Here is a 56,390-nt window from a genome sequence, read left to right as displayed (position 1 = left end):
CGGTGTTATCATCTATGCAGCACGAGATGGTAGAGTTAGAGATACTGTGGAAGCTGATTATTTAGGACCGGCCGGAGTGTCAGCCGAGTATATGTACAAAGCATTGAATGAGGTTTTTAAATTGCAGTCGAATGAACTCACTGCCTGAGGAGAAATCAACAATAGAACGTTGGTAGATCAGTTAGCTACTGTTTTGGGAGAGAATACTAACCGATCAATCGGAGGATTGCAAACGTCTCTTGAGCAACTGAACCAAACAATGGCGGCTATGGTGAATGGTCAGAACACTTTGCAAACCTTGCTGATACAAAATCAACAAGGCCAACTCAACCAAGCATTTCAACCTGCATGGCAGCAAGCTCATGCTTATGTTCCACAGCCACAGGTTCAGTTTCCTATTGGTGGACAGCCGTTTCAAGCTCAACCCCAATTTGGAATGGCGAATAATTATGTGCAACAGCCGATAAATAACAACAACGGTTTAGGAGGACAAAATCCACCTAGGAACGGGTTGACAGTCGAAGAAATAAGGAGAATCTGTGAAGAAACTGTAGGGCCGGCTCCTAGAAGAACGGCCAGGCCAAGATACACCAAACCATATCCGGAAAGGGTTGAAAACAGAGACTATCCGAGGGGATTCAAATTTCCAGACTTTCCTTTATTCAGTGGAGATGATTACCAATCAACTATAGCACATATTTCCCGGTTCACAGCACGATGTGCTGAGCATTCTAGAGATGACGACTTGAAGTTGAAGTGGTTTGAGAACTCACTGACCGGCCCTGCACATGCGTGGTACGTTAACTTGGCACCTAATTCTATTCAAAACTGGGCCGACATGGAAAGAGCTTTCCATGAGCAATTCTATCGAGCTGAACCAGAAGTCACAATTGCCGATTTGGCAAAGATGTATCAGGAAGCACATGAATCGGCCCAAGATTTCTTGGATAGATTTAAGGCCGCAAGAAACAAGTGCAGAGTTAATTTGGGGGAGCTAGAGTTTGTCCAGATAGTTCAACAAGGTCTAAATTACGAGTTGTGCAAGAAATATGAAGGAGTTGATATTAGGGACATCTTTGAATTAACCACTAGCGTGGCTAGATACGAGGCAATCATCAGAGAAGAAACTCAAGCTAGATCAGCCTCAAAGGGAACTTATTATAAGAATCCTACTGTTCATGCTATGGAGGCCAATTTCAAAGGTTTGAAGGTCGAGGAAGAAGATTCGGCCGATATCAATGCTGCCGAATTGTTTATAAACAAACCAGTGGTTTGTAAAGCCCTTGCAAAGCCAACAAACCCAATCAAGGATAAACCTCAGCCGATAACCTACCATACCAAAGATGGCACACCTTTAAGATTGACACTTACCCGCACTTACACTTTTGATATCACAAAGGCTGACATAATTTTTGATCAACTTCTTGCTGAGAAAGTAATTAAATTGCCAAACGGCCATGTTATACCAAAGGCCGATGAAACTAGAAATAAGTCTTATTGTAAATTTCACAATTCATGGAAGCATTCTACTAACAATTGTCTGGTTTACCGTGATGCTTTGCAGGATCTCATCGAAAAAGGAAATCTGAAGTTTCCAGAGACGAGCAAACCAGCTCAGCTTGTCGATACCGACCCTTTTCCAGTCAACATGGTATACGTCAACTTCCCAAGAGGTCACAGGAGGAATTGGCCAAATATTAACTTGTCTGATCCTAGGGCCCGAAGGAGGTGTATGTTTCGTGAACAGAGGAGGGAGCCAGTTTATGACAGTCAGGATGAGGATGCATACGATATGACAATGCCACCGGCTTTGAAGGCCTCATTGTCATCTACTTCAAAAGTACCGCCGGCCAGTGCTGTGATTCTGTGCAGCCGTTGCAACTGTGAGGTAACCCTCAATAATCTTCTGCAAATCAAGAACCAAGAGTTAGCTATTGATCAACAGGTAAAGCCTGGGCTAAAAGCCCCAACTAATTGTGAAGAAGGTAAGAAGAGAGACTCAGGAGGGAAACATGCTAGCAATGAATTGGGGACTCCCACGGCCAATTTGGCCGAGGATGAAGTACTTAAGCTCTTTGGCCCTCACAGTCCCAAGGGATGTTATCAGGGACAACAAACTTCCCAAAGTGTGTTTAAGAGGATAAAAGAATCTGAAAACGCCGAAAGCGGACGACTTTTGGTGAGGAGAAGGTTGACTTTTGAGGATGATGATCTTGAGGGAAATTTTGCTGACGGTTTCAATGGCCGACGACGATCAGGTTTTGACCAAGATGATCGATTTTATGACCAAGATTATTTTGCTAGAAATCGAGGCCATAGACCTTATAGGACATATCGGCCACCAGTTACTCATGATAATAGGTGGTATGGCCGAGCGGCCAGAGATCGGTCATTTTCCCCTTTAACAAAAACTCAAAAGAGACGTATGCAAAGGGAAGTGGAGGCCGCAAAGCAGCAAAGGTCAGAAGGGCAGTAAGTCAGACGCTCAACTGAAGCAGATAACAAAGAAGCCCCTATAATAAGAGAGGACTTTCATAAGGATTCAGGAGAACCTATGGAACTTGAGACCATCGGTGACCATTTTGAAAATGTCCTTAGCTTCCCAAAGCTACCACATCTACGGTTTACTGAAGGAGGGGTTAAGGTCTTCAAACATCTCAACCCTCCATTTAAGTTGGCTGAATGAGAAACATTCAGCCCTTGCAATTTATGGGCTTCCAAGGAGTCAAGACTATATTCTCAATACAATAGTAGCAAATTCTGATGCCGATCATGCTCTGATTCAGCAGGGTTTCCATAGCAGATTCATTACACTTGGTTTAAAAGCTTTGTATCAAGCACATCGCAAAGAAATCCAAAAGAAGGATATAGTCGCTCAAATTCCAATTTCAGAAGCCGACTTTCATTTCCTTAGATGTTTTCATAGAAGTCACTCGGCTGAGGAAACCTATGGCATAACGCCAGAAGAGGTCCAGCTCTCAAGGGAACTTGATGATTATTTAGAAAAGAAAGACTTCGCAACTGAAGAACAAGCGAAAGCCGATGCCAAAGTTAAGGATATTGAACAACAGAAGGAAGCACAGAAGGCGGCTATGGATAAGACACCAGATGGAAATGTCCCTACCATAAGAGTACTGAGAGGACAGGATCCGCCGTTCTCAAATCAAGATCTGGGGATGATGAAAAAATATCATAGGATGTATTCAGCATTGGCCACTTATGGCCTAACTGAGGAGGAAAGCGCGATGATGAAAATGTTGGAAAAAGATCTGTCTTCAGAGTCATACCTCATCACTGAAGATTCTAGCATCGGCTTAAAAATCAGTTATCAGGCAATGATGGAGAATTGTAAGCTGGAAGCCAATACTGATAACTTGCCTATTTCTGATGCTGACCTGACTTACCTCCACACCTACCATAAACAACATCCAACTGCTAAGATTTATGGATTCACGTCCGCCGAGAGAAAATTACTAGATAATTTGTCCAAATACCTGCGGACTTGTGCAATCGAGTGGCAAGCAGAGACAGAGAAGGCATCCACCAAGCTGACAATAGGGGCCATTGAAGAATTAAAGAAAGAGCAAGCCAGTCTCAATCAATAGTTGAAGGATGAGTAAATGGTAGAAGGTGCTGCCACGAACAATGGTAAGCAAGACGATTTTGGAGACGAGGGTGATGCGGAAGTCAATTATGGGGAAGAAAAGGAACAAGGTGACTATGATAATGAAGCTGGAATTGACTACGACATAGGAGATGACACAGCTTTTGACATGGAAACCTTATCCCCGTTTTACAAGGGCGAGGTCGCCTTTTGAAAAGGAGAAGGTAATACAATGGACATCAACATGGTTTATGTCCTACCTTCAGAACTCAAAGCTCAACCAGGTCAGTCAAATGAACTGATCGGCGACTTTGTTGCCTATCAACAACCTCGATTTGAGATTGATGAAGCCGTTGCATAGTTGAAGGATGACGACGGCCGTGTGGTACTCACAAAACCAACGGCCAAAATGGCTCAACATTTGAAGCCCTTATACATCACGGCTTACATAGAGGGATATCCAATAACGAAAGTTTTGGTGGACAATGGTGCGGCGGTTAATGTATTACCTACACCCGTTATGAAGAAATTACGTAGAACTGAATCCGATTTGCTACCTTCAGACATCACAGTGAGCAACTTCTCTAGCGGGAAGAGCAGGCCAAGAGGTATCCTCCCACTGGATGTCACAGTAGGGGAAAAGACAAACATGACAGCTTTCTTCGTGGTCGATTCATCTGCTCATTACAATGCGTTACTTGGCCGCGATTGGATTCACCAGAACTTATGTGTACCTTCTTCCCTGCATCAAGTTTTGATCTTCTGGCATGGAGATAGAATTGAGGTCATTCCAGTAGACAATAATCCATTTCAAGCATCCACCAATGTAGTAGAAGCAAGGTTTTATGAGGACGATATTGGTTATTTCACTTTCAGTGGACGAGATAGCAAGGGCCGACCTACCCAAGTTACGGCCCAGAAAATTGTCAACCTAGGGAGTGAGGATGTTTTGCAAGATGCAGAGCGTCCAACCCTGGTTGACCTCTTCAAGGACAATATCAATGTCTAGAGACCCAAGGTCTCTAGAAAGAAAGGCCGCAGTCCGATCTATTTTAGGACGTTTACTGGCCTATTGGGCCGAAAGGACTACCAAGTCTAACTCGGCCATCAACTTGATGGAATATATTACAGAACAACATGACGAAGAACTGCAGTTGGAAGATATCGGCCCAGCCCCGGCCGAATTAGAAGATACTGAAGCCGAAACTCAAGATCCTGTAGACCAAATCAACTTGGGAGATGAAGATAACCCTCGGCTGATCTCTATCAGTAGACTTCTCGATCCAGAACTGCGAGCAGCGATGGAGGCTTTATTACGAGAATATAAGGATTGTTTTGCATGGGAGTACCATGAGATGCCCGGACTCGATATAAGCTTAGTAGAACATGTATTACCTCTTAGAGATGATTGTAAACCTTACAAACAAGCTCCTTAGCTATGTTCCGCCGAGGTACAAATTGAAATGAAAGAGGAAATTGAACGATTACTACATGCTAAATTTATTAGACCTGCTAGATATGTGGAATGGGTTTCCAACGTTGTACCTGTAAGAAAGAAAAATGGCAAGATGAGAGTATGCGTTGACTTCAGAAACTTAAATTTAGCAACTCCAAAAGATGAGTATCCTATGCCAATGGCCGATCTCTTAATTGATGGAGCGGCCAAACATGAAATATTATCTTTCATGGATGGTCATGCCGGCTATAATCAAATATTTGTAGCCAAAGAGGATGTCCATAAAACCGCCTTCAGGTGCCCAGGCTTTGTTGGAACCTTTGAATGGGTAGTGATGCCTTTCGGCTTAAAGAATGCCTGAGCAACTTACCAAAGGGCCATGAATGCCATTTTTCACGATTTAATTGGCAAAACCGTAGAGGTATACATAGATGACGTGGTTGTTAAATCCAAAACCCGATAAGGACATTTAGCCGATCTTGAGCAAACATTCAAACGTATGCGAAAACACAAACTTAAAATGAACCCCAAGAAGTGTGTTTTCTGAGTATCAGCGGGAATTTTCTAGGTTTTCTCATTCACCAACGAGGAATTGAAGTCTACAAAAATAAGGCTAAAGCTATTATCGACGCACCCGCTCCTTCTAACAAAAAACAGCTACAATCATTCCTTGGTCAGGTTAATTTTCTTAGACGATTCATCTCTAACTTGGCCGGTAAACTTCGGCCTTTCTCTTCTCTACTTAAATTGAAAATTGGAGATGAATACAAGTGGGAGCCAGAACACCAAAAAGTTTTCGACGAACTCAAAAAGTATTTAACACAACCCCCAGTGTTAGTACCTCCACAGAAAGGAAAGCCCCTAAAGCTCTACATAGCGGCCACAGCTGAATCAATTGGGAGCATGTTGGCTCAAGACAATGATCAAGGAAAAGAGCAAGCCATCCATTATTTGCGCAGAATCCTCACACCTGTTGAGATAAGATATTCGCCGATTGAAAAACTATGCCTCGTGCTCTACTTTTCGGTGATTAAATTACGACATTATATGTTACCATCAGTTGTTCATATAATTTCACAAACGAATTTAATTAAATATATGTTGACTCAGCCGATCATCAAAAGCCGAATTGGAAAATGGACGATGGCGCTTTCTGAATTTACTTTCAAATACATGGCTCAGAAGTCAGTCAAAGGCCAGGCATTGGCTCAATTTCTTGCTGACCACCCTTCTGTTGAAATTGAAGATATGGAGAACGTTGAAATAGATACTGCACAAGTCGGCCAGATGTATCACGAGCCTTGGCTACTATATTTTGATGGCTCAAGCACCAGTGACTCCGCCGGGGCAGGAATAGTGATTGAATCTCCAACCGGCCAAAAGCATCAATATGCCTTCAAACTGGACTTTAACTGCACAAACAACAAGGCTGAATATGAAGCCTTAATCATTCGCTTGGAAGTATTGGAAGAGCTTGGAGCAACACGAGTTAAAGTGTTTGGGGACTCACTACTAGTCATCAATCAAATGCTCCAGGTTTTTAGATGTTCAAATCTCTCGTTGGCCACTTATTATGCCGCTGCACAACAACTACTTAGTTGTTTTCATGATGTGGAATTTCACCATCTTCCGCGAGAACTCAATCGTGAAGCGAATGAAATGGCTCAAATTGCTTCCGGCGTCAGCATTCCAGCAGGCCAGACTAACAAAATCATCACCATTGAGAGAAACTCGTTGCCATCTTTGGCCGAGAGGGGTATGCCGGCCGATGTCTTTGAGCTTGACGTGCTACTTGGTAATTGGAGATTTTACATAACCCAACACCTTTTGATGAAAACTGATGGCGGTGGGAGCCGAAAAATTAGAATGTTGTCTAGCAAGTTCACAATTAAAAATGGTGAACTGCTAAGGAAAATTCCTGATGATGACCTTCTTCTTCGTTGCCTCGGCTCCGAAGATGCCCAGCTAGTAATGGCTGAAGTCCATGAGGGTATTTGCGGAGCACACCAGGCTGGGATAAAAATGAGATGGTTAATTAGGAGACATGGCTACTACTGGCCAACTATTCTTAAAGACTGTATTGAGTATGCTCGAGGCTGTGCTCCATGCCAACTTCACGGGTCCATTCAGAGAGCTCCTGCTTTCCCCATGAATCCAATAGTGAAGCCATGGCCTTTTCGGGGCTGGGCAATGGATATAATTGGCCAAATCTCTCCCCCATCTTCCAAACAGCACATATGGATACTGGTGGCCACATACTACTTTACAAAATGGGTTGAAGCCGTTCCATTCACCTCCATAAGTAGTGTCGAGGTGATCAAATTCATTGAGCAAAACATCATTCACTGTTTCGGTATTCCAGAAACTATAACAACTGACCGAGGATCAGTATTCATAGCTGAATCCGTCACCAAACTGATGGCCGAGTATATGATTACAATGCAGCAATCGACACCATATTATGCTCAGGCTAATGGACAGGCTGAGGCCACAAACAAGGTCCTCATCCAAATTGTGGAAAAGATGATTCAGGAAAATCCGCGTGATTGGCACAATCTTCTATCAGAAACTTTATGGGCTTATCAGATCTCCAAACGCTCGGCTACAGGGACAACTCCCTTTGCTCTGACTTATGGACATGATGCAATTTTATCGATGGAAATGACAGTCAGATCATTAAGAGTCGCAATGCAAAACAATCTCACAGCCGACGAATATAGTCAGGCAATGTTGCAAGAACTAGAGGATCTTGACCAGGCGCGGTTGGATGCATATGATCAGCTTCAAGCTCAGAAGAAGGCTGTCGCTCGTGCTTGCAATAAAAAGACCAGATACAAGAGTTTTGGGGAAGGCGAGCTGGTATGGAAAGTAGTGTTACCCATCGGCACGAAGGATCCTAGATTTGGAAAATGGTCACCAAATTGGGAGGGTCCGTTTATTATTGACAAAGTTCTTGGCAAAGGAGCATATCATTTGCGAGATAAAGATGGCGAACGACACGCAATGCCCATTAATAGCCAATACCTAAAGAAATATTATCCCACAATGTGGGAAGCGCGAGCTACTGAATAATGGTGTAACCAAAAGATGGCCACTAGTTTATAATGTAAATATATTTAGGCCATCTTGATTCTGGCCGATGCAATTAAGCCGAAAAGATTATTATTTTTATTAGATTTTTCCAGTTGGTTTGCGTGGCCATTATGCTCCACTTGTACTTACTACTACAAGATATTATCTATACATGACACAACAATGTTTATGATAATCTACCGGCAAGCAAATAATTAATTAGTTTTTCATCGGCCCATAAGTCTCAATTGTTTACAAAAACCGGCCAATGGCCGACAAAAGAGCCACATACATAAATCATCATTACACGGCTAAAGGGAGTTTTAAGAGCTCCCAAGGTACAACTAGTGTCCTAAAGGTCACTCTCAAGTTGCATACACCTAGGCTCGGAATTTTTCAATTCGGCCTCTATTTTTTTTAGTTGACCTTGGCTTTGGAAACACTGCATACTGTTCTGCAGAAAATTTTGGACACTTGAACAAAAGCTCAAAACACTCTTCTGCCAAATGCGAAAGTAAACCAAGGGGAGCCAATTGTTGTCCAAGAGTGGTGTCTGCGGCCAATGCTAAACCCGGTTGTCTGAAAGCGGGAAAATAAGGTCGGTATCTCACTATGGAAACTTGGCCCAAGTTGACGTACCCCACCTTCATTCGGGACTCGTTGTGTTACTCTATTCATGAAGGCCGAAGCATTCTTTTCAGTGACTTGACTTAGAGCTTCCGCAAATGCAAATGAGCGTCTAGTAATACTTTTTTTTTGTTTGCCTTCATAATTGTCTTCTCCAGTCCCTTTCGTAGCCATTGCTTGGCCGACCCAATCCTACAAGATATAGAGCATCATTGGTTAACACATCATGTTTCTCGGTGTGCATCAAGTTTCTCGTTATTCGGTGCTATTCGCCGAAAACCAGGAAACTTGGGGGGGGGGGGGGCAAAGGCATATTACATGCATATGAGCCAAGATATTGTCGTTAAAAAAAAAAAAGGATCAAAGAGGAAAACTGGTAGTTGGCTGACCAACTTTCACTTTGAGTTGGCTGCCAACTTTCACTTTGAGTTGGCTGCCAACTTTCATTTTTGTGTTGGCTGCCAACTTTCATTTTTGTGTTGGCTCCCAACTTTCATTTTTGTGTTGGCTCCCAACTTTCACTTTGAGTTGGCTCCCACTTTCTTTTGAGTTGGCTGCCAACTTTCACTTTGAGTTGGCTGCCAACTTTCACTTTGTGTTGGCTGCCAACTTTCATTTTTGTGTTGGCTGCCAACTTTCACTTTGAGTTAGCTGCCAACTTTCATTTTTGTGTTGGCTGCCAACTTTTATTTTTGTGTTGGCTGCCAACTTTCACTTTGAGTTGGCTTCCACTTTCTTTTTGTGTTGGCTGCCAACTTTCATTTTTGTGTTGTCTGCCAACTTTCATTTTGAGTTGGCTCCCTTTCTTTTAAGTTGGCTGACTTGAAATTCCTCATGCATTTGGCCAACTTAAAAATGTGAACTCCCTTGTTGGCTTACTCCTCCTTACTTTGGCCAACTTGGAAATTTTTGGCCAACTTGAAACTTTTCATGAGTTGGTTTATCCTAAATAGCTTTGTTGGCTTCCTTGAGATTTTCATGTATTGGCTCCAACTAGCCACTCATTTAATGGCCAACTTAAGGTATTTCATGTGTTGGCCAACAAGAGCAACAAATTGGCTTTCTTGTGATATTTTTTTTCATTTGTTGGCTTACTCTCCCTCAGTTTGGCCAACTTGAAAATTGACTCCCTTGATGGCTTACTCTCTTTTGTTGGCCAACTTGGATTTTCTCACTTATTGGCTAACTTGAGCTTTTTCATTTGTTGTCTTACTCTCCCTCAAGTTGGCCAACTTGAAAATAGTCTCCCTTGATGGCTTACTCTCTTTTGTTGGCCAACTTGGATTTTCTCACTTATTGGCTAACTTGAGCTTTTTCATTTGTTGTCTTACTCTCCCTCAAGTTGGCCAACTTGAAAATAGTCTCCCTTGATGGCTTACTCTCTTTTGTTGGCCAACTTGGATTTTCTTACTTATTGGCCAACTTGAACTTTTTCATGTGTTGGCTTACCCGAAATAGCTTTATTAGCCAATTTGAAAATTTCCATGTGTTGGCCAACATGAGCTACAACTTGGCTTTCTTGTAATGTCTTCACTTGAGTTGGCCAATCCTTGGCATTTTTTCACGTGTTGGCTCTCTCATTTAATGGCCAACTCAAGTTTTATTATCGGCTAAATTCAAGTTATTTGTTGGCTTTCGTTAGCCAATTTGCCTATTCATTCTTCTGTTGGCCGATTTGAACATTAATATTCGTTGGCTTCCATGCGTTTATTGATTTGTTGGCCACTATGAGGTATATTCACGTGTTGTCTTACTCAGCCTTATTCATTGGCTTACTCATGAACAATTCACTTATTTCCTCGAATGTCATTTGATCAAGTTGCCCAATTACTTACTAGAGCGTGAATATGGAAGCCAACTTATCAACGTATAAGTTTGGAATTCGACTATTCCATTTGGTTCGCTAATTTAATGACTGAGAGCTTCTCACTGAAGTTGTTTTCCCGAAACCTTGTTCGACCAAGAAAATATATTCTAGCCATCAGGGAGGTAAATGAGGAACACATTTACATGAGTTTTCAGAAGTTAATTAGGCGGGCAAGTTGATTCAAATTTCTCAACCACTCGGCGACATTCGCCGATACTTAAGAAACTTGGGGGGGCAATGTTTGTACCCACATTTGCATGGCCACTTGGACATAGCTAATGTGCATATAGTTATTGAGTGATTTCTAATTACAATGAGCCGCTCCACAAGTAATTTGGGCCGGTAGCTAGAAATGGTGGCCGGTGAATGAGTGGACACGTAACTTGGTCCAAGATGAGTCAGACGAAGCTAGGCCTTTGGTTATCGGCCGGCCCATAGTCGTTGGTTTATTGTCTAAAAGCCCATTGGCCAATACTCTAATTGGTTTCCAATCCGAACTCAACTTAGAAAGATAATGGCCGATTGTCAGAGAGGCCGATAAGCGATAAAGATGAAATTTGATCAAGTAGTATTTCAATCGACTTGAAGTTCATGTCAGCCGATGAGGAGAGTTCAATCCAAGATAGCCTACTTCAAGATTAATTATAGCCGTTGATGACGACCATCAGAGCCGATCCAGATAGAGTCCAGCGTCAAGTCAGCTGACGATAAGTATTCCGAATCAAGATAGAGTTACTGAGCCAAGAGGAGGCCGAATTCCACTCAACTTCAAAGAGTCAAGAGATCAGTTCAAGTCACAAAGCAGCCGATATAAATAGAAGCATCGACAGAAGACAAAAAAACACACAACTCCATAAACTCAAGCCATCAAGCTTTTCTTATTTCGTCTTACCTTTGCTTAATTTCCGTCTGTTTCCTTAGTTTATTGGCTCTGCTAGTTACAATCTTAGTTACTTTACCTTTCTTGTAGCCTAGTATCGATTTTGAATTGTTCTCTTTGTTTTCTTTCAAACAATAGTTAATAATTTGCTGCCATTCCAGTTTTTAGTTTCGTTGTTATTATCTTTTATTTGCTCCTTATTGTCTTTATGCTTTACTTGTTTGATCGTGCTATTTACTGTTCGTAGTCGCATAGTAGCTATTAATCTTATATTTACTCATACTCTCACGACCATACCTAACTCACCCTACCTTCAGCCACCAAGTCCTTAATCTAGAGGCATCGAACCACAGTCGAGAATAAGTTCCTTCCTCGGCTAACAATTGCTTGATAATTCAGATCTACATCCACTACACCTACAGTTGCACATCTGACCTTCTGGCCGTGTGCTGGCACGCTCCGCATCCATTCATCGAGAAGAACATTTGTTCCTTGATCCCTCGGCTGTATAGGCCGAGGTGATTTTCAGAGGCAACAAATGCATATGTCATATTTACTGTAGGAAGGAGATGAATATATCGTCACTTTGGGGGTGGATTCAATGACCTAGTCGACGGATCGATTTACATGCTTTATGAATGCAATGTGGGTAAGTACGTACTTGTATTTTAGGGCTAGTTTGTAACCCAGATATTTTACTAGATATTAAGTTCTTGTATACTTAATTAATTATGTGAGCCCCGGAAAAATATAGTGGAGATCGTACGAGAAATTATTTTACGATCTCGGTAATCATCAAAGTGCTCGAGAATATTTTGAGAAATTTTCACAAAATGAGATCCTTGATTTAAGGATTTAGTAATAAAGTACACGACATGAATAGTTCGTGGAAATTTTCGGGAGATTTTTCGTATACTCGAGCTATTTACCGTGATTTTCTAAAGTTTAGAGATTTTAGGAAATAAAAAGAAAACCAACGGTGCAATCAAGGCCGTCCATTAGCCACCGCTTGATCACAACCGTCCAAAAACAAATAAAGGAGTTTATATATGGGCTTGGGATCAGAGGAGTGATCCAGAAATCTCGAGAGAGAGATGGGAGCTTCTGACCCGAAAGAGAGAGAGAGACGACCGAGAAGGGAAACCCGACCGGAACTCTCACCTCCGGCCACCTATCAACGACGCAAGACCACTATTCTCTTCCTCTCATCGTCTCGTCACGCCTGTGGCCTCAGATCGTCCATGCACGGACTGTGGAGAGGATTCGAAGCTTGAAAGGTTTGAACTTTCCGGCGATGTTTCTGCAATTTCCGGCGATCTTCGGGGCTGTGTGAGGTAGGAAAACTAACCCTCTCTTCACGCTCTACGTGCTGGTCTAACTGGTTCTCAAATTCGATTAAGTTTTGATGAATTTATGTTTTGGGTCAGTTCGAGTATCGACAGAACCGCCATCCATAGCGGCGATTCCAGGCTTCTAGTTTCGTTTTTGGCGTCTTGGAAAACCAGTTGAGGTCCGGGGAAGCTTGGTTCCTTGAATTGGCGTTCGGTGATGCTTTGGTCCTTGCTGTACTTCAAACTGAAGGGAGAAATTCAGTGGGCTCGACTCGACGTTTACTGAGCTCGGTAGCTGCACGTTTAGGCTTGCCCAAGTTGGTCTCTGTTAACGATTCTTTAATTCTCAAAGGTAAATTTGGAATTCTGAAACAGAATCGTTCTTCTGTCGAATTCTAGTTGTGAATTTGGGTTGGTGTATTTCCGATATTGATTCAAGTTTTGCTCTTAGAGTAGTAATCGGAAGTTAGGGAATTGAAATTGGCTTGGTACGGTGATGTTGATGTCTCTCTGTGAATCTGTCATGTTGTCTTACTCTGGGTGTTTGGAGCTTGTGAATGAGTTGTTGTTTCTGTGTTGATATTGCCATTGTGGATTGAGTTTTGTTGTGATTAAGGAAATGGCTGTGAAGAGTGACCAAATGTGGTCTTGGGTGTCCTTAGTATTTTGGGCACATCTTAATTGAGAATGGAATAAGGTTGGTTGGGTGTCCATAGTAATTCCGATTACTATGTGACGAAATTGCTAGGGATACTCGAATTTATTTGTTCGTGAAGTTGGGAATTTGTTATAACGTTGGTTTGCATAAGCATTTTGTAAAAATGATAGTGAGTAAAGAAAAGAAATGTGTATATATTGGGTGGCCTTAGTAAAATTGTGGTGCACCTAATATATCGAGTCGATATCACAATTTTAAGTAATTGTTCGGTAATTTGAGTTAATTATCGAACTAGTCTCGATTGGTCAAACAATGGTCAAAATTGGTCAATCCTGGTCAAACCAGGAAAAGTTGGTTTGGACGATTTATTAATCGTCGAGATTTCGTAAAATTGTTCAATGGATTAGTAACTACCAAAATGTCGGAATTTAGGATTCCAGTTACCCGAGGAATGGAAGGTCCACGACTCTCGGAGTACGTGAGAGAAAGCATCGGAATCCAGGTAGGGGATTCAGGACTCTCCTCGGTTGGTGATTTTCTTATATATTTTCTTATCTACGTGATGCATGATGAAAGTATGTTGTTAGTTCAAATTTAATATGTTTTTAAGTTAACGTGCGTTTATGATTTTGATGGCGGTGTGTGAGAGCGGAAAGGTGGTCAATGACTACCTTGGGGATTAGCCACCCCTAAACCTCCGGAGGGTTAGCTACATCGGTCGGATGGTGCGCAATCGCAATGGTGACCCGGTTCCGTGTGTGTAGCTAGTGTGTTAAGTTTGGCGCTCTGTGACTGGTAAGGTCAGATGTTGGTTCTACGGAACCAGGCCATCAGGTAAAGCGCACGTAGTTTTCTAATCATGCATCAGGTTTTTAAAGTTTGTCGTTCCTTTAAATATTTGGTTTAAGCATGTTTTCATACTGGAGCTCCAAACACTTATCTGTTGATTTTCAAACCTAGTCGAGTTAGAGTTCCTGTTGAGCAGCGAGGACGAAAGCTCACCCCTACAACAGTATAAATGCAGGTACTGTGCACTGGTGACGGGACAATAGCGGATGGAGCTGGGTGTGCAGAACAAGTTCGGTAAATTACCGTGTGAACCTTATTCTAAATTCTATTTCTCGAACTTTGGTTCTGGAGCTTGTTGTTACCTAGTCTCGTGTCATCATTCAGTTGAATTCTCTTTCATTGAAATCCGTACCTCGTGTGAGCCTTTATCCAAGTTCTGGACGAAACGAAATAGATTTTAGCAATTCAAGTTTTCACCTCAAAAATATTTGTAGCTTCCGCTGTGTTTTAACAAAAAGTTTTTCAAACAAAATGCCTAGCGGTTCTCTAGGATGTAAATCGAGCGTTCGGTTTATGTTTTAGAGACTCGCGGCACTGTGACGTGCTTAAGCTAGTGAGGTGTAGCTTGGGGCGTTACAAATTAGGAGATTTAGAATAGAATATTAAGTTCTTGTATACTTAATTAATTAGGAGATTTAGAATAGAACAGACAAATAATCTATGAGTGTAGGGTTGCTAAAGACCATTGCACACAGATTTCAGTAAGTAATGAAGCCAATACATACGGATTGGAATCAGTGTCTAAAGGCTTTTTTGCTAGTAGTATATTACTACATATACTACATTAATACTACATATATGTAAAGTAATGTTGTTAAAGATGGTTAAATAATATAGTTTAATTGAACATGGCTAAAACTTGATGTCATATGTATAAAAGAAAGCTATAATAACTAGATGAATGGAAAGTTTATGATTATAAAATTGAAAAACTTAGTATTCTCCATTCTAATTTATATTACAAATAACTAGTTATTCTAAAGTTGGTAATACAGAAAATAGAGAAAAATTCAGGTGCCGTCCCCAAACTATGCTGCCAAGGCCAATTTGATACCCGAACTCTCAAAAGTATCAATGTGATACCCAAAGACCTAAATTGGTATCAACGTGATACTTCCGTCAAAATTTTCTAACGGCGCCGTCTATTTGCTGATGTGGCAAGCACGTGGGTCCCAAAAAAAAGTGAAATGACAAATTTACCCTTTTTTTTATAGAAAAATTCATCTACCGTCCCCAAACTATTTTGCCAAGGCCAATTTGATACCCGAACTCTCAAAAGTATCAATGTGATACCCAAAGACCTAAATTGGTATCAACGTGATTCCTTCTTCTTCTTCTGCGATCTTCTTCTTCTTCTTCTTAGGGTTTCGCGACGCCAAGCAGCTTGGGGCTGAAGCTTCCAATCGAACCCGATACCGGTCGAAGAACCTGCTGGTGCTGAGATGATCAACGACCAGTCCGCGTAAATTGGGTTCGTCGAGCTGTTGAGTGAGACGAGGCGTTCAGCAGGAAGGTACCGTGAGAGAGTGACCGTCGAGGCGGAGTATGTACGGTCTCCGAATGGAAGGCATCTAGTTCTAGGGATGTCATTTTAGCTATTCTTCTTCTTCTTCTCTCTCCTCTCCTTCTCCTCCGCCCAAACCATCAATAACGCCGGCGAGATGGATTTGTAGCAGGAATTTGAGAGGATCTCGGTGGCATTAGTGATGGTTTGGGCGGAGGAGAATGAGAGGAGAGAGAGAGAGGAGGAGAGAGAAGAAGAAGAAGAATAGCTAAAATGGCATATCCCTAGAACTGGACCGCCTTCCATTCGGAGACCTTACAAACTCCGCCTCGACGACCACTCTCTCACGGTACCTTCCGACTAAACGCCTCGTCTCGCTCAACAACTCGGCGGGCCCAATTTACGCCGACGGGTCGTTGATCATCTCAGCACCAGCAGGTTCTTCGACCGGTATCGGGTTCGATTGGAAGCTTCAGCCCCAAGCTGCTTGGCGCCGCGAAACCCTAAGAAGAAGAAGAATAAGGAAATCCCAGAAGAAGAAGGAAGAAAAAGAAATGAAAAGAAAAGGAAAAAAAATGAATTAACAAAAAAAAAAAAGGTAAATTGGTCATTTCACTTTTTTGGGACCTACGTGCTTGCCATGTTAGCAAACATACGGCGCCGTCATAAATTTTGGACGGAGGTATCACGTTGATACCAATTTAGGTCTTTGGGTATCACATTGATACTTTTGAGAGTTTGGGCATCAAATTGGTCTTGGCAAAATAGTTTGGGGACGATAGATGAATTTTTCTAAAAAAAAAAAAAAAAAAGGGTAAATTGGTCATTTCACTTTTTTTTTTTACCCACGTGCTTGCCACGTCAGCAAACAGACCGCGCCGTCTGAAAATTTTGACGGAAGTATCACGTTGATACCAATTTAGGTCTTTGGATATCACATTGATACTTTTGAGAATTCGGGTATCAAATTGGCCTTGGCAAAATAGTTTGGGGACGGTAGCTGAATTTTTCTCAAACCGAAATACCAAATTTAGTAGATATGACTAAAAATAGTTGGTAATTGGTAGCTCAATTTTGAAACCGAAAATTTTGATTTTGAAGTTGGTAATACTTATAACTTATTTGAACCAATCGAGTGACAGCTCTAGACACAACCGATCAAACACGTTTTCTTTGCATCTTTGGTTTTCTCACCAAAGAGACTAGGTAGGAGTTAATTCAATATTATCTTACCAACATATTTACAGCGTTTCGCGTAAATGCATATGTCATTTATGCATCTATCATATACAGTGCAGGAGATGCATCACTTTGGTGGGTGGATTCATTGACCGATTGACGGAGTCGAATTTTCCTGCTTTATGCATGCAATGTGTGTCAGTACCTACTTGTATCTTTTAGGGCTAGTTTGTAACCCAAGTATTTTACTAGATATTAAGCTCTTGTATATTGTTCTTTCATAGATATTTTACTATAAATACCAAAGCAACGGGAGCATTTCAACTCACAACTCATACTACCCAGCCACTTTAATCAAACCTTTGATAAAATTAAGCCACATATTGACATATGTCTCTCAACGTGGTCAGTGTAGCTTCTCAAGCCCCTCCTACCCTGAATGCCTCTACTGATGCCGGTAGTCGACGTTCGGCTAATTTCCATCCCAGCATTTGGGGAGATCAGTTTCTGTCTTATAACAACACTATGGTACTTACATCTGAAGCAATACTACATCTATTACATGTTATTATCTGTCTGATGAGATGATTGATATTTTTGTTTCTTCAATCGGCCTGTATAGGAAACTAACATAAATGGTGAGCAACATGTCCAACAACTGAAGGAAGAAGTGAAGAGAATGCTAATGGCTCCGCCAGTTCAAACAAGTTTGGGAAAACTGGAGTTGATTGATGACATTCAACGCTTGGGTGTGTCTTACCATTTTGAATACGAAATTGACCAAACTCTGCAACAAATTCACCACAATTTTAATGGTTACTGTGATGATGATCTGCACACTTGTGCTCTTCGTTTTCGCTTGCTGAGGCAGCATGGTTACAATGTTTCATGCGGTAAAGTGGCTATATATAATTTTCCCTACATTAATCCTATTAACTCTTTCTGTTTAAAACTAGGCTAATTACCGTAAACATTGACATATGAATAATTAAGCAGATACGTTCAACAAGTTCAAGGACAGTGATGGAAAATTGAACAAATCGCTTCACGATGATGTAGTGGGACTACAAAGCTTGTATGAAGCCACACATCTTAGAGTACGAGGAGAGGATTTTCTAGAAGAAGCACTGACCTTCACCACCACACATCTAGCGTCGGCAGTGCTAGCAAACCGTTTAAGCCCCCCGCTTTCGAAACAAGTAAGGCATGCCTTGAATCAACCACTCCGGAAGGGCTTACCGAGGCTAGAAGCGAGGCACTACATGTCTCTCCACCAGGAACTACACGGATCACGTAACCAAATTTTGCTGAGTTTTGCAAAGCTGGATTTCAACCTGCTCCAACAATTGCATCAGAAAGAACTAAGTGATATTGCAAGGTTAATATTTATTACCAAGTAGACACCATGTAAGAAAGTTAAAGAAACACGAGAAAATTGTTCTAATTAATTAGATAAATGTGTCTGATAACTAATTATGTGATTCATTAGGTGGTGGAAGGAGTTGGACTTTGCAAGCAAGCTACCTTTTGCAAGAGACAGAGTAATTGAGTGCTACTTTTGGATTTTGGGAGTCTACTTTGAGCCCAAGTATTACTTTGCCAGGAGGACACTAACCAAAGTTATTGCCATGACATCCATTATCGATGACATTTATGATGTGTATGGCACGCTTGAAGAACTAGACCTTTTTACTAGAGCAATTGAGAGGTTTGAGATTGATACACACACACACACACACTCTTTTTCCCTTATATTATATAACATCAATTTATTCCTAACAAAAGTTTCTCCACGTATAATCGCCGTTGTCTTGCTTATATGTAGGTGGGACATCTCCGCCATGGATGAACTACCGGAGTATATGAAAGTCTGTTACGAGGCACTGTTAGATGTCTATGCTGATACAGAACAACAGCTTGCAAGCGAGGGAAGATTATATCGTATCGATTACGCAAAAGAAGCGGTAATTAATTAAGCCTCAATTTACGTTCAGTATTGTAAATACAGAAAGTTATTGAAGGTTAATTATTAATAGTCGACTTGCTGCATATATGTCTTAGATGAAGAGACAAGTTGGGGCGTACCATGCTGAAGCAAAATGGTTTCACAAGAACTACACACCAACAATGGATGAATACATGGAAGTAGCCCTTGTCACTTCAGCCTACTCAATGCTAGCAACCACATCCTTTGTTGGAATGGGAGATATCGTTACAAAAGACTCCTTTGAGTGGATCTTCAGTGACCCTAAGATTGTAAAGGCTTCATCAGTAGTTTGCAGATTCATGGATGACATTGTATCCCACAAGGTAATTGAATTTGCCGCAGTAATAACAGAAATTATATGTCCTTTCTTAGAACTCTTCCTTAGCTAATTTTTACCTTAATCTTCTTGGCTATATAGTTTGAGCAAAAGAGAGGACATGTTGCCTCGGCTGTGGAATGTTACATGAAACAATACGGTGCGACAGAAGAACAAACCATAATTGAATTTCGTAAACAAGTGAGTGATGCATGGAAGGACATAAATGAAGAGTGCCTCCACCCTACACCTCTTGACATGCCCCTCTTAATGCGAGTTCTGAATCTCACACGCGTGATAGATGTATTATACAAGCATGAAGATTGCTACACTCATGCTGGAACCATTCTCAAAGATTTTGTAGCTTCTCTACTTATCGAACCTGTGCCTGTGCCTGTATAAGTGGAAACTGGGAACTTGTTTTATTTATTATAAGTTGTTGGAACTTGGCTGGTTTAGTTCCAAGAGTCTATTGTAAAACGCAATCCTTTAAAGTTGATCGTGGGAATCTAATAAGTTTGCGTGCGACTAACAAAAGCTGAACTTTTGTTTAGTTGCGACTTTGACATTTCATATATATAATAATGGAAATAAATTCACGAGTCATCTTGTATCTCAACCTTATATTTTGTCATATGATATTGTACATCTTGTCTCATACACTGCTAAATTTGAAAGCATTAGTTTATAAATGCATTTTGCCTGAGCTTATAAGTGCATTTTGCCTATTAATACAGTTCTTAGTCATTAAGGAGTGTAGCTTCCATAGTTGTGAGATGCTTGAAATTGATGGAGAGAATTAGTGAGAAAGCAAGGAGGAAGAAACCGGACAAAATAGAGTAGTCCTTTATTACCACTAGTCATCATGTCTCGAGGAGCGTCGAGGATCGACGATTAATCGCGAAATTCTCGACGATCCATTAACTTGATATTTTGTAGTTTACAGCATCTTAGTTAGGGTTGACATATTTTAATTCGACAGATTTTTGAACTGAATAAAAGAAGACCTAAATTAAATTATGAATGGTTAAGATTTTAGAGCATTTTTAGCAATGCTAGCTATTTTTGAGTCAAATTTTAGCCAAAGTAGCTAAAAAGTCATTTTGGCTAGCCACTTTAGAAATACTTCTGCATCAGTGCTCTCGATTATAGTGAGTTTTGAATTTATATTATTTTTTAAAGGAAGGTTAAATAGTTTAAATGTATTTAAAAATTACATAAAAGAACTCAAAAGGAATGTTATAAATTATAGAAAGCCTCATCTCGCTCTCTATATTTAGGAGTGAGATAGCTAAAAGTTATAATTGAGAGCCACTTAGGAGTCTAGTGCAGCTACTAAAATATATAAAAAGCTAAACATGCTCTCCAAAATAGCTAAAAAAACTTTAGAACCTGCTCTAATACCAATGAAAATACAAGGACAGAATATGATTTTCTGGAAAATGGGGATTGCAGTGCACTGATCAATCCTTACTGGGCAACAGAAACAAAAAATAATAACCAGAACATCAGATTTTGGTTACGGAGTGAAAACCTCAAATATGAGATTAAAAACACTGCGGGGCTCTTACTCTTGAGAGCCCAAAATAAGAATGATCTTATTATGAAGGATATGTTCTTTTACAGACTTGAATAGCACTAGCTCGGCTACAATGATTAGACAAAATCTACCACAAAGTTTGTTTTCCTTCTTGAACTCCTTCACTTGAACGATCACCAAATCTTGCTCTTCTTTCTTCACAATCTCTCTGCTGATCTCAAGAGAGTTTTATGCGTATGAAAACATGATCAACAACACTTATACATGGACCAAGTGTTTTGACTTATTTGTGAAGACTCAATCTCAAGCAAACATGCAAGACTCTACAAAAATTCTTGCGTCTCTAGGTTCTCCATATGTGCCGTCTGTTTTTCACCCACAAGAATAGCTGCGATCAAACAAACCAGCCAACACAGCTATATACCCTAATCCACCTCCTACAAGGAAAAACAAAACCTTTTTGTATTAACAAAAAATAAATAATTAAGGACACCAAATCCTAAAATACCTAGAAAATCAATAATACAATTTGGCACACAGAAAAATATCTTAAAATGAATAAAAAATATTAAACCCATTAACCCCAAAGATACTTTCTCGTTTTGTATGGAATGCCAACACATCAAGTTAATCAAAACTTGTACCTACAGACAATAAGGACTCGTTACAATGTTGTGGTGGAGAAAATTGAGGTTGGAAGTGATGCCATAGACTTCCTCCTAGTGGTGGTGGTGATTTGGATGAAACATCTGGCAGCAGTCCAGACTAAATTATTGCATTTTTTGACACTGGTACACAATTGGCTCATTTACCACCAAAGTCGTATGAACCAATAGTGAAGAAGGTATATGTGCTAACTTCATTTAGATTCAAGTTATCGACTTGGGATAATTATGTTACTTCATTAATTAACTCTTACATCCTTATTTTGATCAGATATTGGCTGCGGAGCCTGGATTGAAATTCCAAAAAAATGAGGACGGCGAGTGCGCATGTTTCGAGTATTCCAAAAAGTAAAGCACTTTTATAACAGCACTACTTATTTCTTCCCTTCTTAGTTATTGACTAATCATCCGTTCATCTCGAGCTTAACGATGTACTTGTGTTATCGATTGATACAGCGTTGATGAAAAGTTTCCGATTGTCAAGTTCACTATCAAGAATTCCGCTTCGTTGTGGGTGTATCCTCATGATTATTTGTTCAGTCATATGAAAGTAAGTCTATGATGTTAGCAATCCCTATAACCAACAAGGAACCTTGTATAATGAGTTCTTGATCAACTTACTGTTTAATAATGACGTATTACATATACATAGGAGGGTGCCTGGTGTCATGGTTGGATGAAATTAACTGGGGAAGACCCCGACATTATTCTGGGAGGTAAAAATCACATAGATAGTCTTAAAATTTTTGCTGCAGGATATATAAGCAATTATGGCCATCATTGACATGCAATTGTTAATTTCCCTTTGCAGACATGACGCTTTCGAATAAGTTAGTCGTATACGAGCTCGAAAACCAGGTCCTTGGGTGGGCTAACACAACTGTAAGTAGCTAGCACTGACTTGTGATTAACTAGGGTTAACTTATGCTGTTGTATCCGTTTGTAATATGGTTTTGGTGTTTAATGAATGTTAGGTTCTTCAAGCATAAAAGTAAAAGATGACGAGTCGGGGTCAGACTACCCTGTTCAGTTCCACCAACTTGCTTCTTCTGATGCTTCCAGCCCAAGACTACTGATGTCATTCGTGTTATTAGTAACTGCTGCTGCTGCTATGCTGCAAATGATCTCAATATAAATCCGTCACTCTCATCTCATCTCACCTAGCTAGCTATTTATCCGGCCAACTAATGAAAAAAATGCATAACACAACAGCCTTCATTCGTTAGATGCTGGTGCACCATAAGCAAATCCGTGATTGAAAAACTGTGCTACTTGATGAGATTGATTATAGTGGAAGTCTTCTATATATCCACCATATTCTGGTGCCCTTTTTCTTTTAGATGAGCTTGTTTGTACTCGGAAATATTTTAAGAATTCATAGGTACTAGCTAGTTTCATTTGATCTCTCGGATGTGATATATTGCTCCTGAAACCCACAAGACCAGCATTCTTCTTGGGAGCCCAGCTTGAGCCTGAAATGGAAGAAGGAGGGGAAGAAAAAGTGATCGGATGTTTCGACGTCGTCGAGTGGCAAATGGAGCGAAGAGGAGAGAGAGTGACAGTGGCAAGAGCCTTCATTTCTGTGATGGAGAGCACTCAGTAGTCCAGTTGCAGAAGCCAGAAAACAAATTAAAAGAACCACTCATTCGAAAGGACTGATTTACCCCTTGGTTCTGTGGGTTGTGCTGGGATATCCGCTCCGCTTTTCGTCACTTCACTAAGCATACTCCCCACGATGCTGCGGGTTTGCGCTGAAACTTTCTATGTAAAACAATCACAATCATAAACTAGTAAATTTAATTAAAAATGTTATAACTTTACATATTACAAAAATGATGTTTAAACCAGACTCGCATATTTACGGAAGTTAAGCTCTCAAAGGAGGAGAATTATGACTACGTCGACCATCACTTAACATGTCTTTGGCAAGGATTTTAGATTCAAAGTCACCGTTGAAGCTCCAACAAACTGTCAAATATAAGGAGTCAAACTGAGAAACTTTAAACATTTGACAATCTACAGTATTTCATCTGAGCCTAGAAAACTACATTTGAGAACTACTCTAAAAAGCCAACATTAGAATAGGGAGAAAACAAATATAGTTATAGAAAAAAAAATGCATCATTTTTATGAGTTAGTCACTGAAGGAAACGGTGAAGATCTAGAGCAGCAGTTTATTATAATTTTGGAAGTAAAAGACTGGTGGAGGGTAAAGGACATTTGAAAACACGGTACTTAGAATCCTTGGTTAGTGTACAGAAGCCTTTTCTTCTTTGAAGTTGGGTTGTTAATTAATGGTGAGCAATATTTTACCCAGTCCGCTGGCTTTGAAGCTGTGATGCAGCACTGGTTCATCAGTTGGGGTCGTCTTTGTGGTATTCGAATGATCATTATAGAGTCCGGAACAAATTCAACTTTATTGATCATCTCCCACCCAACTACAGAGTTCCCATATGATGGTGCACTTCTGCAATTTATTGACATCCAATTCAACAATGCAAGCTTTGACTCATCACTGGACGTGCATGAGGGGGATTGTTTGACAGTGATACCTTCTATAAAATTGCCTTTTCTCACCGGCATAAGTTTATTTAATTTTTTTTTTTTTTTTTTAAACTGCAAGTGCTTCATGTAAATGCACCATGAACATTTCCTAATGAAACTCCAATAATTTGATGTATGAAAACACTATAAGCTATTTTTTCCAAGTTTCGAACCACTCCAAAAAGCAATCTGAAGAGTATATGAAAGTTTTTATTATTATTATTTTTTTTTTACCTTTACTACAACCCTCACAGTACTGCCAAACAGGCTCCGAGTCGTGGGACATACATTTTGTGCTCGGAATGCAAATAGATATATAGTATATACCAAATAATGATTGAACAATAAAAGAAGAAGAAATCTAACCTCATAAATTATAATTTCCAGAGTGTTCTTTGTTTGAGGTTTGATGGTTACTTCAGCGACTGGATCAACAATCATGAAGTCTGGGTTGCCTTCAGAGTAATCCATACATAAACATCCATATTTTATAGGAACATGCTCAGCAGAAATGTACCTATAGCTTCATATATAAATTTTAACTTCAAATTAACCAATCATACAAAGGGGATAAACCCTAAAAAAGCCGTATTGATCAACCATTCATTGCTGTTTTCGGGCTTTTAGTGAAAATGATATATTATTAATTGCCTTAAACTTAGGTTGACTATCATCGACTAATTGCATAAGGACCACGAAAAATGTAAATTTTTTTCACACGATATATGTAACTACGCGACAGATACATATACGTACATGGTTGAAACTCTCTACCCTCCTAGGGGCACCTTGATTACTGTCACAGAAACTCTCTACGCTTCTAGGGCAAATCCAACCCTATTAAACTATTCAAGCCGACGAATTCCATACGGAAATGCATATAGAGAACGGAAAATAGTTCCTTTGCACTACCTCTAATGATTGCGAATTAATGTGCATCTTATAGAAACTTATGTGTTTCTCTAGTAGTTTTTATGTCACCACTATTCGAGCTATCAAATCCAATAGAGTTATGAGAGAAGATCTCTTAGATTTAGACACATATTGGCTTTGTCATGACAGGATAGGTCATCCTAGTCATGATATGATGATCCGTCTATTAAAGACTTCACACAGACATTCATTCTTTCGAGCGAAACGAAGCAAGAATCAAAAGTTGGTTTCTAGACTAAGCATGACTGTCGTCGCTGCCTCTGGCACCAGTCACTGTCCACTGCCAGCCTAGGGATAGCGCAGTCCATATCCATGACGCTATGGATGGCGTCCATCATGATAATGGCTCCCTAGGTGATGCTACAATCACCAACTTTGCTTCCAATAACGTTTCAAATGCTAAGGCCCAACCAAAATCCTCATTGATTGCTTCTAAGGCGTCTCGCTTTTTCTAAAATATATGTTCCTTAGGGAAATCAGAATCGAGACCATCCTACGCAAAGGATACGAGAATATTCATTCCGTTCTTACATAGAATTCAAGAGAGTTCTGTGGACCGATTCAACTAACTTGCGGACGTCTAAATATTTCATGATATTGGTTGACACACAAACATGATAGTCACGCATTGTGCCAGTGTTGATTTGTAATGCTACTTATACTGTACTCCTAGCACATAACATATGGCGAATTGCTCACTCCTCGGATCATCTCATTCAGTTAATTCGACTTGACAATGCTAGAGAGTTTACATTGAAGATTTTCGATGATCATTACATTACAGCTGCTGTTGGACATCATATTCCCATGTACATACCCAAATGGTCTCATAAAAGCAACTACGATGGCAGCCCGAACATTGGTAATGCGCACAGTCTCCCTATATCCACTTGGGGTGATGCAATTTGGCATACAACTATGCTTTTCGTCTACGACCTACTGCCACTCAATCTATCTTTGCGTTACAGCTAGTGACTGCGTTTCAACCTGACATAGGAATCTAAGATTAGAATCCTTTATGAAATGATAGCACCAAACATAACCCATAAGGACCCCATAAACATTTTTTGAACAAGACCCCCTTTCACATTTTCCTTTCTATCTCATCTTTTCATAAATAAACTACCTAATAAGATATTGTACACCTGTTAAGTTTCTACCTTCAAACTGACCCATTAGCTTGGAGGCTCGTCAGATTCACATTCTTTGTGACGTCAAGAGAATGCTAAGCCACCAGCTCACTCAAGAAGCCTGAGAGTCATTTTTGTTATGATTGAATGGAAATAATTTGTTTCACTGAACTAGAAGAGCTACTGCTATAGATACTAGACCTTGAAGAATCAATAGCCACCAACACGAGAATACTGACATTTTCCTTTTTTCCCTGTCTTTTGATAAAGACTTACTAACATATTAAGTATTCCATTTTTCCTCTCCAAATGGTTATGCCATATTCAACTTAGAAATAACCAAACACTTGCCTCACTCATACGAATGAACAAAAACCCGGAAAAATCAGATATAGTCTAACTTGGAAATTCATAAGCACATAATATGAACCACTCCCAAGATTCTGAATTACCCAAGCTAGGCCTGGCATTTGAGCCCGAAACCCGCAAACCCGCCCGAAACCCGCACGGAAAAAGCCCGCACGAACCCGTCCAATTATTAATTCGGGCTGAGAAAAGCCTGCACGCCAAAAACCCTTAAATTAACGGACCGGGTCGTGCTAAACCCGTTAGCCCGTTGGAACCCGTTAAGTAATTTCTGAAAATTAAAACCCTTTCTACTCTACTGAAAGAAAGCGATCCATGACTGATGACTCTTTGTCGTGCTCTCTGCCTCTCTCGTAGACTCCATGACTGCATCTCTCTCTTCTTCATCCAAACCCACAATTTCAGAGCGAGAGAGATCTGAGCTGGGATTGGCCGATTGGGTTCTGAAGTGCTTATTGGGATTTGGGTGGAAACAAGGTAGTGAAGGTACCATCTTTGATCTCTCTCTTCAGTTCTCAGTTTTTCTATATTGCTTTTATTAATCTGTGCTCTTTTGTTGTTGAAAGTATGGATCTTGAATCCTTGATGGATTAAATCAATGAAATATATAGTTTGTTTTTGTTGCTTACAGGTAGTGAAGGCAAACCCGTAATCTGGGTTGTTGCTTCTCTCTCATGTCTTTACTGTTTTGTTGCTTCTCTCTCATGGCTTCTCCAATACCCACAATTCCTTTTCTTTGAAACCCTTTACAGTTTTTGCAGTTTGGTCAGTTTTTGGATATGGGTTACTGTGTGTGGTCTGAAATTTGAGATTAAAGTGTTTTACTTTGTTTAAGATTAGTATGTGTTTGAGAACCAGAGCGACAATCCCAAAATTTTATGTGTTTGAGATTAGTATGCAGAAACTGTGAGGGAAATCGTGCTTTCTTGGGCAGTGACAATCCCAGCTGGTGCTTTCTTTTCTGTTTTCTACACATGGATCTTGACCAAGCTGTTATCATATGTTTTGTGAGTGTTGTACATTTGATGATAGAAGTGATAAACAGCTCATGTACGTCTTTTATTAAAAAACATACATCCACTTCTTTCGAAATTGAACTGTATAACTAATGTCCTTGTGCTCAAAGTCTTGATCTTTTTTGAGTTCTGTACCATGGCGTTTCTAGTCTATCATTTAACCTATGAATCAAGGGTGACCTGATTTAGTTGATTAACCAATGCAGCTCAAGTACAGATAGAAATTGCAAACACCATACGCAGTATTCCAGTAATAACAAGTTACCTAGCTATACATAAGACCATTGTTTAATCTTTAATTAAACATGCATTGTTCAGGGAGGAGTGTGTAGTCAGGGAGTATTGCATTGTTGAGGGTATTAGAGATGTATTTTCCTATATCTCTCCCACACTTAAACTCCCTTGCAGAAATACCGTTAAAGCCCATGTGTTGAAGTTATTTAAGCGTGAAAAAGTGAAACTTCAAACTTTGTTAAGTTCAGTTCAAGGGAGACTTTGTTTGACTGCTGATTTGTGGACCTCTTTAGCAACTGATGGGTATTTAACAATTACGGCGCATTTTGTCGATTCGGAGTGGAGATTGCGAAAGAAGATTATAAATTTCTGTCATATGCCTCCTCCGCACAATGGTGTTGCATTAGCTGATAAGGTAAATACCTTGATAGGAGAGTGGGGAATTGAAAAGAATTTGTTTTCAATTACCTTAGATAATGCCACTGCCAATGATTCATTTGTTGAAAAATTGAAGACTAAGTTGAACTTTAGAGGATTGCTCATAATGGATGGCAAATTCTTTCATGTTCGGTGTTGTGCGCACATCTTGAACTTGATAGTTCAAGATGGGTTGAAGGCAATTGATCCCTCTGTGATAAAGGTACGTGATTGCATCAAATACATAAAGGGTTCTTCGGCAAGAAAAGAAAGATTTTTGGAGTGTGTTGCACAAGTTGGATTGAGAGGCAGTAGAAGAGGCTTGAGGCAAGATGTGCCTACTAGGTGGAATTCTACTTATTTGATGCTTGATAGTGCTCTCTACTATCGCCGAGCTTTGATGAATTTGGGCTTAAGTGACAATGATTTCAAGTCGTGTCTTGTTGCTGATGAGTGGGATAAAATAGAGAAGATTACCAAGTTTTTGGGGTATTTTTATGAAGTAATGTGCCTATTTTCTGGAACAAAATACCCTACTTCAAACTTGTTCTTTCCGAAGGTGTTCATTGTTCAGCATAGTATACAGGAAGCCATGAGGGATCACGATAGTTTCATGATACAGATGGGGATGGAGATGAATCTGAAGTTTGAGAAGTACTGGTCAGATTATAGCTTGATTCTTGGAATTGCAGTTGTTATGGATCCTAGGTTTAAGATGCAATTTGTGGAGTGGGCTTATGACAAGCTTTATGGTCCAGATTCTTCACAATTAGAGGTCTTTAATGACACATTGTCCTCTTTATTTGATGCATTCGTGGAGAAGAGCTTTGATCCTAATTATTCAAATTACTCGATGGATGAGGATTCTTCTCAAGCACAAGGCGATCACAGCTTACTTGAGGTAAAAAAAAAATTTATTTGAGTTTCTATCTTAATGATTCAAGTTGATAGTTGGTCATATGTATGTGTTGATAGTTGATAGTGTGTTTTTAGCAATATGTATGTTGTTGCCATATATGTGTTGATAGTTGGTCATTGGCAGGCTTTTGATAACGCTTACAAAATTGGTTCGAGTTCAAGTATAAAGACAGAATTGAGCAAGTATTTGGATGAAGCAAGGCTAGAAAGAAAGCAAGAGTTGGATGTACTTTCTTGGTGGAAAATGGAGCAAATCCGATATCCTATTCTTTTTCATCTAGCTCGTGATGTGCTCACAATTCCCATTTCTACCGTTGCATCTGAATCGGCCTTTAGCATTGGCGGGAGAGTTTTAGATCAATACCGCAGCTCACTGTTGCCTGACACAGTTCAAGCTTTGCTTTGTACTCGAGATTGGATTTTTGGTAACAAAGGTAAACTCAAAACAACTTGGTTTTATTCTCACTATATCAATCTTTATGTCATTCTAATATTTTTCTTTTTTGTTTGTTTATATTTTAGAAAAAGAGCGTGCTAAATTGGAGGATCTTACTGAAGACGTATTTGATTTGATATTGCAAGATAGATCCGGAGAAGGAGATAGCCGCAATTAAGATGATTTTGACGTATTTTATTTTGTAAATTAAATATGTATTTTATTCAGTACATTAAATATGTATTTTATTTAGTACATTAAATATGTATTTCAAATCTATTTCAATCTTTGTAGCTACTATTATTATTGATGCTATTTCATCAAAGAATGAATCGAAAAATACATAAGTCTTAACAGATGAAAAAAAAAAAAGTTTAAAAAAAAAAAAAACCAATTTACGGGTTCCAACGGATAACCCGCAAACCCGCCGAGTTTGGCCCGCGAAACCCATTAAGTTAACGGGTTCTTACCGGGTCGGCCAGTTAAGAACCCGCACGGTACCCGTACTATACCCGCACGTTGCCAGGCCTAACCCAAGCCCAGGAAATCATCGATCACACAAAATAAAAAAATATCCACAGAAGAAGTATACCCTTACACTCAATGAACAAAATCAAAAGAGAAAACAAGAACGCACACCAAGTGTTCGACTAAATAACGATAACAAAAACTTCAAGAATCAACCGCAGTTAACTGTAGAAAACTAGAATCGAACACCGAGTATGTAAAATCAAAGCTTCGAAGCTAACAATTACAGTAAATTTCATCAACAATAACATTAGAGTTGTGGATGATTGAGAAGAAAGTACCAACTGTGGCCGGAGCAATGGGAGACGAGGAGGTCGGAGGAGGCCAAAGTAATGGGAGAGAGAAGGAGGCTGGATCAATGGGAGCGGAGGAGGTCACCGAGTTTTGAGAGACGAGGCAAGTGAGTAGAGAGACAGAGAGAGAGAGAGAGAGACGAGGAATGTGTTAAATGGGTGGTTTTTGTAACGGGCCAATTAATTTATAAAATTGGGACAATTTTTTATGCGTTGAAATCACAACGTGCAACTAAAAAGCGTTGTAAATTTCAATAAAAGAATGATTTTACGGCGTTCTTTGCAAACATGTAGTAATTTTCTTCAAAAAATTGTAAGATTTACGGTGTGCATCTAATATATGTCGTAAATGATACTTATTCATGGCGCGCATTTGATGCACGCCGTAAATCTTGCGTCGTGAATGATCGATTTTCCTCTAGTACTGTAATTCCTCTACGACTCACTTCCACTCAATTTATCTCTGCGTTACATCTAGTGACTGGGTACCAGTATCTCATACTTACACATATTTGACTGCACCATTTATGTGCATATTACGCCACCACAGAGCACTAAGATGGGTCCTCACAGAAGAATGGGCAAATACTTTAGATTTGAGACGCCAACAATCGCCCGCCACTTAATACCCTTACTAGGCGATCTCTTTACCGCTAGATTTGCAGATTGTCATTTTGATGAGACAGTCTTTCCGTCGTTAAGAGGAGATAAGAACATGGATATTGAACAGGAACAACATGAATTATCGAGATCTGTCCCCACTATGTCTCATCTCCATTCCTGCTAAAGTGATGAGATCACACACATCTACTGCAAACATGCTTGCAAGGATAGACATCCCTACCAGAGTATGTAGTGTTGTCCTACACGGAGATAGGCATGGCACCAACACCATAGAAAGTGGCACTCTGGAGTTACAGGTCATGGCCCTTGCTAGGATGCGTGAGAGGCTCGTGGGTTTGAAGGATACTTTGGCACAACTCAATTCTTTGATAATCAACACTCATAATCCGTCTCATGAGAATATTCCGGATTAAGATTTCGCTGGGGCATGCCTCAACGTCAGATACTACTCTTGAGAATATAGAGCTCTCTGAAAATTACATTAGTGTACATGAGATGTGGGATAGAAACTTCATCATGATTGATGATGTATTCGCACTTTTCATTGCGCATGAGATTATTAAGTCTGATGATATAGAACCATACTTCTTTGATGAATAATGAATGCTAATGTAGAAAAAATTAGCCTAAATGAAAAGATGCGATCTAGGTTAAGTTGGATTCTCTAACGAAAAAGAAGGTTTTTTGAGCCAGTGATAACGACACCTCCTAACTTAAATTTTGTTGACTAATGGGTCTTTATTAGAAAGCGTGATGAGAAAAAGATATGGTGGTCTCGCCTTATGGCACAAGGCTTCTCACAAATGCCCTAAAATTGACTACGAGGAGAGATATTCTCCCGTAACGGATGTCATTGAGCTCCACTACCTTATTAGTTTGGTAGTTTCTGAATAACTGAACATGCAGCTTAAGAATATGGTCACTACGCATCTTTATGGGGATCTAGATACTGAATATATGTGAAGGCTTCTGGTGTACTTCATTCACCCAAGTCAAGTGGCTCTGGACCACAGAGCGCGTTTTTATGACAAGTTTCGGATTCTATCGCGGTTGATGTTGGTGGCATGATCTTTATTAGAAGCTCTCAACGAGTTAAGGGAAACCGCTAAACACTTGAAATCTAAGTTTGAGATGAAGGATATTGGGAGATCATAGTTTTGCCTCAGTTTGGAACTTAAGCACCATGTTGATGGATGTCTAGGCAGTTTGACAATGTCAAGCCTTCAACGATGCTCATGATCGTTCGTAGTCTTGATCCTAAAAATGATCCTCTTCATCCAAAGGATGATGATGAAGATGTGCTAGAGGTAAAAGTGCCCTACTTGAGTAAAATAGGCGCATTATTATACTTAGTTTAGCACAATGCACAAGACCAAACATCTCATTTGCAGTAAACTTGTTAGCTAAATGTAGCTCTACACCGACATCATTGGACTGGTGTAAAAGATATCTTTTGATACTTGAGATGTATAATTGACATGGACTTGTTCTATCCCTATAGAAGGAGATGGATTCGGACCTATTATACACCAGGAATGCTACCAATGTTGGCATGCGTTCTCTATCCCCATCCCAAAACAACATTAGTGTTATGGACGATTTTACTGATTCTGATGATCTCTCTGACCCACACAACGGTCATTCCCAAATTAGTTTTATGTTCACCATGGGTAAGACCGCGGTACCTTGGAGGTCTACAAAACAGACCCTAGTCACTACTTCTTTGAACCATGCGGAGATTATTTCTCTTCATAAAGCGGTTCATGAATGTATATGGCTTAGATCCATAATCACGCATGTCCGAAATAATTATGGTTTGAAATCTACCACAAATGAGCCTACGAGCATTTATAAGGATAATGCTGCTTGCATTGAATAAATGAAGCAAAGCAAGGCTACATCAAAGGCGACAACACCAAGCATAATCAGCAACAACAGACTCTCCTTAAGATCAAAGTGAATCGGGTTCGATCTAAGGAAAATGTGCTAGACTTGTTCACTAGGCCATTACCTAAATCCACTTTCAAGAAACATGTTGGTTGGTAGCATCGGTTTGAGGAAGTTATCCAAACTCCCATGATGGTAGTCATCAGGGGGAGACGCAGACATCAAGGGGAGATGTCTACATGTATGGTCTCGAAACGTGAAGGGTGTGCTGGATTCTTTTTTTCCTTTGACCGAGGTTATTTTTATCCCACAGAGTTTTTATTACTCGGCAAGGTTCTTGATGAGGCAACGAGAGGACACTACATTTCAGAGACACAAGGAGGAGTGTTTATGGACACTTAGTTTGTGTGTCTGGCCCAAACTATGATTACTTGTCTGAGTTGTAATAGGGTTAGTCTTACCGATATCTACCGAGATATTTCAATCATTGTACGATTCAGTTTCCATGTAAGAGGCAGATTTTTTGCTTGTACTCTTCTATATAAAGAGGCCCTATTATCAATTAAAGTACAACTCATTCTCTCCCTATTTTTTCTGATTTCCTAAAACAAGAACAATATTTTAGATTACTTATTACTATATGTTATTACTTGGTAGTTATCAATTTATCTATGAATGAAGTCATTTTCAGATTAAAAGGAAGTGCAAGAAATTAGAAAAAGTAAAAACCTTTCAAAGTTAAGGGGAGTTTTAAGATTTTAGGAGGTAATTATTATTATTAATATGAAGATGGGAACTGGTCCAAAATCGGTAGTAGGTCAAAAGTTTACCATTCACTGCACCGGTTATGGAAAAAATGGTGATTTGAATTAGAAGTTTTGGAGCACCGGCAAGGACCTTGAGCAGCAGCCTTTAACCTTCAGAATTGGCTAAGGTTCTGCTATAAAAGGATGGGATGAAGGTGTCCTTGGAATGCAAGTTGGAGAAGTTGCTCGACTGCATTGCTTTCCTGATTATGCTTATGGACCTAGTGGATTTCCAGCCTGGGGCATACAACCTTATTCGGTTTTGGTCTTTGAGATTGAGCTACTAAGAGTTGGAATATCTGCAAATCTATACGATATTCTAAGTAACTTGCTTCGCCTCAGGAATATACAATTATCATGAAAAATGTTGTATTCAAATGTCTACTTGTTGTTTCTGAAATTGGTTTTTTGCATATCCCTTTGGATGAAAGTAATTGCTGGAAGTTGACTTCTGATTTGATTATAATAAGCATTGAATCATGATTATTGAAGATATATCTTAGCCTGAAAGATTGAAGTTCAATATTGGTTGTGCTTAAATGAAATTGTTTCAGATGTAGAAGCAATTTCACACGTTGACCAATGTTTGTTAACACTTGTTTTCTCATTGTCTAGTGAAGTTAATCACAGATTGACTGAGTTTGAGGATGAACATGATTTTATAACTTGTCCAGCGCGCACTTCATAATTATTATATCTAATTCTAGTGGCATTCGTGTTGCTTCAAGTATTGATAGTCAAAGTGGGAGACTGTAAGATTCTGTGGACTTATCAATCTCAATTAAGAATGCAACAACTTGCTACTCTACTTGCAGAAAAAGTACAGAGTTGTGCTATTCTAGTTTGATTCCTCATGCATTGAGGATACAAATTTACGTAATGGCCAATGCTTTGTACCATTAGTATACTCTTTTGTATATGAATCAGGATAGAGGTGGCAAACGGGCCGCTAAGCACGAGTACGGCACGCTTAAAAGAGACCCGGCATGGCCCAAGCCCGTTAGTGGCCCGGCACGACCCGAGCACATTAGAATAACGGGCCGGGTTGGGCCTAAGAATATCGGCCCATTGGCCCGGCCCGAACATGACATATTGTGGGCCGGCCCGTCACAAACACAAATTTTCATTTTTTTTAGAAATATTTAAAAATCACAATAATGAGATTTGATTATTAGACATCTTTATTTAAAATCTCATGACAATTCCACCAATGTTATTTTTTTATATTGTCAAAATAGTGAAATAAAACATTATATCCTTGTTTTGACATAAAGTATTTTTTCTAATCTCATAATAATACAACTATAGAATGAAGGAAAAAATAATATGATACTAAATCTTCATTATATTAATAAAGATTAATCTCACAATAATATACTACAAGCAATATATTTTGAGTTATTTTTTTCTTTCTTTCTTTCTTGTAGTGGAATATAAAAAATATTAGAAAACTAATCTTAAAAAGCTAAGATTAAGAAAAATATTGTAGAACTTAATTTATTTTAATTTTCTAGATAGTTAAATAAAATTAATTTTTATTTATTCAAATTAAAATTTTAAAATCTTGCTTTATAGTGAGTAGGCACGAGCACGGCCAGTTTATTAACCCGGCACTAGCACGGCCCAGCACGATATGGGCTCGCGCCAGGGACCGGACCGGGCTTAATGTTTAAGTAAATGGGCCGGCACGAGCCCGGCACGATAATAAATGGGCCGGCCCAAGCACGACACGAAGCACGACTAGGCCCTCTTAAAATGGGTCGGGTCGGGCCGGGCCGGCCCGTTTGCCACCTCTAAATCAGGATCGATACACTGTGCCAAAAAACGAATCAGACTATAGTTTTTAACTGTCGTCTAATAGTGAAAATTTATATTGTTAATACTCCTGCCATCTGATGCAGGTATCAGACGACATCGCGAAACTGTTGTCTGAATCCAATTTGGACAAGCGCCGGCATTAATATGCATGTTGTCTGAATACCATAAAGGACGACATACGACTGTGTAGAGTCTGTTGTGCAAGTCATATTAAGTCGACAGCAATCTCATGGAAAGTAACTTTTGAAGCAATGTCAAACTGTTGTGTAGAAACTGTTGTCCCTTTAAATGTTCTACATCATTTTTTTGAGATATCGCAGTTGTGTGAATTGAAGCAAAACAACAGAAGCTTGTAGAAAGCATCGTGTGTTTGGGTTTGATACTATAGAACATGGTACTTTATTATTGTGTTTTTTCTAGTTGGGCAATTAAAATTGTTTGAAAAATATTGTAGTTAGATTGTTCATACAACAGTTTTTGAATACCATTTTATAATGTTCCATTGTCAAACAATTGTTAGAAAATAGTTTTCATTTGGAATGAAATGGTACGAGAGAGAGCCACAAGACATATTATGCACATAGCATTTAGCCAAAACTAATTGACCAACATTCAAAAACATATCCATTGATTAAACCTTCAAAACCTATTCATTCCATCATCACCCCAACATTAACATACTAACCCTACCTAAACATAAAGCCCAAAAACATGAAGCCAGAAACATATTGTACTAGTCCAATTCCTTGTCTTCATCAACTTCCAAACTCTATACCATTCCTTCCTCTTCCTTCTCCGCAAACAATATATCCAAAGTAGAACCCGACACCAAACATGCTAACATCAGCTCCAGCAGCCTAGACTTCCATCAATTCCTTGGTGCTAGACCTTGCAATGGCACCAAGGTTATTGACCAAATCTGAAAACACAAATAGAGCAAACTCATTAAGTACCATATATAACATCGATTTCAATATTGCAATACAGAAAAAGGGCAACTAAATGGTACATCATTTTGCTTCCCTGTACTCTTTCTTTTTAGTGTCATTTGTCTTTGATTCTAGATTGAAGAAGGCTCTGAAACCTCATAAAAGCTAGTACCTAACTCGACAAAACACATAATTTACTCACTAAGCTCTACAACCATATTCAATGGTGTATCAGGTTTAAAATTTGAAGGGTTATAGGGCTCTGCCTTTTGGCTGAAGTTGGAAGCTAATATCAGAAATTTCTGTGACTGACTCCTGAATTCAGAAATTCATAACTAATTCCAGAAAATTTCATTTTGGGTGATTCTAGTTCTAAATGACTCTTTAAGATGTGTACTAAAGAACTTTAGAAGAAGCCAAGATCAAATTCCCAGTAGATCAGTACAGTTTGACAAAAGAAAATGACTGGGTCGAAATTCCAGAAATATGAAAATGGCTAAAATCCCTTTCTTTGGTGAAATAGATGCTTACTTTCAATAGAATGTCTTCATATGTGACATTGGCATATTCATGCTGTCACTAGGATCTTCCATTATGGCTCTAGAAATCTAAGAAAAATAACTATAAAAGCATATGTGGAGCTATGTGCAAAGCTCAGACTCCATCATACCTGGAACATTAAAGTGATGCCAGTGCCTCCAGCTAGCATCCCAAAAGCTCTAACTTGGTTAGGCTGATACTTGAATCGACCCTAGAGGCATATATTTGAACACTATTAAGTGTTGGTAATGACATATAGGCAGACCCAACATTGAAACCAATCCAACAACATACTATTCGTAAAGTGCATATTATATTTAAAACATTAATATACATATCAGTTTTTTGCAATTAGCTATGTTAAATGCCTTTACAAAATGGAAAGAGCAAGCTTATCGCTCCATATATAAAGGACACAAAACTCAATTCTGCATCAAGGACAATCTGGATATACACACAGTTTACCATCATCATAGAGGTAATGCTATAGCTCAGAAGATACTTACCCATAGTTGAGGAGATTCATGCTGGTAATGTTTGGTATTGGCCCAACCGACTGATTGTTAGACAAGTACTTGAACAGATGATCAATAGGTTATATTACTAAACTGGATTTCAAACATACGAAGGTACAATTTAAATTTGGCTTATCTCGCTCTTCAATGCTAAACAAAGACAAGGAAAGAAAACTAGATCAGTCCATATTGGTTTCATAAATGACAGAACATAGCCTCTGAACCCTCGGTGATCCACATTCTTTTGCACGAGAACAGCCTGCAAGAATAAGCAAGTAATACGTAAGAGAGAGGGAAAACAAAAAGGATGTGATACTCATCATTTGTTGAATGAGATTAGTTCACATTGAAGCTAAAACTCTACATATAAGCATAAACATGCGAACCAAAAGATAGACCAATGATTTATATATAGTCTACTAAAACGCAGCTAATATCATCAATGTAGGATTGTCATCCCATGTAGCTAGAAAAGGTTCATATTGATGAGTAATATCATTGACTAACCAAAACTGAGCGCAAGTCATAACATAGCATACCAAAATTATCAGATCATACCACACTGAGCAATATCATTAACTAACCAAAACTGATGCAATTTCATAATCTTGTATTGCCAGTATTGGTATCATATACATAATTTCATCTTCAACAGTATTCATTAGCATTTCAAAATTAAACAGATACACAAGTAAAATATCAAAGCTTTCTGAATGATTACTGAAAATTGAAAGCAATTGAGACTTAATCTTCCAATCCTAATTAAAAGAAACATTAAGCCAAATATTCCAGTTTCTCAGCAGCTAAATAGAGATTGATGACCGGAGTTGATGGTTTTGTGATTCAGGAGATGGAGAAGCCGCTAAGGAGAGAGATCGGAGATCTGAAAACGGAGGTTGTGAGGGAGCATCTGAGGAGCAAGAGGATCAGGCTCTGTGGATTGATGGAGCTCTTTCTTGAGGTTTCGGTGCTTTTCGTTCTTTGTGGTTTCTTGTTCACGATCAACAAATGGGTGGTTTCTTGAAGGTCCGGCCGGTCCGGTGTTTGTGTGTGTGTGTGTGAGAGAGAGAGAGAGAGAGAGCGTTTAACTGCGCCTCCGAGAGAAGATAGAGAGGTTGAGTCTGAACATCTATTTTTGCTTTCCCAAAATAAAATGATTAGTTTTGTGAAAAGCCAGGAGTTTAAATTTTGGTCAAAAAATGGGCGGGCAAAGTCGAAACAGGGAGTCAAAAAATTTGAGTTTTGGCCTAGTGTGGAACTCAGACAACATAAATTTTTAGCCATTGTCTAAAGTAGAGTTACACAACAGATTAAAACATCAATAAATAACTGTTGTCGGAAGCCATTGTCTAAAGGAGACTTGCACAACAAAATAAAGTAGCACTTCATAACTGTGTTGAGAGAAAATTGCACACAGTGAGCGTAAATGTCACCCAACATAATTTCACTCGTATTCATTCAGTGAATAGAGTTTTTATTATTTCGGGTTCGACCCATTCAAGACAGAATGTGTCTTTTAATTACAATCCCTTGTTACAGGGAAACACCCTTTGATTCCATTTATGAAGAAACCAATTGATGAGATGTGTGTTTGTTTGTTTTTGCGGCTGCACCCGGACATTTGAATGGGTTGCCTACGTACCCTTGGAGGGGGATCAAGCCACTCGTAGTTCAAGAGTTCCAATGAGCGAATGACTCATTGGAGGCCTTTGATTTTGAAATGAGAGTAGTGTTTGGGACGAATTTGGTTTAAGTGGACCAGAGATTCGATTTTGTGTTTAGGACGTGGTTGTATCTAGATTAGTTTGTTTCTAGATTGCCTACATACCCTTTGCGGGATCAAACCACATGTAGTTCCGGCATTTTAGATTTAAATGGGTAGATGACCAATTTATTTTGGGAAAGTGTTTAAAGTCCTTGAATTTGGTTTGGACTTTATTTGTGTGATTTGGGAATGAATTTGATTTTTCTGGTGTTGGGAGAATTTGACTAGAGTCAGTGATTCATTTGGGACTGGCTGAATTTGACTGGTGGAGTCAGGGATTCTGTTTGGAGTTGCGGTTGCATCTAGTGGATTGCTAGACTGCCTACATACCCTGTAAAAGGATCAAACCACTGTAGTTCATCGTTTGAGATTTTCGGTTTTGTACCAATTTTTACTCAACGGGTGTATATTTTGAACTCGTCGAGAAAACATATTTTGGTGAACACCCAATTTTAGTTGAGTGTCCACTGATTTGAATTGGGCACCCGAATGTGCCGAGCTTCATAATGGGCCATGAACTTTGAAATGGGCTTTGCATCACCCTTCTTTTTTTATCAACAAACAATCTGAACGGGCTTTCGAAATTGGGCTTCGTACTGCTCCGAATTGGTTGATGAGAGATTATGAGCCCAAAAGCTTGCAACTTGGATATAGACGACTTGATCTTGTCTCTATACTTGGTTTTATCCGCCCAACAAATTGAACCCCAGAACTCTTTCTAGCTGGCGTCTTTTCTCGATAAGCCTCAAGTCCCGTAGAGAATATCTCTGGTGTGGTTATCAGCTTAGGATAGAGATTGAATTGGAGATGGAGATCAACGGGATTTGCTTGATTAGGAGAAGGAGACTCCATATCCGGCCCTTCATAAATAGCGGGATCCGTACCAGAGATGCTGCACTCTTAACCGAAAGCTTGAACCGGTAAAGCCTCCAATCTTCTTCTCTCTTCTCCCTGGGTTTTGATTAACTGTCTCTGCTGGGATTTTTTTTTACTCGGTATCTGACATAGATCTTGTTGTCTTGTAGCTACCAGCTCACATGAATCCCCAATATCTAATTGAGACTTCTTTTTTGTGCAGTCGTCTCGAACTGAACTAGACGTGGCTTCTCCTCAAGGTGACTAGCTGCCACACCAGGGAATTTTAATTCAATTGTTTTTGATTTGCTGACAACACCACCGACTGGCCTTTGTTGTTTGTATTGCATCCGCAAATTTGCTGCATATTTGCTTAATTGCACATGAAACATTTTTTTTCCGTCTTGATGTGTACTAAATCGGTTTGCCACCGCCAAGCATGATCGTGGCCTTTATTTGGTCTTCTTAAATTATTATTTCACCATGACTCAATTGCTTTGTCTGTGTCTCTTCTTGAATATGGATTCTTCCATGGTTTTCTTTGATTGACAAACAGACACGTAGAAAGAAGCTTGCTGCACAATTGTTCACTTGCATGCATATTTGAAAGCTTTTGTCTTTAATTCTCACTGCAGCATGCTTAATTGCACATGGATCTTGAATTCTCCATACATACTGATCAGTTTTCTACAAAGACAAGGACTCATTTTGTCTTCTTGCAATGTCAAAACTAGGCCACTGATTTATGATTAAGGTGGAAAGTTTAATTAACCCTGGATTGTTTGATTAAACAAACAAATATGTATATTGCTCTGACTTGCAGCAAACGTGTTCAAACACATATTTTAAGAGCTTTGACTTTGACAAGCTTATGTGTGAGGCTTTCTGCAGGTTCTAGACATTCCTCCACCGCCAAGTTTGTGGCTACTTTTGAAGTGATTTCTGCTTCTTTAATTAAATGTAATTGCCGCATGCTTCTTGATCTTTTATTTTGGCTGGTCCTGAAAGAGACTTGTAGCCTAGCTGCCTCAATTATACATATTCTGAAGCTTCTGCTCTGCTGCCCATAGGTGGAATTAAGCTTCCATTCTTTTGGTGTAGCCGTGTCCATGAAACCAAAAGCGAGGACTTCATTTTTTCTTTCTTGCTGATCATGAGACTGCTTTTCATATTGCAGACACAATTTTGAAGAAAAGCATCGCAGATGCCATTTGAACCATCACTTGACAGAGGTAGTCATTTTGCCTTCGGGGACACTTTTCTGATGATGACTTTGGTGCAGGCAGCGTAACATCTTGGCTTTGGTGCTGCACAAAGATTCCTCCAGAGCAGTTTCTTCACTTTGTGAGCCCAAGAACTTTACAGACTCGTAGTTGGTGTGAACTGGCAGCCCCATGCTTTCACTTTGACACTTGTTTTTGCCACCCATATGCAGGACGCACCGCGATACAGGCATCAAAAACAAGTGCAGTGCACCCTCTAGCTTGAACCTTGCTTCCGCCACCCATACGCAGGACGCACCGCAGTATAGGCATCGAAAGAAGGCCGAAAACACCCGTGAGCCCCTTCCCTTGCCGAAATCTCTTCTCCTCTTTCATCCCTGTGAACATGCTTCTTTTTTGTCTCCTTGGACCTGCACTGTTTGTTAACACAAAGGCAAATGGAGGTGTATTTGGTTGTTTTGGTTTTTGATTTTGGTGGGCAACAATGAGGGATTTGAGGCTTTGTGAGTTGTGATGGTGTTGTTGGCATATTTGGCCGGAGTGGTTTATTTGGGGAACGGAAGGCTTGTTTCTGGTGCTTAGAAGCAGAGGCAAGTCTACACTTTAGCAACGATGAAAGGAAATAGTAGGAAAAGACCATGGAATCAGCAGGATACCTGACTTTAAAGCTCCTTGCCGGGTCGTCATCTCCAGGTAACTATCTCTCCCTTCTGAACGATGCTTTGTTTCGATGCAGTGCTTCGACTCACTAATTTCTCTGTTTCTCTCCTTCTTGTGCAGCCTTGTGCTCTTTATATAGGAGGCAGTGAAGACTCTGGAGGGCTGGATAAGCCTTCATTTGAAATTCAAATTTCGCGAAGCTCACGAAGATAAGCTGACCAGAGACCTCATCTTTGACACCGAGATTGAACTAGGACGCACTCTGCTACTTCATTCTTATCTCAAATTGAGATATTTGAGTTAAAATTTGAATGCCTCCCTTTGTTTCTGTTTTGTAGTATCCACGTTAGAAGTAGGTCAACATTCAACTTCTTGTTTGAATATGAATAAGATAAATGTAACTAAAGCAATTTTTTTAATTGCTGCCACTATTTTTCTTCTTCTTCTTTTTTGAATAATGTTGTGACAACCATATGCTTTATACATTGTGGATTATTTATCCTCCAACAAACTGTTGTCTGAGTAAAATCAGTCAGACAACATCAAAACTCAACCATTGTCTAAATATAAATTGCACAACAGTAAAGTATCAATAGATAATTGTTGTCTGTAGCCATTGTCTGAAAGAGAGTTACACAATAGAATAAAGCAACAAAAAACAACTATTGTCTGAATTAGATTGGTCAGACAACATCAAAATACTACAATTGTCTAAATAGTAATTGCACAATAGTCAATGTAATAACTGTTGTCTGAAAAAACTCATTCAGACAACATCAAAATATAACCATTGTCTGAATGAAAATTGAACAACAACAATGTAATAACTGTTGATTGAATCAAAAATTTAGACAACATAATAATTCTTGCTGTCGTCTGATATAATCAGACGACAGTTAAAAATTTCGCTGTTGTTGGAAATGTGTCGTTTGATTCGTTTTTTGGCATAGTGATCATATTCTCATTGCTATTAGGACTAGTAAACCTTTATGGGAATGTGACTAGTTTTCTTTGCCCACTTAAGTACTTGGTCCCTACTCTAGCTATTATCAAGCATACATTGTTCTCTGCTCATTAGAGACAGCCTAAGGGATAGCTCAGAGGAGAAGCATCAAGATTCAACCATATCTATGCCAAGCTAGAATTAAGTTCCACAATCTTCATTGCTTATGCATGAATAAGTTCGTGTTCTTAATCTTGAGCATAAAACTACATACATATATACATCAATTTTAATTTACATCTAATTGTATATGTAGCAAATTAACACTATATATCGATCAACTTCGATCACAGTACACATGGATCGCCTATGTGGTGTTTCTAGTGTTTAATAATTTGAAAGCTCAAGTAGTCAAGTTTGAACTATTATGTTTAACTAATTGATATATATATATATATATATATATATTATATATATACAGCAGTTCTCCACTGCAGACGTCCACAGTTTTTCGATCCGTACGGATTTTGTGTTTTTCCCCACTTTTCGATCACACATTCACATCTTAACCGTTCAGTTTTTAGGTCCTAATGTATAGATCACCTCTGCAAAATTTCAGCCAATTTGGTGATCATTAAAGCATTCAAAACTGCAAATTACAACAATATATACGAACGGTTCCGGTTTGACAGATTTGGTTCGTTCGTGTAAATTTCAGTTTTGGATGCCTTAACGATCACCAAATTGGCTGAAATTTTGCAGAGGTGATCTATACATTAGGACCTAAAAACTGAACGGTTAAGATGTGAATGTGTGATCGAAAAGTGGGGAAAAATACAAAATCCGTACGTTTTTGCTTAGGTGCAGATATCCGCACCTGAGCAAGATTATATATATATATATATATATATATATATATACACACACACACATACATATCCTATCCAGAGCGAGGTCTCGCTCTGAAATTAACATGTGAGGTTGGAGTTTAGGGTCACTTTTCGGTCTCATATCCACATCTCGACCGTTCAGTTTTTAGGTACTAATGTATAGATCATATCTGCAAAGTTTCAGCCAAATTGATGATCTTTAATGTATGTAACTCACTTAAACCAATGGACAAACTGAATCTGTCCACCTTGAACCGTACTAGCTTTAAGGCAGGTATCAATGCCTTAATGGTCATCAATTTGGCTGAATTTTTGTATAGATGATCTATACATTAGTACCTAAAAACTGAACGGTCGAGATGTGGATATGAGACCAAAAAGTGACCCCAAACTCCAACCTCACACTTTAATTTCAGAGCGAGACCTCGCTCTGGATAGGATCTGTATATATATATATATAGGGCCCTTCCAATAAGGGATCCCTTTTTTTGGTCTTTCATAGGGATAGGCATTAGACAAACTTTTCGATTATATTTCAGCATCTCAACCGTTCATTTTTTAGGTCCTCATGTGTAGATCACTTCTGTAAATTTTCAGCCAAATCGGTGATCATTAAGGCATCCAAAACTGCAATTTACACGAACGGACCGAATTTGTCGAACCGGAACCGTTTGTGTTTATAATGGTAAATTGCAGTTTTGGATGCCTTAACGATCATCAAATTGACTAAAAATTCGTAGAAGTGATCTATATATTAGGAGCTAAAAACTGAACGGTTGAGATGTGAAAATATGATCGAAAAGTTGGTCTAATGTCATATCCCTATAAAAGACCAAAAAAAGGGATCCCTCACTAGAAGGGCCCTGTATGTGTGTGTGTGTGTGTGTAAATATATAGACATACACACACACTTAATGGACCTATATGATTTTTGCGAACTTACAGCTACTGTGGAGTAGTAACATTTTTATCACTGTTTTGCCTAGGATGAGAAATAAAACAATAGGAGAGAGTCTTGCCATGTAGCGTAGTCGAAATCTAGCTTCTAAATAAATTGTGCCTGTGCCTATAAGAAAGTCATTAATTAAGTAGTGTAGCTTCCATAGCTGTGAGATGCTTGATATTGATGGAGTCATGGAGAGAATTAGCGACAAAGCAAGGAGCTAGGAAGAAACCGTACAAAACGGAGAAGTCCTCTATTACCAGTCATCATGTCTGGAGGAGCTTCAATCCTCGACAATTGATCGCGAAATTCGGCCCGAACAAGGGGGACGTCGTTAAGATCTCCTTAATTTGGCATTGAAAAAGCGTAACGGTCACCTGGCATTGTTCAAAAAACCCACATTTCTAATCTCACCCTCGATCAAGATTCAATCATTCTGGTTTTTGTCTGAATTGGAGGAAGAAAAAGAGTAGCTGTTGCTGTTGCTGGGTCGTCGCCGGATATTGGCCGGAGATAGACATATAGCTAGCCAGCTTCAACAACAAACACATGTATCGAAACTGATCTAACCTTGTGCCGGATCGCATAGGTCAATCTCGATTATATGTTGGCTTCCAGTTTGAAATGGAACCAAGAGGCCTAGGGGACAGGTTGGGTGGTTTCGTTGCGGTGGTGGTGGTGCTTGTTTCGGCATTGGTCGTTAATGTTTCCGGTAACTTGGTTTTCCCGGTGAGCCATAAGTTTAATGGTAGAGAGGGGGCGTCTTTGAGTGAACTTAAAGCCCATGATCGTCACCGTCACGCTAGATTTCTCGGGGCCACCCAGAATGCTGTGGATATGGCTTTGGGCGGCAGCACTGACCAAACTGGGTAACTAACTAATGATCATTCATTATCTCATTCAAAATTTCATTTTCTTTTTCATTCACTATCATTTTTTCTTTTGTTCTCAAATTGCTGTAGAAAAATGATACTTTCATAGTTTCATAACACTACTTTTAACGAAGGCTTCAGGTCCTGTAAACGTTTGCACATGTACATAATGAGCATAATCAGGTCCTGCATACTGGACACTTTCAAAGCTTGGTTCTAGACTTCTAGTGTATAAGTGTAACTACCCGTCATCAAACGTGTTATTTTTCGTAAGATTTTGAAAATAGTATGGAACCGACACTGGGAGGGCTTGGCACGTGCGAGGATGATTTAGTTTTGGCTATTGTGATGATCGTGCTTAATTAGTTAATCAGCTTACATATTTGAATATCTGATCAGTTGGTTTCGATTGGTTACTGTGTAATTGATTGCAGGCTCTACTTCACTAAACTTGGGATTGGGAATCCTTCACACGACTATTACTTGCAAGTTGATACCGGAAGTAACCTATTCTGGGTGAGTTGCGCTGAGTGCGGCAAAGGCTGCCCTGACAGATCTGAACTCATTGGTGTAAAACTCACACCCTACGATCGAAACAGTTCTTCTACTTCAAAGGTGGTATCTTGTGGTGATGACTTTTGCACTTCCCCATCCGTAAAACATATCTCCGACTGCAAGCCAGATGAGAAATGCAACTACCATCTTCAATATGTAGGTAAAGATAAAACTTCCGGATACTATGTCAAGGATGATGTGCAATTTCAGAAAGTGAGCGGGAACTTTCAAACATCCTCCACTAGTGGATCTGTAATATTCGGGTACGTGATCGATCAATCACAGACTAGTTGCATGTAATCCCTTGCATATCTTTAGCTTCATATTATGAAAGTAGTTGCTTGTGGTTAGCTCTAAAACCTTACTCCTGATTGCGGAATGTATACATATAGGTGCGGGACTCAACAATCTGGCGTGATGAATGACCCTAGAGCAGCAATTTCCGGGTTAATTGGTTTTGACCGGGACAATATAACCATGCTTTCACAGCTAGCAGCCGCAGGAAAGGTGAGGAATAAATTTGCACACTGCTTGGATAGCACGAAACTAGGTGGTGGAATCTGGGCTATAGGTGAAGTCGTCGAACCCAAAATGATGCACACATCACCTATGGTACCAAATCAGTACGTACTACTACTATTACGTTACACTACTTATCTACCTATCTATCTATCAATCACTTAATTATGCTAGATGGCAATTAATACTTTTATACATATATATTGGACTATAAGGACTCGTTATAATATTGTGGTGGAGAAAATTGAGGTTGGAAGTGATGCCATAGAACTTCCTACTAGTGGTGGTGGTGATTTGGATGAAACATCTGGCAGCAGTGATCCAGACCAAATTATTGCATTTTTTGACACTGGTACAACATTGGCTCATTTACCTCCAAAGTTGCATGAACCAATAGTGAAGAAGGTATCTGTGCTAACTTACTTTAGATTTAAGTTATCGACTTGGGATAATTATGTTACTTCAATTAACTCTTACATCCTTATTTTGATCAGATATTGGCTACAGACCCTGGATTGAAATTCCAAAAAAATGATGACGGCGAGTACTCATGTTTCGAGTATTCCAAAAAGTAAAGCACTTTTATAACAGCACTACTTATTTCTTCCCTTCTTGATTATTGACTAATCGTCCGTTCATCTCGAGCTTAACGATGTACTTGTGCTATCGATTGATGCAGCGTTGATGAAAAGTTTCCTATTGTCAAGTTCACTTTCAAGAATTCCGCTTCATTGTGGGTGTATCCTCATGATTATTTGTTCGGTAATGTGAAAGTAAGTCTATAATGTTAGCAATTCCCTGTAACCAACAAGGAACCTTGTATAATGAGTTCTTGATCAACTTACTGCCTAATAATGACGTATTACATATACATAGGAGGGTGCCTGGTGTCATGGTTGGATGAAATTAACTGGGGAAGACGGAGACCTCGACATTATTCTGGGAGGTAAACATCACATAGATAATCTTTAAAATTTTGCTGCAGGATATATAAGCAATTAATGCCATTCAATGACATGCAATTGTTAATTTCCCTTTGCAGATATGACGCTTTCGAATAAGTTAGTCGTACACGATCTTGAAAACCAGGTCCTTGGGTGGGCTGATCACAACTGTAAGTAGCTAGCACTGACTTGTGATTCACTAGGGTTAACTTTTGCTGTTGTATCCGTTTGTAATATGGTTTTGGTGTTTAATGAATGTTAGGTTCTTCAAGCATAAAAGTGAAAGATGACGAGTCGGGGTCAGACTACTCGGTTCAGTACCACCATCTTGCTTTTTCTGATGCTTCCAGCCCAAGACTACTGATGTCATTCGTGTTATTAGTAACTGCTGCTGCTGCTCTGCAAATGATCTCAATATAAATCCATCACTCTCATCTCACTAGCTAGCTATTTTCTTGGCCAACTAACGAAAATAATAAATAACACAACAGCCTTCATTCATTAGATGCTGGTGCACCTTAAGCAAATCCATGATTGCAAAACTGTGCTTCTTGATGAGATTGATTAAAGTGGATGTCTTCTATAATATCCACATTTTTAAGGAAACAATATTGCCGAGAGAATTTAGAGAGAAATTGTTGTGTCTCTCATTGATAATAGGAGCCCATATATATAGGGAGTACAAGTATATAACCAATGAGCACAAATAAGACTAGGAATCTAGAACAATCTTCTCCTATTACAACAATAGAAAGTAATCATAGTTTGGTAAGGCTCACATAATAGAATATCCTTCAACACTCCCCCTTGTGCCGTCTAAACATGATTTCACCTTGACACCGTGGCGCTTCAAGCGTTGCCTCATTATAAATCTTGCTCGAGTAATAAAAACCATGTGGGACAAAAGCAACCTCGAGGAGGAGAAAAATAGTATAACATGCCTTTCACTATTTGAGATCAAACATGTAGACATCATGTCTCCCCCTGATCTCGAGATCTCCCTCTGATTGCAACAATCAAGGGAGTTCAGATAATTTGCGCATTCCAATACTCTTCACATGTTTCTTGGAAATTGACTTAGGTAACGACTTAGTGAATAAGTCGGCTACATATATTATCCTCATATCAAATTTGATTCACTTCAATCTTAAGAAGTTGTTAATTTGTTGTTGCTTATTGTAGAAGAACTTAATTAGGTGATATATGCTTGGTGTTATCGCCTTGATGAAACTTGCTTTATTTGTTCAATGCAAGTAGCATTATTCTCATAAATACATGGAGGTTCATTTATGGTAGCCTTCAAACCACATGTTCTTCAAAAATGTGAAACTATGGACCTTAACCATATACATTTACAAACTGCTTCATGAAGAGCAATAATCTCTGCATAATTCAAAGAAGTAGCGACAATGATCTGTTTCGTAGACCTCGAAGATATCACCGTGCTTCCCATAGTAAAGACATAGCTAGTTTAGGAACGACCTTTGTGCGGATTAATTAGATACATAGCATCAGCAAAATTCATCAAAACATCACCATAAATTTGATGGAGTGAGGGAGGACGCCACCTAGGGGTGGAGGTGGCGGCGACACTTGCGCTGGTGACATCGTTCCCGTTAGTGGCAATGAACCTATGGCCTATGGAGTCTAATTCCATCTTGTCGTCCATTCCTTTCTCTCTGTAAGGATAAAACAAGCCAATATCTAATGTACCTTTGAAGTATCAAAAGATTGTCTTTACACCAATCCAATAGAGTCGCGTTGGCACAGGGATATATGTAGTCAACAAGTTCACAACAGATGAGGTGCATGGTATTGCATTGTGCTGAGTACAATAATGCGTCTATTGTACTCAGGTAAACACTTATGCTACTAACAAATCTTCGTCATCATCCCTGGGACGAAACGGATCCTTCTTAGGGTCAAGACTACATACGGACGACCATGGGAGTGCTGACAAGCTTGACTTTATCAAAATGTCTAATCATTCATTGACACAATATTCAAGTTCTAAACCGAGACAAAATTGTATTCTCCGAAGGTCCTTCATCTCAAACTCGGTATTTCGAGTGTTTAGCAGTTTTCCTTTACTCATCAAGGGTCCAGTTATGTTCATCAACATAAACCGCGACAATTACAAATCTGAAACTTGTCATGCAAATGCACCAGCATAGTTCATCATATCTCTTCCCAATCAAGTAGTCACTTATCGAGTGTTTTAACCCTATTGCAAACGTGTCAGCATAGTTCATCATATCGCATCCCAATCAATTAGTCACTTATTGAGTGTTCTAACCTCATTGCAAACGCGCTCCGTGATCTAAAGCCACTTGATTTGGGTAAATGAAGTCTATCAGAGACGTTCATGTACATTTTCGTATCTAGATCCTCATAAAGATACAAAATAACCACATTCCTAATCTGCATGTTCAGTTATTTAGAAACTACAGCACTGATAAGATAGTGGAGTGCAATGACATCCACTACAGGAGAATATGTCTCCTCGTAGTCGATTCCAGGGCCTTATGAGAAGCCTTGCGCCATGAGGTGAGTCTATAATCTCTTTTTTCTCATCACTCTTTCTAACGAAGACAAATTTTATGTTAACAGGTTTTATCTTAGGAGGCATAGGCATCTCAAGCCCAAAATCTTTCATCTTTGTTAGTGAATCCAATTCAACTTGGATCTCATCTTTCCATTTAGTCCAATTTTCTCTACGTTGGTATTCTTCAACGGAGCTATGTTTGATGTCATTGGTCTCAATATCAACTTCTCATGTACATCAATATAGTTTGTAGAGACCTCTATATTCTCAAGAATTGGTTCTACCGCTGAGGCGTCCCCCAACGATGTCTCTTGGACATAACCATAATCCAAAATATTCTCATATGACGGATTTTGAGTATTAATGATTAATGGATCAGGTTGTGCTTAACTCGCTCTCTTCCTAGGGCGAGAACTCATCGAACCTATGGGTCTCCCACACTCCCTAGTAGAACCCACGGCCTCTGACGCCATTATGCCACCTTGTGGAGTCATTATGCCACCATCCATGGGGGCGGCGTAGTTCCCAGCTTCTCTAGGTGGCGCCATGTCCTCTTGAGAGGACATCAATCCTTGCAGGCGCTTTCGTAGCAAGTATATATGATCTCCTCATTTTAGGGGGGAACAAGATGAGACATAGTGGGACGGACTATGACAATTCCTGTCGTTCCTATTGAACGTTGATGTTCTAATCTCCCCCTAACGACGGGAAGACTGTCTCATCAATGTGACGATTCGCAATTTTAGAGGTAAAGAGATCGCTTGCCAAGGGTTCTATATGGATGACTGATGGTTGGAGATTTATACCGCAACATAAATATATATATGCATTTGTTGCTTATGACCCATTTTGTTGCCCTGTGGAGCGCGCAATTCGTACATAAACAGTGCACCCAAATATGCTTAAATACGAAATATTCGAGATACCATCTGTGGGGGTAGTCAATGACTTTGACTCACCATTATCACGATTAAATTTTGCCATAAATGTGCTAGTAATGTTGATCGTGAATACGATGATAACGGTCATTATTAATACTGTAATGAAGAAGGATATTAAACGCGGCTTGATGGCGATCATAAATCAGGTTATTAAACGCAGCATGATGGTGATCATAAATAACGCAGCATGATGGCGATAATAAGTATAGGTATCAAGGTGATATTAAATGTGACTTGTGGTGCAAGCACTCCCTCACCTATAAATAGGGAGCATACTGACCAAGTAAGATATCTCATTCTGACTTTTTCTATTACACACAACTCATACAGTTTCTAACTTGAGCGTCGAAGGGTGATCTGCAGGTACCCCCCCCCCTCTCCTTTGCGCTGACGGTCGACTCCAAGTCAATGACGAAGGAAGCTTCTCAATCATTCCCGATCAGCACTTGCTCCAGTCAGAATTCATTGGCGAGCAAAATTCCCCTTAGGAATTTCTCGTCACCAACAATGGCGCCCTCTGTGGGAAACACTTTTTTAAAAAGTGATGACGGGAGCTGCCCCTGGAAGTGATGAAATCTCCCCCCACCAGCCCTTGAATGGATCCATTCCCAACCCAATCGGCGGCCTAAGCTTGCCACCAGCTGATGAAACGCAAAGACTAAGGCAAGAGCGAGCAACTCCGGAAGGAAAAACAGGACCGCTAGACCCACCGACAGCAAAAACTCAGAAAAATTCTACGACTTGATAGCGACTCGTCAAACGACAATGTCAGCGGTGACCTTCGCCAAATCAACAATGCAATAGCAAATGCGAGCGCGAGCGGAATTACTAGAGGAGTCTCTGGAGCACCCCTCGTCGAGAGGATGGGAGGCACGTCAAATGGGGGGCAAAACAGCTGAGCCAGACTAGGCAAGAGAGCACGCAACAAATCGTGGCGCGAAAAGATGGAAAAAATGATTGATGCATGCAAGCTTAAATCGCGGCCGAAATCACAAGGGACGTCGGTAAGTCTCTATTCACCGATAACATCCTCAATACGGTGAAACCTCACAGGTTCACCACCTCCGTTTTCCAACAATATGACGGGACTACCAACCTGGTAGACCACATCAAGGGGTACAAACAACAGATGTCCATTGAGACAACCGATAAGAAACTGATGTGCAAACTCTTCCTTAGACCCTAAACCCTAAACTCTTCCCTTCAAGCCTCACCGGGATCGCATTGACATGGTTCCAAGACCTCAAGCCTCAATCAATCCCAGATTTCGAAACGTTGAGCCTGAACTTCATCTCTCAATATTTCTGCAGTCGCAAGCAAAAAAGGACATAGCGACCCTATTCAACACCAAGTAAAAAGTATGAGAGAAAATCAGGTATTTCTTTGAGAAATTCAAGGCAGAGATGATGCACAACAATTGTGACCCTCAGTGTGTGACAATTGCCTTCTGAGAAGGACTCTTTCCCTAAGAGACATGGATTATATTATTATAAGGGTCGAGGGGGCAAAATCCAGGTAATGTAGACCGATGTTCTTTCTTTTAGTAATCATCTTTCTGATTTTTGCTTCCTTTTGTACTTGAAATGTATTTGTGGCCGGTGGCTGGAATAAATAAAATGTTATTTGTTTAACTCATGTGATTTAATGGTAACTCTTGCCCGCAAAACAAGCGGGGATAGCTATAACCGAATCTCATTTCATAATAAATACATGAGGTTGGTGGCCAAAATAATATATCAGGCCAAGGCCGAAGTGTAAGCACAAGGCTAGTGACCAAAATAATTCACGAGGCCAATGGCTGAAATAATGCATGAGGCCGGTGGCCAAAATGTATGTGTGTGGTGGTGACCAAGAGGAATGTATGAGGCCGATGGCCAAAATAAATAAAATATTGTCTATTGGACTTGGAGGAAAATAGGGGCAACTCTGTGTCCCATACAAAAACTGATTCTCGACCTTGAGGGCAGTCCATGAATTCATCATATACGGTTTGATTTCGAACTCTTGCTACCTTAAATAAATTTTTGTTTTCGTTGTTATTAAAGTTCTCTTAAACACTGGTTCTTGGAAAGGACGGCATTGACATATAGAGGATGGATTGTTACTCTTCCTATGCTTAAGAGTATGCAGCAAAGAAAAACATGGAGGCAATATGGGGGGCAAAGGGACTATCGATGAAGAGATATCCTCGACAAGGAAGGCCCTTAATAAGCCCTTATTATCTTTGACTATGAAAGGTCAATGAGGAAGTATTCTTGACGAGGAGAGCTCTCGACGAAGGAAAATCATCGTCAACAAGGAAGGTCTCTCGATGAGGGAAGCTTGCGATGAAGGAAAACATCGTCGACTAGGAGCTCTCGACGAAGGAAGAGCATCATCGATGAAGAAGGTCTCTCGACGAGGAAAGCCCATGCCGAAGAAAAATATCGTCGATGAGGAAAGCCTGTGACGAAGGAAAATATCTTTGACAAGGAAGGCCCACGATGAAGAAAAAATATCCTCAACGAGGAAACGCGACAAAAAGAAAAAACATCATCCACGAGAAGAAGCTCTCGACGATGAAAAGGCTTCCGGGAAGGAAAAAAAGCTCTCGACGAGAAGGTGAACTCTAGAGGAGGCGTAGACTCGAAAAGGCAAATGCTCGAGGAGGCAACTGTGTCGAACACTGAAGCATTAAGCTTCACCTCGTCGAGGCGCAAAACCTTGTCGAGGTTCAAGGTGACAACCACATCAAGACTAGTAGGAGAAGGAGAAAGAGAGGGAACTTTCGAGTTGGGTTCTTCAATTAAAAGAGAGGGAACTTCCATGTTGGGCTGGGGCTGGGGCTAGATTTAGAAATTTCCTTTTATGACAAGTGTTTAGAGAGAAAATTTGGGGGCATTATGGGGGTAGTCAACGACTTTGACTCACCATCATCGCGATTAAACTTCGCCATAAATATGCTAGTAATGAAGATCATGAATAAGATGATAACTACCATTGTTAATACCGGAATGAAGTAGGCTATTGAATGCGGTATGATGGCTATCATAAATCAAGTTATTAAATGTGGCATGATGGCGATCATAAATAATGTGGCATGATGGTGATCATAAATAACATGGCATGATGGCGATCATAAATAACACAGAGGAAAAAAGCTCTCAACGACAAGGTGAACTCTAGAGGAGGCGTAGACTCGAAAAGGCAAATGATCGAGGAGGCAACTGTGTCAAACACTGAAGCATTAAGCTTCACCTTGTCGAGGTTCAAGGTGACAACCGCATCAAGGCTAATAGGAGAAGGAGATCGAACGACATCAAAAGAGAGGGAACTTTCTAGTTGGGCTTGTTAAAAGAGAGGGAACTTCTGAGTTAGGCTCAAGCGGGGGCCAGATTTTAGAAATTTCCTCTTAGGACAAGTGTTCAAAGAGAAAATTTGGGGCATTATGGGGGTAGTCAACGACTTTGACTCACTATAATTGCAATTAAACTTCTCCACAAATATGCGAATAATGACGATCATGAATATGATGATAACTACCATTGTTAATACTGCAATGAAGGAGGCTATTTTACGCAGCATGTTGGTAATCATAAATCAGGTTATTTAATGCGGCATGATGGCGATCATAAATAACGTGGCATGATGGAGATCATAAATGAAGTGAAGACAAAAAGCTCTCAGCAAGGAGGTGAACTCTAGATAAGGCGTAGACTCGAAAAGGCAAATGCTTGAGGAGGCAACTGTGCCGAACACTGAAGCATTAAGCTTCACCTCATTGAGGTGACAAACCTTGTCGAGGTTCGAGATGACAACCACATCAAGGCTAGTAGGAGAAGGAGATCATACAACTTTAAAAGAGAGAGAGCTTTCGAGTTGGGCTTGTCAAAAGATAGGGAATTTCCGAGTTGGGCTTGGGTCGAGGCCAGATTTTAGAAATTTTCTCTTAGGACAAGTGTCCAAAGAGAAAGTTTTGGGGCGTTGCGGGGTAGTAAATGAATTTGACTCACCATCATCGAGATTAAACTTCGCCATAAATATGCGAGTAATGACAATCATGAATATGATGATAACTACCATTGTTAATACTGCAATGAAGAAGGCTATTAAACGCGGTATGATGGCAATCATAAATCATGTTATTTAACGCGGCATGATGGCGATCATAAATCATGTTATTAAACGTGGCATGATGGCAATCATAAATAACACGACATAATGGAGATCATAAATCAGGCTATTAACGCGGCATGATGGCGATAATAAGTACATGTATCATGGCGATATTAAATTTGACTTGTGGTGCAAGCACTCCCTCACCCATAAATAGTGAGCACACTGACCAAGTAAGATATCTTATTCCGACTTTTTCTATTACACACAACTCATACAGTTTCTAATTTCAGCGTCGAAGGGTTTTCTGCAGGTACCCCCCCCCCTCCATTGCGCCGACGGTTGACTCCAAGTCAACGACGAAGGAAGCTTCTCAATCATTCCCGATCAGCTCCTGCTCCAGTCAGAATTCATTGGCAAGCAAAATTCCCCTTAGGAATTTTTCGTCACCAACACTATCGTAGTCATTTAACGGTGGCTTCCGCTAGACTATTTGGGTGTGCACATGGGAATATGATGGCCCACATCAATCCCCAATGATATGCAATATTCATCGAAAGTTTTCAATGTAAACTATCCAACATTATCAAAAAAAAAAATTGACTAAATGAGACGATCTGGGTAATGAGCCCTTAGCCATATGATCTGGGCCAGAAGTTTATCCATGACGAGTAGACGATAGCGCGAAACTTGACTAGTATGCATGCGCGTCTACCAACACAATAAAATACCTAGATGGTCCGCAAATTTGTTGAATTGTTCCACAGAATCTCCTCGGATTCTATGTAAAAATAAAATGACAACACTTATGTCCTTTGCATAGGACGGTCTCGGTTTTAATTTCTCTAAGGAACAGGTTTTGTAAAACGAGCGATGGGCTATAGAAACAACCAATTAGGTTATGGTTTGGCCACGAAGTCGCAACCGACTTTGGAATCGGAGAAGGGAAACATGGGGCAGCATATGGCATCATGTCCATGTGCTCGCCGTGGAGGGATGGCGGGCGCTGGGTGGCGCAACGGCGATCCAAGCTTCTATATGAATCAATATCTTTGATTCTTTTTTCGCTGAAAGGATGTCCGTGTGAAGTCTTTATTAGACGGATCATCATATCATGACCAAGTTATCCCAACATGTCGTGTCAAAAGCTACATGTCTTTGAATCCCAAAG

General features: G+C 39.8%; 3 protein-coding genes and 1 long non-coding RNA gene across 4 annotated transcripts; all 4 read left to right on the top strand.

The window, feature by feature from the left end:
- Positions 1-17,342: 17,342 nt before the first annotated feature.
- LOC112168229 ((-)-germacrene D synthase) lies at positions 17,343-19,949 on the top strand. The gene is made up of 7 exons (XM_024305355.2): positions 17,343-17,555; positions 17,650-17,920; positions 18,024-18,405; positions 18,517-18,735; positions 18,853-18,991; positions 19,089-19,337; positions 19,433-19,949. Exons 1-7 carry the CDS (start codon positions 17,418-17,420, stop codon positions 19,730-19,732), a joined length of 1,698 nt encoding a protein of 565 aa, XP_024161123.1. The 5' UTR covers positions 17,343-17,417; the 3' UTR covers positions 19,733-19,949.
- Positions 19,950-28,134: 8,185 nt separating this feature from the next.
- On the top strand, positions 28,135-29,707 carry LOC121049191 (zinc finger BED domain-containing protein RICESLEEPER 2-like). Its single transcript, XM_040505829.1, has 3 exons — positions 28,135-29,076; positions 29,218-29,527; positions 29,616-29,707. The coding sequence occupies exons 1-3, from the start codon at positions 28,135-28,137 to the stop codon at positions 29,705-29,707; spliced, it is 1,344 nt and encodes a 447-aa protein (XP_040361763.1).
- An 11,663-nt stretch (positions 29,708-41,370) lies between these two features.
- LOC112167118 lies at positions 41,371-42,412 on the top strand. Its single transcript, XR_002923605.2, has 3 exons — positions 41,371-41,433; positions 41,525-42,005; positions 42,093-42,412. It is a non-coding gene; the product is annotated as an uncharacterized LOC112167118 (long non-coding RNA).
- Positions 42,413-45,128: 2,716 nt separating this feature from the next.
- LOC112203654 (aspartic proteinase 36) lies at positions 45,129-48,226 on the top strand. Its single transcript, XM_024344583.2, has 9 exons — positions 45,129-45,617; positions 46,055-46,438; positions 46,568-46,798; positions 46,910-47,099; positions 47,189-47,265; positions 47,374-47,467; positions 47,571-47,640; positions 47,737-47,808; positions 47,901-48,226. The coding sequence occupies exons 1-9, from the start codon at positions 45,373-45,375 to the stop codon at positions 48,056-48,058; spliced, it is 1,521 nt and encodes a 506-aa protein (XP_024200351.1). The 5' UTR covers positions 45,129-45,372; the 3' UTR covers positions 48,059-48,226.
- Positions 48,227-56,390: the final 8,164 nt, after the last annotated feature.

Source organism: Rosa chinensis, chromosome 5 (assembly GCF_002994745.2).
Source record: "Rosa chinensis cultivar Old Blush chromosome 5, RchiOBHm-V2, whole genome shotgun sequence".
Taxonomy (NCBI): Eukaryota; Viridiplantae; Streptophyta; class Magnoliopsida; order Rosales; family Rosaceae; genus Rosa; species Rosa chinensis.
The sequence above is the reverse complement of the archived record's forward strand: the minus strand, read 5'-3'. Positions and strand labels throughout refer to the sequence as shown.

Excerpts from the sequence above, each read along its gene's own strand:
- LOC112168229 (XM_024305355.2), top strand. The coding sequence starts at position 17,418 with ATGTCTCTCAACGTGGTCAGTGTAGCTTCTCAAGCCCCTCCTACCCTG. Across the intron at positions 17,556-17,649 it reads TGTCTTATAACAACACTATG|GAAACTAACATAAATGGTGA; the intron begins GTACTTACATCT and ends CGGCCTGTATAG. Across the intron at positions 18,406-18,516 it reads GAACTAAGTGATATTGCAAG|GTGGTGGAAGGAGTTGGACT; the intron begins GTTAATATTTAT and ends GTGATTCATTAG.
- LOC112203654 (XM_024344583.2), top strand. The coding sequence starts at position 45,373 with ATGGAACCAAGAGGCCTAGGGGACAGGTTGGGTGGTTTCGTTGCGGTG. Across the intron at positions 46,799-46,909 it reads TCACCTATGGTACCAAATCA|GACTCGTTATAATATTGTGG; the intron begins GTACGTACTACT and ends TTGGACTATAAG. Across the intron at positions 47,266-47,373 it reads TGTTTCGAGTATTCCAAAAA|CGTTGATGAAAAGTTTCCTA; the intron begins GTAAAGCACTTT and ends CGATTGATGCAG.
- LOC121049191 (XM_040505829.1), top strand. The coding sequence starts at position 28,135 with ATGCCTCCTCCGCACAATGGTGTTGCATTAGCTGATAAGGTAAATACC. Across the intron at positions 29,077-29,217 it reads GCGATCACAGCTTACTTGAG|GCTTTTGATAACGCTTACAA; the intron begins GTAAAAAAAAAA and ends GGTCATTGGCAG. Across the intron at positions 29,528-29,615 it reads TTGGATTTTTGGTAACAAAG|AAAAAGAGCGTGCTAAATTG; the intron begins GTAAACTCAAAA and ends TTTATATTTTAG.